The 56,774-nt window shown below is 41.0% G+C and overlaps 1 protein-coding gene and 1 long non-coding RNA gene across 3 annotated transcripts; one reads left to right on the top strand and one right to left on the bottom strand.

Annotated features, from left to right (window-relative positions):
• Positions 1-1,587: 1,587 nt before the first annotated feature.
• LOC105102705 (CD48 antigen) lies at positions 1,588-27,880 on the bottom strand. Of its 2 annotated transcripts, none has more exons than XM_010996119.3 (6): positions 27,784-27,880; positions 14,751-15,113; positions 9,089-9,388; positions 7,091-7,201; positions 6,609-6,754; positions 1,588-4,559 (listed from the first exon to the last, which is right to left on the bottom strand). In XM_010996119.3, exons 1-6 carry the CDS (start codon positions 27,848-27,850, stop codon positions 4,449-4,451), a joined length of 1,098 nt encoding a protein of 365 aa, XP_010994421.1. In that variant the 5' UTR covers positions 27,851-27,880; the 3' UTR covers positions 1,588-4,448. The 2 variants fall into 2 exon arrangements, with proteins under 2 accessions (XP_010994421.1, XP_010994422.1); XM_010996120.3 differs by having other exon boundaries at positions 14,751-15,098.
• Positions 27,881-42,835: 14,955 nt separating this feature from the next.
• Positions 42,836-45,072, top strand: LOC135318928 (uncharacterized). Its single transcript, XR_010377395.1, has 3 exons — positions 42,836-43,117; positions 43,308-43,529; positions 44,620-45,072. It is a non-coding gene; the product is annotated as an uncharacterized LOC135318928 (long non-coding RNA).
• Positions 45,073-56,774: the final 11,702 nt, after the last annotated feature.

Raw genomic sequence — 56,774 nt, 5'->3', positions numbered from 1 at the left:
TGTTTTTTTATATTATTTTCTCATCCTGTCTTTCACATCATTGATAAAGTTTCCTGTGGTATTGATTCTGTTCTTTGCATTTTTAAATTCTGCAAAAGAATTACTTTTCTCCTGTTATTTTCTAAGCCCTTCCCCGCAATCATATTCTAACATCTTAGCTCATCTTTCACTGCTGGTTTCGTCAGTCTTTTGCAAACTAATTTTTCTTTCCTTTATTTTGGAGGACCAAATATTTATCTAGGTCTCATGTTCAGTTTTTTGGGGTTTTTTTTCCTTGCTTTTTCATGTTTGATTGGAGTCTTTCTATTATTTCTGCTGTTTGCCCCAGCAAACATGTATATTTGAATTCCTTTTGAGTTTGCTTTCTGTCAGGGCACTGAAGTCTGAGCACAAGAGTTGGAGAACTAGATGTGATGGCTGTACTCTTTGTCTGGTCTCACTGCTGGTTGGAGAGGGGAGGGAGAGAGCGTGGACTTTGGGCAGTAGGAGCAGAGAATCCTGTCTGCTCCATCTGCTCCTGTTCTGTGAAAACCACATGGAAACAGTCTCCTCCGGGGCAGTGGGGTGGTGGGGGGTAGTATTCCTGCTCCACGAGGAGCGCCCTATGGGATTCCATTCCCCCCACTTCCTCCGGGCAGGCCATGTGGTGTGACATCCTCTTGGTTCATGGGTTTTCTGTCCCCCACTCCTCCTGCTCCTTTGTCATGCTGCATTTCCCATCTGGGTCCGTTGCTCCTGGAATGATGTTTCTCAAACTGGTGTGCTTGGTAGTCTCAGGGTCCTGCAAGTGCTCTGTAGAATGTTTGTATTTCATGCTTTCATTGTAACAATAATCTGACAGTTAATAATTTGGGGATTAGTACAGGCATCTTTGGATCATGCAGGTGCCCACCTTGTAACAAGGGCATTTTCAGGGCTATGTTTGCTTCTGTGATAAAGCATCTTCACAGGAGGACCAGATAATGGCACAGAGCATCATCCTGTGATGGGGACGACCTGGTTCACGGTCACGTGGAGGAGACTGGGGGGCAGGGAGAACTGGCCATGAGGTGGGGCAGAGCAGAGCAACATTAATAACATGTGCTTTTGATGTCGGCTCCACTCTGAGCACTGTGAGCGTATTAACTCAGTGACTCTGTCCCCAACTCAGTGAGGGAGGCCCTGAATCCTCCACTTTTATAGCTGAGGACACTGAGGCCCTCGGGGGTCATATCTCTGCTCAGGAGTGTAGAGCTGGGACTTGGCCTGAGGGTCTGATGCAGGCAGCTGGGCCCCAAAGCCAAATTCCTTACCAATTAAACAGTAAGACTCACATACCTTTACCCAAAAGTCAATTCAGCTAAAACAAGTTTACTAAAAGATAGTTTACAGAAGAATCCATTTTCTAAATCACTGAACAACCAATTTGTTCAGTTCGCCAACTTTATAAAATATTTACTTTTTTCTTATTTTATGCAGATATTTATTATCTTAGATCTGAGCAAATTTGAACAAAGACACTGAATTAATTGTAGAGGTAAGAGGTAGACTGGGCAAATTTTTTTTGCAAGCAGTTTTCTTTATATATATATATATTTTATTGAAGTACAGTCAGTTTACAATGTGTCAGTTTCTGGTGTACAGCACAATGCTTCAACCATATAGGAACATACATATATTCTTTTTCATATTCTCTTTCACCATTAAGTGACTACAAGATATTGAATCTAGTTCCCTGTGATATACAGTATAAACTTGTTGTTTATCTATTTTTATATATTAGTTAGTATCTTTCAGCTATTAATAAAACTCATAACAATTTGAATCAGATGGATTACCAGAGCCTGTGAGAACCTTGGGGAGCAAAAACCCCAGCGATCTGGTTTCAGCTTGGCCCCCTAGCCTGTATCCCCTCCTCTGCCTGTCAGTCTCCTCATCTCTCTGCCCCCTAACCTTCCCCTCCCAGGCTGTGTTGTGAACCGACTTCCCTTTCTGTCTCCAGCAGGGAGCTGGGTAGAGAAACATGGACACTGCTTAAGGTGATCTTAGGAAGAAATAACAAAAACCTGTCAACTAAAACCTCAGAACTCTTCAAAAACTGTTAAACCATTCTATCCAATATGAATTGCTTTGAGTTTTATACATAGTTAAAAGAAAGGAGTTTCTGGTAAATGGATAGATTTGATCATTTTGATGACTTGCTCATTCACTGAATTGGCATCTGGCAACCTGGCCCCCCTCTGCCCTCAGCACCTCTCAAACAGGCATGTCACGTTCAAAAGTTCCTGCTCTGTAGCCATCAGGGGCACATCTGACTTGCAGGCAGAGGTATGGGATTCTATCTTTGTGGCACCGACTTGTAAAATTCACTAGTAGTTAAGTGGTAAATACCCGCTACACGGGGAGATATCCAATGAAGACCTTTTTTATTGTATGATTCCAGTAATACATAGATAGATATTTATTCAATGGGGATTTCAATAGTGCTGCAATGTTAATTTTTTTCAGGTATATGAAACAGTTTTAGAGATGTATCAATTATCACCTGGTTGAGTTTTGGTTAAGATGAGGTTGACTATTCTGAACTAGTAAACAAAAACTTTAATTACATGCTGTACAAAAAAAGTGTATCTGAAGTAGCATTCTCTGTATTCAACTTAAAAAATAATAACTTAAAAACAGGACTTGATGTGAACCTGCAGGTTTTTCCTCTTAATATTGACATTAATGTTTTAGTTTCAGCAAAACAAAACCACTCATCACATTACATTAAAGTTGTATGTTTGAATATTAATTTGAATAATCATTGCTTCATTGTTTTACTGCTTTATTTTCAGTTACTTTATATACATTTTTGGTTTATAATATAAAAGCTATAGCATAAGACATAAATACATGGTTTCATGTTGATACATCTTTAAATAACATAATAAAAATTTAATCAACACTGAGTAATGACAATTATTTTCTTAAGAGGAATTTTTTTTACTATAAAGCAAATTTTAATTGAATTATTATGAGAAATGAGGATAAAAGGGATCTTTAATAAGCATGACACAAATACCAAATTGACCAAGTAAAGCATAAAAAAAAAAGTATAGGAGAATTTCATTTATAAATAATGATGCAGAAATCCCAAATAAAAATATTATCAAACACTAGCACATTAAAAGAATAATACATCAGCTAGGATTTATTCCAATAATGCAAGGATGGTTCAATATTAAGATATCTATTAACATATTATTAATAGATAAAAAAGAAAACCATATGATATCTTCACAAATGATAAAAGAGAAACAATAAAATTTAACATTTTATTCTTGGTAAAACTCTTGATAAAATAAGAATAAATGCATATTTTCTTAACATGATACAACAAATATATCATAACCAAAAAAAAATCATGCCTAATGGAGAAATGCTAGAAGCATTTATATTAAAGTGAGAAACAATACAAGGATATTGTTTATCATCACTATTATTTAACATGGTTTTAGGAGTATTAGTCAATTCAGTTAGTCAAGAGAAAGAAGTGAGGCATAAAAATAAAAAAGCAGGAAACAAAAATTATAATTGCTTGTTTTTAATATTTTTATTTACCCTCAAATTAAAAGGGACCCAGTGAAATACTGTTCAAAGAGTACAGAAATTTAGTAACTTGACTTAATATATGTTTTGTATGCATTATTTTAATCAATGGGTTAAAATATATAATGGGAATAAGATCCCATCTTAATAGCAACAAAATGATCCAACATCATTTCAACAAGACATGTCTTTTTACTTTTGTGCTGCATACACATATTATGTAATAAAAACAAGAGTCTGTGAATTACTTGAATTTTAAGAACATGAGATAGTACATTTCCAGTGCCTAGAATGAAGTCTAGGAGGTAATGGAGCTCAAAAAAATTATTTCCTTCCCTTTCCACCACTCCACTCAACAGCACAGCTGGCCCTGAACTTTGTATCTGCCAGCTTTTTGCTTTTTCCACAGTCAAGGGCCATTCTTCTCTCTATTCATGGGTAGTGAGCTGGGTGGTGAGATCCTGAGGGGCATCCACCCAAGGCCCATCCTTCTCAGGGGCCCAGGACCCTCCCTGTCATAGGAAACCATCTGTCTCCTCTGATCGTCCCCTAAGCAGGTCCTGCCTGACCACGAGTGTTCCCTAATGGGGTTAAGTGGGTCACAGCCAGAAGTGTGGCTGAAGGCTGAAGGGTTTGTTTCTCATATTTGGATATTTAAGTAGCAGAGTCACCACCCAAAATCTGTGATGTGAGAAAATTTTGGTGGGGAGCCCAGGGGATCAGTTCATGCTGCTCTGCTGTCTCAGTGAGATTGATCAGAAGGACCTGGGCTCTAGTCCCAGCTCCACCTTAAGGAGGGATATTTGGGGACCCAGGGGTAAAGGGTAGGATGGGGCAGATCTTGCCAAGGCCCCTCAATACCCCAGTGTCTTCGTGGTCTAAGCATCCTCCTGGAGCTCTGGGCTTGTCCTGATCTTCTCATAGACAGTGTAGATGGCCAAAGGACACTCAGGGCTAAGTGAGTGGCAGGTGCCCTTCTCCGTGTCTTTCTACAATTCAAGCAGAGTTTAGGCATGGTCTCATCAATTTCTAAGCATTAGGTGGAAGAGTCAGTCAAACTACATCTCTTCATGAGCTTCTTGTCCTTAACCATTTAATTCTGGCACTCAGTCCTGAAAACTCCCCAAACTATAGCTTCAGCACAGACCTCTCCTTGAGCACTGCAGAATCTGCACTTGCTCTGTCTTCTACTCAGGATGCTACCTTTCTCTCCCCACTCCAAGACCCCCCCCCAACTTTGCTCACTGCCTCATCTCTTTCAGGGTCTCTCTCTTCTTGGTTAAAATCACGCCCTCCCCCTCCCCCACCTCCCTTTGCTGCTTCATTTTCCCCTGGCATTCATCATCACCTAGCACCACATATTTCGCTCATTGATTTGTCATCCTCCCCTCCCTCAACCTAGAATGTATATTCTAACAAGGATTTTTCTTGTTTTGTTGACTTCTGTAGCCCAGAGGGAACAGCAGACACTCAACAAATGTTTGTTAAACACATTTGTGAATCACCTTGACTGATATCATTGCAAAGGTGCTTTGAAAAACTGAAAAGCATCAGGAAAGTGTAAGGTACTATTACTGTAATCCCCATTTTCTAAAAGAAAAAGCTGAGACTTTGGGAGGAAAGTAATTTTCTAGGGTTGATCAAGAAGTCAGTGTCAGAGCTGGGTCCTACACCCTTTTCTCCAGCTTCTTCTTCATGCCATCCCATCTCTCTTCTGCACTTAGCTCCCTGTCTCTGTGAAGGAAATTTATTTTCTCCATCAGACTAGGAACTCCCCAAGGGCAAAGACTGAGGTGGCAGGGGCTTCAGGACAGGCCTGAGCTTCTGGGTCAGATGTGGCCTGATCTGTTTCTCTATCCCAAAGCCACACATTGCTCCCCTCCTGCACTTCTCTGGTCAGAATACTAGGGGTTGGATCACAACGACCTATTTCCTGTCCTCTGAGGTCCAGGTTATATAGAGACATAACTCAGAGGGACTGACATGGGAAGTCACAATGTGGCAGGCACTGAGGCAGTTAGGACAGTGCACAGAACACTGGGCTGGGGGTGAGGACACCCCATTCTGTCTTGTGTTTGTTATGGTTCTCTGATAAGTCCAAGTGTTTCCTTAGTGTCCCACTTTCCCTCACTATAACCTGTTGGGACTGAACCAGGTCCTGGTGTTTTGTTCCTTCATCAGAGAAGTCAAAGGATGGGAGAGGAAAGGACTTGGCTACTGGCTACTCCTAGGCATCCTGACAGCGGCTCTACTTGCTTCTCCTCTTTTTTAGCCTAGAAGCTCTCAAAGGGTAGGACCAGAAGTATCACTGGGTCAAAAACCCCAGGAGTGGGCCCAGCAACCTTAATTTCACCAAGCCCTTCAGGGGTTTCTGATGCAAGCTCAGTTTCAGAACCACTGAAGTCCCTTAAGTGTCCTCTCCTCCTCCTGCCAGTCCTGTCTCCAGATCTTCCCCTTGGTCAAATCATCCCATCTGAGACCATAGCACCTATTTCCAACTAAGGGCCAATAGCCACATGAGATACTCTCCCAGGGGCATCTCATCAGTGGGGGAAAAAAAAAAAAAAGCTTTACCGAAAGAAATGGTATTAATGGCAGGACCTCAAGAAGGTAGGAGGGAGAGGGACTCCAGGTAGGGGAGAGGGGAAAAGGAGCCTTTCCTGATGCTCCTGCCCTGTATCCAAGCCCTGTTAGTGTGGCTTACTTACACTTCCTTGAGTCTTATATAGATGGCAGGATCTACCAGAAACCCAGTCATTTACACTTTTGCCTCTTCTGCTCTGCCATCCCTCCTCCTTGGGTGGCAGTGGGGATCTGATGAGGTTGTGGACGTGTAAGTGAGGCATGCTCCCCATCAGTGGTGTCCTCCCTTTGCACCTCAGCTCCCAGGATGTTGTGAGCACCCAGCACAACCTCCATATTGTCCAAAGCAAGGATTGGACCCAGAGCCTAACAGAGAACAGAATACTCTGGGCTTCCCAGGACTCACTGCCTCTGAGCATATGTCAGTCAACCTGATCTGATTCCCATAAACCCACCTTAGGGTGTCTCAGGAGGCTGCTCTCTTCATAGAAAGGGTCGTGGCTGTTGGCCTCACCAGTCTGCAGGTCAGCAGATTCCTCTGTGGGAAGGGCCTGAGGAGCAGCTGCAGAGGCTGGCACTACTGGCAGGAGAGTGGACTCGCCTGTATGCAGCACATGTTCAAGGAGCATGTATGGAATTGAGGTGACCCCTCATCAGCCCTTGTGGAAGGGCAGCCATTGCCCTCTGAGTCATTAGATCAGGCCCCAGACCCTGTCCTGTCCCTGCCATCCACCCCCCTTCCTTTCTGGGCATGTATGCTGCTCCTGCCCCCAGCATTGCTCTACCTCAGCCTTCTACCAGGAATGGTTCACAGGAGAGGTCAATGAGCCTCTATCTGCTCATTGTCCTGCCCCCCTCCCTGGAGTCTCCTCCATCCACTCCCATCCCTAGGGCCCCCCCATCCCAGGGCTCCCCTTAGGGTCTACCCAGCACCTGCCTCTCCTAGTCTCCATCTTCTTCCTCATCCAGATCCACACTCCAGCCCCGAGGATCACCATCAGAACTGTGGGAAGGATGCCTCTCCAAAGCCATTTGCTCTGAAAAGAACCTGGAGTCAAAGACTGGTGTCAGATCTGCCTCAGTCAGGCTTGTTGGGTAGGCAACAGGGAGGAGGTGGGACTACCCTGGCTCAGGGCCTGTATCCCAAGTGTACATCCTTGATGCAGCCCTGAGGTTTCCTCCTTTCTAGTCTCTCTACACACTAGCCACTACCACCTTAATGTTTCTTCTACCAGGCTTTCTGTCCCATCTCTGCACAGGAACCTCAGAGGCACCCATTAGCTGCATGTGCCAATGTTCATCCCCTCAGTCTGCCTCTTTTCTCCTCTCAGACTCCCAGAAGAAAAATATATTCTAAGAGGGAGAAGGGGTAAAAGACTCTGGGGTCACCAGATCTCAGGGTATGTTCTTCTCTCTGTTTGGAATGTCTTTTGCACAATGCCACAAGAAAACTCTTATTCATCCTTCAAGGCCCATCCCTTCTCTGTGGTGCCTTTCCCAACTCTAGCAGCAGTTACTCACCTTTGTCTCTCTCTCTCTCTTCCTTTCTTTCTTTCCCTCCTTTCTTTCTTTCCCTCCTTTCTTTCTTTCCCTTTTCTTCTTTCTTTCCCTCTCTTTCTTTCTTACTCTTTCTTTGTTTTTTTCTCTCTCTCTGCCCATCCCTCCCTTCCTTCCTTCCTTCTTTTCTTTGTGCTTGAACCATAAGCTTTGTATTTTTCCCAACTTTAGCATTTAACTTCTGGTTTTATATTTAGAAATTTATCCTCCTCTTTTCTGAACTATTTTCTAATAATTGCTGACACATTAATTGTCATAAACTGCACTGATAGGGTTATGTGGATTATTTCTTTTAATTCTCACAACAGCCCTGTGAAATAGATACAATTATTATCTATATCATTGAAAGCCTACAGAAATTAACTTGTCCGGGATCACATAGCCAGTGTACTGTGAAGCCCTCACTGCACTGTAAGTTCCTTGAGGGCAGGGGCTTATCTTATTTTTCACTGAGCTTTCCCCCCACCAGCAACTAGCAGGCACTCAATCCGAGTGTGTGGGGTGAATACTGAGTAAGTAAGGAAATGAGAAGGAAGAGACTGTTCAGATGAGAGCCCCCAGTGAGCAAGCAGAGGTCAGGAGGGCGTTGATGGCATGGGGCAACTCAACTGGTAATTAAACCTGCTTTATTACATCAGTTGTTCCTGCTCTGTACTCCTACGGAAAGAAGAAACATTTGTATTTGATGACACCTGGGCCTGAGGCTCCTTTATAAAGACTCCCACCCCCTAAACTACCCTGTGTAGTCCCTTTATGCAGTGAGGCAACCCACTAGGCTGATAGGGGTAGTGTGGTAACTGGTCGTAGTGACCGCAGGTGCTCACGCTGCTCAGAAGAGGGTTGAGCTGTGGTTCATGTACTCATGGTTCATGTAACCATTTTTTGAAAGGGCAAGTCTGGTATGCAGCAAAAGACAGGCATCTATCAACCTAAACCCACTGTGCAATTCCAGCTCTCCAGGGACTAGGGGAGGGGGCCCGAGTCTAGGGGACAGAAGCACTCCAGGGCTGCGAGCAGGGTGCCCTGAGGTTCCTCAGTCCTTACTCCTCAGATCCTTCTCCTTCCCTGCTTGGGTCTGATGTCTAACTCAGCATCCCAGGATCCTCCATGCTGAAAAGGGGTGTCCACGTGCCAGTCCCACACTGATGTCCTGGGTGATGTGTTAGTCTCCATATATTGGTCCAGTTTTTGGACTTGCAGGTTTGAAGGCTATCATGAGCGTGTGGTCATTCACTGAGGTGGGGACTTTTTAGTTGCATCATATAAACTGCCTTAAAATGTTCCTCGTCCCACCATTTTCCCTGAGTCCTCCCAGTCTTGCCCTCCCCGATTCTCTGCCAGCTCATTTTCATAACCCTTCCCAGCAGATCACACTCACCCTTCCACGGACAGATGTCCTCCAGGTGTAAGCTTGTGTTCTTCTCATCCACCGGGTTGCTGACCACACAGGTGAGGTGACCATTGAAGTGGCTCAGAGGCACACTCAGGCTTAGATTCCTGGAGCTGGGGGCTGGCCCCAGTGGCCCTCTCTGCTCCAGCTCCCTGGGGAGGCCCTGGCTCAGCCAGGTCACTGTCAGGTTCTCTGTGCTTCCTGGGATCTCACACTCTAGACTGATGTTGCACCAGCCTGATGTGTTGGATGATGAATGAATCTGGATCTGGGGGTCAGGGATGGGCTCTAGGGTAAGAGGGGACAAAAGAGAAACTGAGGTTCAGGACTGGAGGCCCAGCCAAGTAGATCACCGCTCTCAGCTACATGATGCAGTTGTGGGAAGTTTCTAACTATAGGTCTGGGGAAGGAACCTATTCCCCCCCGGCCTAAAAGGTTCTGATTCCCAGCACTGGGGTAGACAGTTGAGTCCCTTCTATGCTAAGTTAAGTCTAGATAACTAAATTATCATGATATATATGATAATTAGGTGTATATGTGATATTAATATATATGATAGTCATATATATTATTGTATATATAGTAAAGAAAACATGAGAAGGGTTGAGAATACAGTGGAAAAACATGTTAATCCTCTTGTTTTGTTCAGAGAATGAAAAATATATTGATTAAATGTTGAAGTAAAGATATAAGTTTAATAACCAGTGGGATAAATGTACAACGTTGTATAATTTCCAAGCTAGTAGAGAAATTTGGATCAAAGAAAACTGTATTAATCAAGCAAAAGGCAAGAAAAAAATAAGAAAAAATATAAATAAAAAACATTAAATAAAATGTCTGGAATAGGTCCATACACGTAAAAAATACATTTGAATGCATTATATCCTCCATTAAAAGCAAGACCCAGATTAAGCAAAGCCAGATGTATGTTACATCACCTAATGACACAGAAAGATTAAAAACAATAGATGAGGAAAAGGCCAACAAAACGATTGCAGGTGTGGCAAGAGTCACGGTGTGGCAAGAGTCTCAAATAAAATTTGAGATAAAAAACATTAAGTGGGCCAAGTAGAAATATGTTAAATAAATATGGACCTAACAACATGGTTTGGAAATGTGTAAGTCAAGTTCACTGTTACTCCATGGATGACCTTCCAATGGCAGATAGGCCTAAATAGACTAGAAGACAGGATAAACTATAGGTAAAAACAGACATTAATGGCCAGGTGGCCAATCTCATAGGACGCTCATTCCGCACTCAGTCCCACCTCCCTCACTGTCTTGACTATTATGAATCTAGAAAGCTTACTCTTCAATTTTAGTCTTTTGTACAACTGCATTGGTTCTGACCAATAAAGTAGGGGAACTCTTCTGGGTGAGAGGAAAGATCCTCACTCCTGAAAAGAGAAAGCCTCAAAACAAGAAAGATTCTTCCCCGTGTCTTTCTCTCTTTTGCTATTTTTATCTTGGAACGATGTCTGAAGCAACAGCCATCTTGGACCAAGAGGCAACAAGCATGAGGAAAAAGCTTGTGCCAAGGATGCAGAGCAGAAAGATGGAGTGAGCCTCTGTCCCCAGGGACAGTGCTGAGCAGATAGGTGGATCCCAGCAAAAGTTATCTCTTCACTTCTTATTATGTGAGAAAAATAATTCCCTGTTTGCTTAAGCCTTTAAAAATCAAGTTCAATGTTAATTTCAGTCAAACATATTCCTAACTTGTGTGCATAGATAACAATAAAAAAGATTTGTTCAGCAAAATTAAAGTTGATTTTTTTAAAAGACCAGTCAAAAGAAAAAATACTGGTATCTTACTAAAAAATTAAAGCTGTGAGTAAATGTCTTTAGGAATAAATAATTTGGCATAACTACAGGTAAGAGGATATATTACTAATTGTAAGAAAACATAATATACAGCTACATATCAATAAATTTGAAAAGGTAAATGAAAAGATGCTTTTCTAGGAAAATGTAAATGATCAAAATCCTATTAATAAGTGGCAGCAAACCTGAATACACCCATAGTTCTTAGAAGAAATGAGGAAGGTGGAAAAGATCTGTCCTTATAAGGTCACAGAGTGCATATGGCTTTAGAGTGAGTGCTACCAAATGGTCAAGGAAAAGACAATTCCTGTGTTATATACACTGTTCCAGAGCTTAGAAAGGTGAAATGTTTCTGAGGTCATTCTGAAAGGACAGTTTAACTTAATACTCACATCAGACAAGAATACCAAAACCAAAACAAGACACAATACAATTATACAAATCTAAGGACTAATGTCAGTTACAAATAAAGAATTTTAAAATTCCTAAATTAAATATTCACAAATATAATCACACAATACATCATGATCAAGCTGGGTTTATTATAGGAATGCAAGGATAATATAATTATGATATTTATTAGTATAATTTACTCTATTAGCAGATGAACAGAAAAACACACCTGGCATTTATTGAGAAGGTATCTATTCCCAGGCAAAGCTCCAAGGGCTTTACATAAACTCATCTAATCCTCACTGTAACCCTGTAAAGTTACATGGATTAGCTGTGTCGGTAGAATCATCTAGGGCAGGGGTAAGCAAAAGAGTTAAGGGTCAGATAGAAATACTTTAGGTTTCACTGGCCATATGGTCTCTGTCACAACTACACCACTTTGCCATGAGAAGAAGAAAGCAGCCAAATGCAACATGTAAAAGAATGGGTATGGCTGTGTTCCAATAAAACTTTATTTATAAAAATCAGACATTGGGCTGGATTTACCAGTGGTTATAGTTGATCTGCCCCCTTGATCTGGGGCAGTTGTTAAAAATGCAGATTTGTGGGCCCTTCCCAAGACTCACTGAAAATGACATTTTTAGGTCACTTCTTTAAAAGATCTGATTTAATGAACAGATAATAACTGAAATATAAAACCAAGTGGGATGACTATTACAAAGCGTCATGAAGCACAGACAGGCATTTAGGAAGTACATGCCCTGAGGCATGTATTCACTCAGCATGTGGTTCTTCTGAACTTTTATTATGCTCTTTTCAGTAGGTGAAGGAATATTAATCAGACTTGAATAATAAAAATCCTAGAAGAATTAGATGTGTTTCTGTAGATATCCTTTAAAAATTGCTTACATCTATTTGGTTGGAAATTACTTCCTGAATGCCTCCTGGGAGCTGTACAGAACACTAGGCAGATGCCAAGAAGAGTTGGGCATGAGCCCTGCTCTCAAGTGGAGAGTAGCCCACACAAATAACTGTAGAGCAAGACAGAGAGAAACTCGATCCATAAAAGAATTAGGAAGAAGAACTTTCAGTTGGAAATATCCATTTAATACGGATCAGAAAAGCCTTTTCTTAGGACATAGCAGCTCTGAAAGCCACGAGGTAATGGAGAGAGAGGGTGGGGGCTGTATCTGAGGCGCAATGTGCCTGGCTAGAAACACGGCTGGGACAATGGATGGAGGCTGTCTGATGATGAGATGAGCGCTTATCTGTACAGGTGATGGGGTGCGAGCAGGTGTTGCTGGGAGAGTAACATGGGCCCTGGTGGGCTGCCAGAAAATGCCAGAAAATGGAAGGCGAGACAAAGGGAAGCCAGCTAATAGCACCTTTACTTTTTCTAACAACTCCTCTTTTGCTCCAACCTTGTGGTACTGACATGTTAGTCAAAGCACCCTGACCCTGGTTCCAACGGAGGACGCAGGTCCCAGGGCTTAACAATTATAATATGCTATTTTCCTGGCCAGTGACCCGTCTAAGGGTGACGTTACAACCCACACCCAACCACTAAGTGCCTTTCCTTAGAAATTCCCTGGGTGGAGTGAGCCAGGAAACTCCCTTTGCTGTCTGCTTGAATGGAACCCACAGCTGCACAAGGCCATGTTCCCTACCACGTGGAGAAGCCCAGGAGAAAAAAGCCGACGGGAAAGGGAGAGAGACACTGAAAGCAAAGGTGAGAGAGTACACGATCCCTGCCAGACAGAAGACAAAAGCCCATCAGCTTTCCAGTTCCCATGAGCACAAAAGGAACTCCTTTATTCCTCTTCCTCCTAGAGACCTATGCACCTTTACCGTGAAAACACTCTTTATTGACCTATTTGAATAAGCTTCCATTTCTTGCTGCCAAAAGAGACAGGATGAGACTATACCCGTATGATGTTGCTCAGATAGCTCTGCCAGGAATTTATCAGCCTAGGAGGAGAGAGAGACAAGCTGAGGAATCAGAAGCTGGAGACCAGGGAGGCCACTGATGTGTTTCTCCATCCTTCGCCGACCGGAAACCCCAGCTTGGGGAGTCAACGCAGTCAACCCAGCCTCTTCTTATAAAGCTTTTCAATTCCCTCTGTTGGAGTCTTTCACCCCTCCCCTGCTCCCACTAGGTGAGGTGTGCAGGGAAGGTGCTGGTGGTTCAGGGAATGTGTGGGAGATGGATACTCTCCAGAGAGCCACCAGCATATGTCAAGAAGGAGAGGGCCTGGTGGCGAGGAGAAGGGTAGAAAGTTTGGAGCATGGCACATGGAGGAAAGCATCGGGAAACGAGCCTGAGGAGACAGCCAAGGACCAGATCCTGTGTGCAGGGTTAAACTTCTTTTCCTGAGTGCCGTTTATCCTATGGGGGATGGAGACCCAGAGCATTGTCTGGTTTTAAGCAGGGGAATAACAGGAAGAGAATTCCAGCCTAAAAACATCAAAATATCAGCTGTATGGAGGATAATTTGGGAAAGAGAATGGACCAGAGGAAGGAAAGCCAGTTAGGAGGTTGCTGGGATAACCCAAGCAGAGGGGACAGAGGGTGGAGGCAAAGAGGACCGATGGGGAGAGCTCTGACAGGTTGGATACCCCTAGGCTGAGTTCCCTCTCCTCCCTTTTTTCCTGCTTTCCCCACCGCACTGTCTGCCCTGAGCTCTCCGCTTCCCCAGGGAGGGTGTTGAGCTCCTCGTTGGCTTGGGAGCTTCAGGGGGCAGAGGCTGGCTTTTCTGGATCTCTGACTTGTGTCTAGGACAGAGCTTTGTCCCGAGCTCTCTCTAGCTGGACTTCAGGTCAACTGATTTAAAAGCATTTTACCTGATGATTAGTTCTAACACTCGACTCCTGCTTAAGTGTCTTTTCTTCATGTTTTTTGATGTCCAGCTTTGTTGTTTCAGTTTTGCCAACTTTTTTTTTTGTCACTTAGGAATTTTTAAATCAGTTTTGAACCAATGAATTAAGGACATTTTGGATATAATTGTATATTTCTAATAATTAACTTTGCAGTATTTTATAATTGAAAGTTCTTTTTTTTATACTTTTGGGTGAGCCTCTACAATTTTATGCTCCTGGGAGAGGCTATAAAGTGATCACCCTGCTTTAAGACTTCCATGGGTTGTCTCTCATGAGCCTTGGAGCCCACCCAGTATCCTGGACCTTCCCTCCACCAGCTGTGCGTGGGTCCCTAGAGTTGGGGGTGGGATTTGGAAGAGGGCCCAGGAAGTTAAGAAATTTATCTAGTTTTTTCTAAGATGTAATTTTTAAAATTTAGTTTTATTTTTAGGGCATCCAAAGAGATATTATAAACTCCTGAAAAGGGGGGGGCAGGTGTTAAACATCTGATTTTAGACTAATTTACTTTAGATAAACTGGTTGTTGGAAAATATGGTTGGGGCATGGTCCCACACCTTACCATATAAACAGAGTCTAAAGGCTTCTTCCTGGGATTTTCCTGAGCGGAATTTGATGTTCGCTATATATAGTCCACTCATTTCCATCGTGAGATTTCTGATGCTCAAGGAAGCCATCCTTGTTAGGCTGAATCTGTGTTTGTATTTTTCTTCAAATTCATACCAATCAGGACTGGAGGCATCAGGCTTCCAGGACACCAGCAGCTGTGGTTTATCATCCTCAGAATCCCACTTCCACTCGATCTCTCGGATGTTAGGATACAAAGCAGAGTTCAGCTGCAGCTGGACAGATCCCCCCACAGTCCTTTTCGATGTGCAGGAGGAGCTGGGGTCTTTGACAGTCTGGGAACCTGATGAAGGAAGAGCTAAGATTAGGGGAAAGAAGAAGTAGAGCAAACGTTATGCTGTTGATCTACTGTCTGTTTCACATCACAATAATTTTACATTTATGAAAAGAGAAGTATCCACTTCTACAGACATGGGAACAAAGCTGCAGAGGTAACGTGCTTAGGCATTGGTCTTGCCTAGAAGCTGACAGTTTTGATTCAGGCACATGTCTGTCACCCTCCCATGCTCGTGCTGTTTCATTTCCTGGCAGCTTGTACTCAGTATGCCCCTTGGTCTAATTCTAGGAAATAGAATCTGAAAATACTGAAGTTTATAAATGGTAGTACAACTTCCCCCTCTTTGTTTGTATACACCAGAAGAAAATCATTTCAGCTTTCTCTGCTACCACTATGTCTTCCTCAACCCACTGCCTTATGGTTTCTGGCCATCATTCCTCTGAAATTGCTCTTAATTGAGTTACCAATAACCCCCTAAATTAACAAATCCATATATCACTGGCCAGTCCTAGTATTATAGGACCACCTCATGGTTTGACATATAATTCTTCTTTCTTTCTTGAAACTACTTATTTGATACAAATTTTTACCCCTTTGGGTGCTCAGCCAGCCCTCAGTCAATAAATGTTTGATGAGCTAGTACCCTTGAGGTTGCTGGAGATGGTGAACAAGCAGATCAGGTCTCTGCTTTCATGGAACTTCCATTCTAGTGAGGCAGACTTCTAAAAAAGCAGGGAAAACAAGTGACTTCAGGCAGTTGTAAGTGCTATAAAAAATAAAAAGATGTGGCACAGCTTTCCTATCTGTTGCTTGGTATCTGAACTTCCTTGTCTTATTCATGGAATTTTCTACCTTATGATGCAAAGCCCATCCAAGATGCTAGATACCCTCCCAGCTGCCTTTGCAGCTGAGACGGCACATAACCTGGGCTCCTCCAATCAGATGCACCTACCCAGAATTTCAAACAGAAGCTAGTGACATGAAGAGAGGAGGACTACTGCATCTGTGCTGTCAACAATGGCAGCAGCCACCTCGTCACCTGAGGCAATTGTGGCAGCAGATCTGGGGCAGGGAACGGTCCAGAGACAGTGGCGTTGGGATGTAAGCTGTGGTGTCTGTATCAGGAGTGATAGACTTGCTTCTCCTGGACCAGCTCTGGTGGCACAACTTAAGGTGTGGCTCCTGGATGAGTCATCTCAAAGACTGGTCACTTGGACCCCTCAAGGGTCTTTGGGCCACTGCTCTCCTTTTGGGAGTTTGAGATTTGCAAAGGTTAACCACTGCATATAAAAATAGCTAAAAAACAGATTTCTTCTGCATAGCATAGGGAACTATATTCAGTATCTTATAATAAACTTTAATGAAAAAGAATATGAAAACAAATATATTTATATACATGCATGACGGGGACATTATGCTGTACACCAGAAATTGACACATTATAACTGACTACACTTCAATTAAAAAACAAATAAATAAATAGAATATAAAAATAAATAAATATTTAATCAGTCAGTTGATTTCTGTTGTTTGTAACCAAGAAGTGTGATGGAGACTTAAAATAATGTGATAGAATACCGGTGGTTTGATGGAAGTGTGAGGTGTGGGTGTTCATCAAGAAAGCCTACTAAGAAGATGTGACAATTGAGTCCTGAATCATGACAGCATGGGATGAATTATTTCAGGCAGCAAAAAGAGCATGTGCAAAGTTTCCGGTGCAGAAGTGATCTTGACCTACAGGTGGGACTGAACGAAGAGATGTGGCTGGAGCAGAGGGAGTGAAGAAGAGATCTTAAGACAGAAGACTGAGGCAAGAAAGACTTTATAGGGTGAGTAGGGGGTTTGAATGAAGTCCAAATGCAACAGGAAGTTGCCAGATAGTTTTTACCCAAGTAATACCATGGGATTTACATTTTCATTGATCATTTTAGAATATATAGTGTTTGCAGAATGGTTTGTAGGAGGGCAAGAGGAAGAAAAGGGACTCCAATTCAGAGGCTTTTGCAAAAGGCTAAGTGAGAAAAGATGGTGATAGGGGATAAGAAGAAATGGGGAGATTCAGAAAAAACTGGGAGGTAAAATAATAGAGATTGCTGGTGGACTGGATGTCAGAGAGAAGGAAGAGTCAAAAATGACTTCTAGATTTTTGGCTTAAGCATCTGGGCAGATGGGGTCACATTTATTGAGCTGTAATTGTCATTAACACCTGGGTAGGTGCAGGTTTGGGGTGAGGTAGGCATAGCATAAGAATTCCATTTTAGACACATTCACGTCGGCTTCCAAGAACATATGTTAATTAGGCCATAAGGTTTGGGTCTGAAGCCCAGGGGAGATGTCAAGACTAGAAATGTGGCCTTCAGCACAGCCATGCTACTTAAAGCCATGAGATTAGCTAAAATCACCCAGGGAGACATGATAGCTAGGGAAGAAAATAGGGCATAGCACTGACCACCAGAGTGTTCAGGTCCTTTGAGAGAGGTGGAGAAGGAGCAGCCAGTGGGGAAAACCAGGTGAGTGCAGGGTCAGAAAAGCCAAAGAAGGAAAGTGTTTCAAGAAGTTGGGGTGGACAACTGGGGCAGTGCTGCTGAGAGGTAAAGTCAGACTTCCTTCCTTTCTTTTCTTTTTCTTCTTACACTTCCACAATTCTTCAGTGCTTCTCAGTCCATTAGTACTTACCTTCTTAATATACCTATTTTTCCACTATTATATTAAAATATTCATATAATACTTATCCTGCCCTTTATTCCTCTTTGCTCACCACCACCTCAAGTAGAATGAAAATGCAGAACATTTCTAGCCCACATTCTCTGCTCACTGCACAGCTTTCTAATATCTTATGCTTCTCTCTGCAACATCCTTCCAACTTGGAGGTCTTGCTGACATAGTCAAGTGTTCTATTTCCAGACATTTATTACATTTTCTCTGACAATATGACTCCTTTATTCAAGAATCCTTATTCACAAATTCCAGTCGCATTACCGTCATCCACTGTGGTTTAATTACAACTGTTGTGCGGTTCTGTGCTTACCAAGTGCGTATTCTTTATCTTTCCTTACTCTTAGGACTAACTTCTTGTTTGACAGACAACTTTTTTGAGGATTTTCCTCAAATAGGCTCTGTGAGTGATATATTCTCTGGATCCTTACTTAAGTGCTAATGTCTTCTCTCACCCTGCTAGTAAGGGACACTGAGGCTGAATAGTAAGGATTTGTGGATTGCTATCTGTTCCTTTAAGTAGAGTATAGATATTTTTTCACCGCCATCAAGCTTCCAGTGTTGTAGATGAGAAATTTGGTTATTTTTCCTTTCAAAGTATTTTCCCTTTGGAAACTTTTGAAGTTTTTGTTCTTTTTCGTTGCATTTCAAGAATTGTACCAGCATACTCTCAGGTGCATGTCCTTTTTTTTTTTAATTGAGGTGGAATTCTCATACAATTACACTATAAAGTGTATAATTCATGTATTCCCAACGTTGTGCAACTGCTACCTCTTTCTAGACATTTTCATCATCCCCAAAAAATATTTTGTACCCATTAAGTGATCACTCTCTCTTCCCGCTCTCCCAGCCCCTGGTAACCACTAATCCACTTTCTGCCTGATCTGGATATATCACATAAAAGTAATCATACAGTATGTAACCTTTTGTGTCTGCCTCCATTTACTTAACATAATGTTGTCAACGTTCATCCAAGCTGTAGTATGTACTAGTATTTTGTCCCTTTTTATGACTGAATATTCCATTGTACGTGTATACCACAATTTGTTTATCCCTTCATTCACTGATGGATATTTGGGTTGTTTATACCTTTTAGCTACTATGAATAATGCTGTTACGAATATCTGTGTACAAGTTTCTGTGTGGACACATAGTTTATTTTCTCTTGGATATATGCCTAGGAGCGGGATTTCCGGGTCATACGGTAATTTAATTTTTTGAGGAACTGCCTGTTTTCTACAGTGGCTACACCACTTTACCTTCCCAACAGCAATATGCATGGGGTCCTATTTATCCACATATTCACTAGTAGTTCTTATTTTCCTTTTTTTTTTTTTCTATTAAAGCCATCCTAATAGGTGTGAAGTAGTAACTCATCGTGCTTTTTTTCAAAATTGAAGAACTTTTACTCTGTGATTACCATATTTAGAGTATAAAAAAAATCTACAAGTTTTGGAGATATTGTTTAGAAGCGTATAACTGGCAAAGAACTAAAAGTATACAATAGACAATCAAAACTCAACAGTAAAAAATCAATCATGGGCAAAAGATATGAAGAAACATTTCACCAAACAAGATATACATATGGCAGAGAAACACATTAAAATATTTGCAACACCAATAGCATTTGGGGAAATGCAAATTAAAACTATAATGTGATATCATTACACAGCTACCAGAATGGCTAAAGTAAAAAAATCATAACAAAAATGCAGAGAACCTAGATCACTTATATTTGGCTGATGTCATTGTGGTTTTGATTTGCATTTCCTTAGTGGCCAGTGATGTTGAACATCATTTCATGTACTTGTTGGCCAATTGTATATCTTCTTTAGAGAAATGTCTATTCAAACCCTTTGCCCATGAAAAAATTGTTTTGTTTATCTTTTTGTTGTTGATCTGTGAGAGTTCTTTATATATTCTGGATACTGGACCCTTATCAGACATATGATTTTGCAAACATTTTCTCCTATTCTGCAGGATGTCTTTTCATATTTTCAATAATATATTTTGATGCACAAAAGTTTTTAATTTTGATGAAGTTCAATTTATCTGTTTTTCTTTTGTTGTTCATGCTTTTGATGTCAAATCTAAGAATCCTTTGCCAAATCTGAGGTCATGAAGATTTACTTTTATGTTTCTTCTAATAGTTTTATAGTTTCAATGGATTGTTGACCCATTTTGAGTTCATTTTTGTATATGACATCAGTAGGGATCCAACTTCATACTTTTGCAGTTATCCCAGCACCATTTGTTGAAAAGGGTATTCTTTCCCCTCACTGAATGACATTGACATCCTCATTGAAGATCATTTGGCAATAGATGTTTGGGTTTATTTCTGGACTCTCAATGCTAATCCACTGGTCTATATATCTATCCTTATGCCATCACCATACTGTTTTGATTACTATAGTTTTGTAGCAAGTTTTAAAATTGGGAAATGTGAGTCCTCCATATGAATTTGAGGATCAGCTTTTATATTTCTGAAAAAAAAAAAGGTTATTGGAATTTTGATAGGGATTGAATTGACTCTATAGATTTATTAGGGGAGTATTGCCATCTTAACAGTATTGTCTTATATCCCATGAACATGGGATGTCTTTCATTCATTAGTGATTTTTTAATTTATGTCAGCAGTATTTTGTAGTTTTCAGCATACAAGTCTTTCACCTTCTTCGCTAAATTTATTGCTATATATTTTTTTCCAATGCTATCATAAGTGGAGCTGATTTCTTAATTTCCATTTCAGATTTTTTTCATTGCTGGCATATAGAAACATGATAGATTTTTGTGTATTGTTTTTTTACCTCACAACTTTGTTGAATTTATTACCTCTAATAGTTTGCATGTGTGTGGATTCTATAGGATTGTCTATAGATAGAATCATGTCATCTGCAAATAGATATAATTTTATTTCTTTCTTTCCAATTTGAATGCTTTTCATTTCTTTTTCTTGACTAATTGCTCTGGCCAGGATTTCTTATACAATGTTGAATAGCACTGGTGAAAGCAAACATCCTTTTTCTTGTTCATGATCTTCAAGGAAAAGCTTTCAGTCTTTGACCATGGAACATGATCTTCACTGTGGGCTTTTCATAAATGCCCTTTGTCAAGTTAGGAAGTTAGGGAAGTTTCCTTCTATTCCTAGTTTACTGAGAGTTTTTATCATGAAAGAGTGTTAAATCAAATGCCATTCCTGCATCTATTAAGATGATCCTGTTTTTTTTTCCTTTATTCCATCAATATGATGTGTTACACTGTCTGATTTTCTTCTGTTAAACCACAGTTGAGTTCCTGGGATTAATCCCATTTGTAATGGTGTGTAATCTTTTAAATGTGCTTTTGGATTCAATTTGCTAGCATTTTATTGTGGATTTTGCATCTGTATTCATCATTCATTGGTCTGTTGTTTTCTTGTGGTATCTTTGTCTGGTTTTGGTATCAGGGTAGCACTGGCTTCATAGAATGTTATTAAATTGTTATTGATCCTCTTTTTTTTCCAACTGATGAACATTTAAGTACTTTTCCTTTTTTGCCTTTTAATATACAAGTTATACTATTTTTCCCAATTTGTGACATTTTTTCTGTGTGTAATCCTTTTTGCCATGAGGAAATTTTTATTTTCATATTGTCAAATCTATCAACATTTCTACTTACAGAGGTTTTTGATTGTTTATGTGCCTGTCTTTGTCATACTTAAGCCGTTCTCACTCTTGGTTATTAAATAAATTATCCCTTTTTTTTATTTAATTCTTTTTGTGTGTGATATATTTTTTATTGTGGTAAAATATACATAACACAAAATTTAAAATTTTGATCATTTAATTCAGTGTCTTAAGTATATTCACAGTGTTGTGAAATTATCACTATTATCCAATTCCAAGTGGAAATTTCCAGGTGCATTTAAATCTTTGGTCCTTGTGGAATTTATTTTGGTATAAGGCATGTGGTACAAATATAACCTTTTTTTCCCTGATGGCTAGCCAGTTGTCTCAAAATAATTTATTGTGTCTCTTTTGGGCTTTCTATTTCTATTAATGTGCTGATGCTCTGCTGTTTTGATAACTGTAGTTTTGTGGTATGTTTTAATGTCTGGTGGATCTATTCCACAATTATGCTTATTTTTCAGAATGTTTTTGGATATTCTTGCCTCATATTTTTCCATATAAGGAATCTGCTTACCTGTATTTTGTTTTTAAAACTTTGTTGGTAAATTTTTTAAAACTAGGATCACATGTAATCTATAGATTAACTTCAGGATAACTGATTTCTTTACAATTTAATTTTCCTATTGGAGAATATGCTATTTTTTATTTGTTCAGGAATTATTTTGTATTCTTCAATGGCATTTTAAATTCTTTGTCACATATCTCTTACACATCTCTTATTAAGTTTATACATAAGTATTTTATTTTTCTGTCATGTCTTCCCAGTTATTAGTATTATGTAACATGTTCATTTATTTCTTTGTATTAATTCAGTATACAACTCTTTTCCTGAGTTCTCCTATTATTTGTAATAATTTTCCTATGGATCTTTTTGGATTTTTCAAGTAAAAAACTAAATCATTTGTAAGTAATGATAATATAACCCTCTTCTTTGAAATTTTTATACCTCATTTGTTTCTCTGGTCTGTTGAAATAAATTTCTAGGCCCAAGATTGAGCCATTCCTGCCTGGGATGCCATGTCAGCAAATTGAAACTTAGCTAACCTTTGTTTTCTTATAAATGTACCATATGACCAGAAATTGCAATATCCAGTCAGCCAGTCCCCAAACACCAGGCCAGCTCTAGGCTCTATGCTTATTTTCTTGTTCCTTATTCATTTTCTATTTTTCCTTTCCATGTTTCTTACTCTTTATCCTATGAAAGCTTCCTTCTGCCCACCCTATTTTGCAGTTCTCTGGACTCTTGGGAATGGAGAATGCCTACTTCATGAAGTGTTAAATCAAGCTGGTTTTATCAGCTTTATCAGCTAGGATGCCTAACACAGTTAAATTACAGTGGTGATGGTAGAATCATCCAGTTCATAAACATTGGTTAGAATTAAGCTATGAAACTACCTGTGCCAGTTACTTTTTTAAAGAGTAGGTCTGAGACAATTGACTCTGCTTTTAAAACAAAGTAATGTGTTATTACAGTGTGTGTATATGTGTATGTGTGTGTGTGTGTATATGTGTATGTGTGTGTGTGTGTGTGTGTGTGTATATATACTTTTATATATTTGGTCTTTGTCCACTACTCCTGGGATATAGCTCCTAAAATCTTTGCAATTCACTTCCTGCTTTCATTTATTGCTCTAGCTCTGATATAGCTCCAGAGCAATAAAAGTGAAATGGGTATCTTGCTCATAACAAGCCCCTTTATACCACAGCTGAATTTATGTTCATGACATGACTTTTGCAAAGCTCCTTAGGATCAGGTTGCCAGAGGAACCAATCCTGTTAGCAGGTTGGAACTTCCAGTCCCACACACTGTCATCCTGACAGGTGAGAAGCACTAGAGACGGAGCTTAATCACCAAAGTCAATGATTTAATCATTCTGCCTACATAATGACATCTCTATAAAAACCCAAAAGGACTGGGGTGGATCTTCCGAGCTGGTGAAGCAGGTGCTAGGAGGGTGGCGCACCTGGAGAGGGCAGGTAAACTCTGTGTCCCTTCCCACATATCTTGCCCTGTGCATCTTGTACATCTGGCTGTTCATGAGTTACATCTTTTTATAATAAAGTAAAATGATTTCCCATTGTTCTGTGAATTGCTCTAGCGAATTAATCAAACCTGACAAGAAGGTAATGGAAATCTCTGACTTAGAACCAGTCTGTCAAAAGCACAGCTAACAACCTGGCCTTGTGACTAGTGTCTGAGGTGGGGAGAGAATAAGGGACAGGACATTTAACCTGTGGGATCTCACACAAGCAGCAGGTAGAGGGTGTTAAAACTGAGTTAAATTGTAGGACCCTCAGCTGGTATCTGGAAAATGACAAAATTGATGGTGTGGGGAAAAGAACTCATATGTCCAGTGTCAGAAGTAGTGTGGGGGCAGTGCGAGAGCAGAGGAGAAACACAGGAGTGTGTTTCCATAGCAGGTAATTGATGTGTTTAGATTTTCTTTCTCTTCTGGACTCAGTATTGGTAGATTACATTTTTCTAGAAAATTATCTATTTCATCACGGTTTTCAATATATTTGTATACAGTTAATGCAAAATAGTTTCGTTTGTTTGTTTAATTTCCTTCGTATGTGTGATTAGTTCCTGCTTCTCAATTTCCACTTTTGGGTATTTAGGTTTTCAAGGGAGGATTTTTGAAAGATAAGAGACACTAGATCATGCTTGTGTGCTGCTGGCAGTGATTCAAGGGCTTCGTTCTCTTTCAGACAAAACACTCGAGAGCAGGAGACAGTCTGTTACCACAAAGCAATGTTTGGTTTTTGGAACAGGGAAACAAATCATTACAGAGTTCAGGAAAAGGTAGGAATGAGGGAGTTTCCAGAGATGAATCCTTTAATGGAGAGAGCTGCAGGAGAGTCACACAGCTGTGAAGCTGGAGCTAAATTCTTGTGTGTTCATGAGCTGCCTGACTCCTGGGTTGTTTTTTGGGTTTTGGTTTTTTTGGGTTTGTTTTTGTTTTGTTTTATTTTGTTTTGTTTTTGGTTTTTGGTTTCTCTCTCTCTCTCTCATATTTAAAGGAATTTATTAAGCTGTTTCTCTCAGGCTACAGAAAATATTCTTTACTATGAACAAGGAGATAAAGTCACAATTTACAAAGAAATTGAGAAAACCCACTAGAGGGAAATTGGTACCACCAGCCTTACAAGATCGAGGTTTCTGATTTCTAATTCTCTTCCTAGTGCACTTCCAGAACCCATCAGAACATGCAGGAAAAGGACCAAATCTAATAATGGCTGAAAGGCTGGGTAAGAGCCATGTAACTAAGGTCATTTCGCTCTCTCCTGTATCAGCACATCCTGTGTCCTGCTTTGAGGACACATGCAAATAAATATATATTCATAACATTTTGCCTTTGCAAATTTTTAAGGAACTGAAGTTAAATATGATGGTATGATGCAATATTCTTTAAATGTCTTAAAATTATTTTAAATAAAGGACAAGCATTCACTAGCTCAGTCAACTTCAACTGTTAATGAAAACGAATTAATCATGAACCCAGCACTTGCTTTAATCCAAGATGCATTTACAGGAAAGAGTTTTTGTTTTGTCATTGTTTAAGGAATGGAAAGAATGTCTTGGTTAGAGCCACTGGGACCCACCCAGCTCCCTGCCCTCCCCTGTCATGTAGGACTCCATGCACCTTGGTTATGTTTGCTCTCAGTCTGCTGAGAATTCACACGACTGATGCCTGCTTGGGCAAGGTAGGAACAGCTACATCCTGTATGAGGGACTTCCGGCCCTCAGTGGTTGTTCAGCAGTCAAGAGCACACAAACTGAGGGCTGTTAGAGGCAGAGGTGGCTTCCTGTGTACCCTTCACCCTGCCACCTACACAGCTCTCTGAGGATGTTGACAAATGGCACAACAGCAGACAGTGGAAGTGCTCTGAGAGCACAGAAGAGCCAGCCTAGATGTAACTACGTCTCAAGAAAAAAAAAAAAAAAAAAAACCCACTGGGTCTCCCTGAACTGCTCGCTGGCCCCACAGCCCTGCAGGAAACAGTGCTACCATTGTTGAGTAGAAAATGGAAAAATAATTCAAATAGAGATGAGCAGAAAAAGAGCAGCTGCTTCCCTATTAAGAAATGCAAATACATTAATCTTCCTAGAGGCTGGGGTAGGAACAGAGAGCCAGAAGTAGTGAGAGGAGAGTAACGAAGAGGTCAGAGTTGTGTGTGCGGGAGTGGTGGGGAGGGTTAAGACAGTTGTCGCAGTGAGTGCAGCTTGCATCCACCTCTCTGCTGCCTAAGACAGGACGTGGTCCCGGAGCTGTTAATCCTAGTGATACTTCTTAGTTCTGAGATCTCAGGCAGGTCGATTGACTTCTCTGAGCCTTGGTTTTCTCAAGTGCAAAATGAGGATAGCGTCACCAACCTAATGGGGCTTATGTGTAAAGCATATTCCCAACATATGTCACAGTGCTTGGTGCTTAGCAGGGGGGCTTCCATTGCGTTGACCCTTCCTGCCTCATTAGGAAGCCCTATGGGAAACTTGTCAGGTGTGACTTGTGAGGCTGAAATGAGACAATGTGCATAGTAGTCCTAGTATAGATCTGGCGTATGGTAGCCGCTTAACACGTTATTTATTCCTGTTTTTCCTTCTAACCAAGTCCTCTTCGTCTTCCCACGTGTCCAGCCAACATTGCTGACCTATAGCAGTCATTGTCACCACCTTTGTGTTGTAATTTGTCCTTATGTAATTTACCCTCTTGTTGGGTTCTAATTTTTTCATTATTAGACCAAAAGGAGTATCTTTGTGCATAATATTCTTCTGCATGAAGGTTTTTGCCTTTGGGTAAATCCCAGAAGTGGAATTACCAAGGAAAAATTATAAACATTTTAAATGTTTAAATGTTTCTGACACATCGAATGAACTACCAATAAGCTTTTTACTCATATAAAAAGCTTCCCATAATATATGAGAGCGACTGTCACACTGCCCATTACCATCAGAGTATTCTCGTTAAAGAGAAAAAAAAAACTGTGTTAATTTGATAGGCAAAGCATGATATCTAGTCTTCTTAATTTGCATTTGTTTGTTTATTTGTGAAGATGACAATCTTTTATTTTTATTTATCTTACCTATTTTTTATGCTTCACCTGTTCATACCCTCTGCTCAGTTATCAATGATGGTGGTAGTATTTCTCTTATTGATTTGTATGGGGAAACCGGTTTTTTTTAAAGGCTCCTACAGTGTTTACCATGTGTAGGAGGCGGAGGGAGCAGGGAGCTCAGGGGAGCATTCCATCTCTGTGTTACCACAGTCCCCTTGATTCCCAGAGGAAAACCACCTCCGTTTTTAAACTGTTTAAAACTCAATTATGAAACAAGGAAACAATACCATTTTTTGTCTTTTACAGTGTCTATTTGCAAATCTTTCATCAAGATAGAAAACATAACACTACATACATGAGTAATCTGTGTCCCTGTGCCAGACGCTGATCAGAATGTACTCGGTTTCACTTAATCTCCCAAACAGCTCCTTCAGTTAGGTGTTACTCCATCCGGTTTACAGGTGAGGAAGTTGAAGCTCAGGAAGGTAAAGCCACTTGTCCCAGGGGATATATACTTTTGCCCAAGATTTCATGGCTGAAATGTTGCAGAACCAGAATTTGTGGCCCCGTGGGTGTGGGTCTGACTGCAGAGCTCAGCCCCTCTTTCCACCGTGAAAAAGTTTTAAGTAGGAAAGGGGCCAGCCCACAAGTCACACACAGGGCAACATCTGCAGCATTACCCCCAGCCCGCATGAAGAGTTAGAAACAGCCTGTAACCACACGTAAAGGTCACCAGCAGATGAGAGACTGGGGTCCCGATTCCCCCGCCTCCCCCACCTCTGAAGTTGATGCCACAGCTCAGCTGTCCCTGAACGATGGGGTGATGGGAGGCTGTCCTGGCCCCTCACTCACCCCATCTGCCCTCTTCAGCCTGGGTACAGAGGAAGGAAACAGGCTGGGGGATGGGTAGGGACAGACAAAAGGGCCTGAGATTATGGAGATCATTCTGCCAAACAGGAAGCTGGAAGATGAGACATTGGTCGGAATGTCAGCAGCAGCGGCCCAGCAAAGCCAGGTAAATAACTGCCTTTTGAAGTAAAGTTTTGATGAGGATTTTTCTGTCCTGAGGATCTTGCAGGCATCCCAGAAGGGCCCTTGTCCCTCTCTCCTCTCCCTCAACCCTTAAAGAAACTTGAGGAATCAGGAAGCTGATACCATGCAAGCCCCAGCTGCCCACTTGTCTCCCTCACACCTGACTCCTCAGCCTCCCACCACACCGTCCCAGAAACTGCCCCACCTGTCCTGTTACTCACCGAGAATGAGGCTGATTTGGAGCACCAAGCTCTGAATGTGGGACCAGCTGCAGCATAAGGAATCCATGACTGCCCAGTGACAGCCTTAGACCCGGGCTCCTCCTCTGCCCCGCCCCTGCCCCTCCCAGCACGCGCTCTCCTCTCAAATCCTCTCAGCACACACCAGAGTCTCTCCTTGCCTGATGAGCCAAAGGACATACAAGGTTTTTAAAATGTGTGTTTTTTTCTGATAAGAATAATCCATGCTGATTATATAAAATTTGGAAAACAAAGTTGTACAGAAGGATAAAAATCACACCTCGCAAAGCGAACCATCATAAACATTCTATTTTTTCCAGCTTTCATGAGGTATTATCGACATATACGTAGTTTAAGGGGGGCAAAATGATGGTTTGATACATGAATAATCTGCAAAATGATTACCACAATGAGGATAGTTAACATCTCTATCCCTTCAAGTAGTAACTGTTTGTGTGTGTCTGATGATAACATTTAGGATCTAGTCTCTTGACAAGTTTCAAGTGTAGAATGCAGTTCTTACTGTTCATTGTAGTCACCAAGCTGTGCACTAGATTTCCCAGAACTTACTCATATCCCTGCTAAGTTCGGACTTTTTGACCAACATGTCTCCATCTCCCCCATTCCTCAGCCCTGGCAATGACCATTCTACTCTATTTCTACAAGTTCAGTTTTTCTGGATCCTGCATGTAAATGAGGGCATAGACTATTTGCCTTCCTCTGACTTATTTCACCCAACATATGATGCTCAAGGTCCATTCCTGTTGTCACAAAAGGCAAAACTTCCTTCTTTTTATGGCAGAATTGCATATGTATCTCTCACATTTTCTTTATCCATTCATCATCGATAGACACTCAGGAGTTTCCATGTTTCGACTGAAATGAACATGGAATGGGGAGACAAATATGTCTTTGAGATCCTGATTTCATTTCCTTCAGATATATACCCAGAAGTGGAATTGCTGGATCACATGGTAGTTTTATTTTAAAATTTTTTGAGGAAACTCTTTCCTGTTTTCCGTAGTGGTTGCACCAGTTTACATCCTCACTAATAGTCCACAAGGGTTCCCTTTTCTCCACAGCTTCACTAATACTTATTGTATCCTGTCCTTTGGACAACAGCCATTCTAACAAGTATGAGATGATATCTCATTGTGATTTTGATTGCATTACCCTGATGATCAGAGATGATGAGCAACTTTCATGTACCTATTGGCCACTTGTATGTCTTCTTTAGAAAAATGTCTATTCAGTTCTTCTGCCAATTTTTTAATTGATTATAAGCATTCTTGTATAGTCCTTTTGGGTATGTTTTTCTGTGCCTTTTAGAAAAAAATAGCTATCTTTTTAGATACAGTGTGTTATGTGAGATGATCCATTGTAGTAGAAGAAAATAGAAAAATGTCTATTTATATTTTTATTTACAGTAAGAAAGAAAAACCCACATGTAACGTGTAATAGAATTTCCCGGGCACTCTGGCTTGGTCTGTTTGTCAGTCACTTGTGAGTAAATTACCCCAGGAGGAAGTATGAGATTCCAAGACCAAGGTCAAGAACAGCCCTCTCATTCGTCGGGTCGGTTTCAGATGATCGCTCTCTAGGTGGCATGGATATCAGTGAATTAACCAGCACAGGGTGGTCGAGTTGTTTAAAAAGCTCTCCTGACATTTATGGACTAGAGATAACACAGGTAAGGCAAAGAACAAGAAAAAGGCACAGCTGACCCTCCTCCTACACCTGGTGAAGTGCTTTGTCAGCACATTATGGGGCAAAACAGATGGCCCAATGAAACTGGACAAGAAACTCACCAAAAATTCAAAGTTATTTATGTCACTATGATGAGGTATCTCTCCCTAGCTGCCAAGTGTATTTCTAACAGATACAGATGCTTTAAACATTGCTTTACAATAGGAGAGTAATATATAACAGTCTAAATGCCCCTAGCCTTAATTTTTGCTTTAAAAAATTTAAACTCTCAAAAAATTCAAGAATGCCATATAAAATACGGATTTGCCTCCACTTCTGTTAATAATAACTCTTACTCGGGGAGGAGGGGACAGCTCAAGTGGAAGAGTGCATGCTTAGTACATATGAGGCTCTGGGTTCAAACCCCAGTACCTCCTCTAAAAATAAATCAATAAACCTAATTACCTTCTCCCACCAAAAAATAATAATCAAATTTTAAAAATAAGACGAAGAAGAACTCTTATTCTAAGTGCAAATTGGGCCTTGAGGTACTAGCTAATGTTGTATGAACCATCATGAACTGTGAGATATTAAAATACTGTTTAGGGGGAGGGTGTAGCTCAGTGGTAGAGTGCGTGCTTATGCAAGGTCCTGGGTTCAATCCCCCATCCCTCCATTGAAAATAAATAAGTAAATAAACCTAATTGCTTCCCCTCTGAAAAGAAAAAAATAAAATACTGTTTATTTCATGAGTGTGGATATCTCATAGTTTTATAGATTTTAATTTTTGGTGTATGGTTTAGAATATGCAACTGTGAAAATTAATTTTCACATTTAATTAATTTTCACAAATTAATAAATATACATATGTTGGGATTGCCTGCTTAAAATCTTTTAACTTATTTTTTGCAACCCTGCTAAAAGTGTTTGCAGACAACTGATATAGATTCTATTTCTTTGCCTTCTCTACTTTCTAATGATTATCATGATCAATATCCTATTTTCAATTTGACTAGTGGTTTCTTATAAATGAATAAAAATGAGTTTGAACCTGTTATTTAGTGCTATTTCCTTTCCCATGTTCAATGAGAATTGAGTATGTTTCTTCTCTCTTGCTCCCAATTCTTAGTTCTTGTTGATATTATTTGGGGATTTATATACAGTTTATAATTATTGAATCTTATTTACTTTATGTCTTCTTTTTCATAAATTTAAAAATATTTGCATTACAAGTGTGGTTCTTTAGCAGCATGGGAGGAATGAGCTGAAGTGGAGCCAAGCTTTAGTTGCTTTAAGAAAAAAAGAGGTTCAGTGTCAGGATTCTCATGTACTGAGACAGGAATTAGATCTGGAAAACCTCAGGGAAGTGGAAGCTAGGGACATTTTAACTGTTTACATTATTCCTTTATTTTAAAGCAACGTTGCAACAAACTCCCACATCTTTTAGAAATATATTTGGCTGCTAGTGAGAGAGATCTAATCATGGTGACCTAAACAAATAATGGGCTTGTTTTTCTCTTGTGTTCAGAAAAAATCTGTAGGAAGCAGGGCAGAGCGGGAATGGTAATTCTATGAAGCATCAATGTCCCAGGCTCCTTGTGTTTTTCTGTTCTGTCTGTGGCTTCCATCCTTAATGTCACAAAATGGCTGCTGGAACTTTAACCATCATGTACAAGTTCCAAACACTGGAAAGAAGGAAAGAGGGAAAGTGTGAGAGGGCTTTTCCTTTAATCCTTCCCAGTAACTTCTATTTACATTTCATTGGCTCTCTGTCTTACAGGGGAATCTGGGAAATGTCAACTTTTAGTTAGACACATCACTACCTCCAGATAGTTAAAAAGGATAGAGACCAGATAGGTAAAAAGCAATTTTAGCCATAGCACCCTTAAACATGGTTTCCTGAGCATTTAGATGGCTTTGCTCCTGTTAAGATATTCTACCTAGAAGTAGAATTTCAATGTCAAAATGCATTGTGCATTGACAGCATTGATATACTGTCAAATTACTTTCCCAAAAGGCTGTGCATATTTGCATTCCTACCAACAGTATATGAGAGTTCCCATTTTCCCACGGCCTTGTCAGTACGGGCCATGATTATCTTGATTGCCAGTTTGATATATGAAAAGTGATTATCTTCTTTCACTTTAATTTCCCTAATGACTAGTGAATTTGAGCATCTCTTCCAAGTTAACTTGTTGGCTTTGACAAACAAAGGTTTGTCCAGGGAAAAGACTCTTCCCTTCTCTCCCATCCATGCTGTCCTTCACCCCCTCATCCCAACTACCCCAAACAAGACTAGGCTTATAGGGAGTGATTAGATCTAGAGATATGTAGAAATTTGATTTAGCCAATACAGACAGGGTCTGTGACATAGTGTCTGAAGGAGAAATTGAGTTTTCTTGTGGATGGAGTAAAATTCTAAGAAGAAAAGGCCCAGAGAGATGCTTGCTAATCAGAGTCATGAGGTCTGGGGGAGGAGAGAGACAGAGAAGTTGCTGTTTGGGATGTTCTGGGAAGTTGTTGATTCAATTCCCGTACTTGGCTCATAATGAGGGGCTCTGTCCAGAGTTGGTCCAGTAGGGGGAGGAGTGGCAATGTCTGAGGAGAGGAAGAACATCAGCTCAGCCCTTGCCAAAGCTTGGTTGACTTATGGTGTTACAGACTCTTCCAGCCTGATATAGAAAACCCCCAAGCACCACCGATTAATGATGCCTTTGTCCTTGAATATTCCAATGATAGGGAGTCATCTGATCTGGCATCTCTTGGAATGAACATGTACATAACTCAGAAGTCAGCTTGATTACGCATGGTCTGAAACTCACTTTTGTATCCTAGGATGATCAAAAGCCCCATCCTTGGTCTTCAGTAATATTTGAACTCGACATCCTCATACTCCCCTCCCAATGCCTTCTCCATCACTAAATCCCTCCTGATGCTTCAGATCTGCCCTATTTGCATTCCACTGAAATGATCCACTTGAGCTCATCATCTTATTAGCCTAATAACATCACTGAACATCTGGAGGTTGTCACAAGAGGAACCACACTGCGTAGCCTCTACCACCTTGTCAGTACTTCCCTCACTGTCTCCTTTCAAAGTCAACTTCTCCTGGCAAGTGACTGTTCCTTCAGAGAGAGAATCCAGCCTCTTCACTCTAATTGCTTGTCTCATGTCTTCCTCATGCTGACTTCCTCAACCTCTGGAATTTGGGTGAATAAATTTTTCTCCATCTCATTACATCTTCTCAGAAAAATACTTGCAAATTTTCTTCTACTAGTTGACAAAAAGAAGACAAATCACAATATTTAATTATGGGTCTGGGTTCCTCCATCCTGTGTGGTATCACATTTCCTCTTTTTTTAATGCTGGGGCTGAACTCTTCTGTGGGGCACTTTTAATATTTCTGTAATTTTATGGTCCTTTATGGCTCTGGTTCTTTTCTTGGGTGTACCAGCTCATCAAATCTCGCCTTCTCTATCCAGCCCAAGTAGTGGTCCCACTGCACCAGCAGGATGTTCTAGGGAATTCAAGCCGGGACATAGGCAACTGCTGTTTGATCAAGCCTGGCAGCATTCAGGTTTAGAGATGATCTTTTACCACATACTTGGCCTGTTCAGAGTGAGGGACCAGCCTGGTATCCTGCTCCTACTCACTAGAGGAGAGCATCTTTGGTGGATGCCCTTCCTCTTACAAAAGGAGCAGAAGAGTTTATCTACTAAGGTGTTTTACCTGTAGATCTAAAATCACTCATCAGTTTGACTCCCCTCATTTCTTGATCTTCATTTTTGGACTCCCCTGGTGGAGTTCGCCTCTGGTGCAGTCTGCTATACAATACCCTTTCTTGCCTCAGCTGAAACAAGTGGGTAGGCTTTTCTGCCTCCCAGGATCTAGGCAGTGCTTCAGTTTATCTGAATCTGCACCACATATACGAGGACGGCTCGGTACTAAGGGCAGGTGGTCATCTCCGTGATAACTCCTTGCCCCCACCCCATGTCCATGAAAATTAATTAGTGGACACAGCATATGATAATGCTTCTTACAAATTTGGTCTGAGGCCTCTTCTGTTTTTCAGGGTGGGAGCTCTTTATCCCCCTACCCAGAAGTTTGCTTTGTAGAAATCTGACTGTAGGGGCCCAAAGTACTTCTACTACCTCCAGATCCCCTAAAGCTGAACAGATGCCTCCCATGCAGCCCAGTATTTTGGTATCTTTGACAAATATTGCCACCGTCTCTTCTTCCTCCTCAAATAGCTTCACCCAGAACAATGATTTGGAGGCCCGTCTGGTGAAGTCTAAGCCTCGTCTATAAGCTTCATTATAAATTCTCTTGCGATGCCATGGTCTAGCAAGCAATGCCCTCCTCTCATTCATTGTCTCATGGACTAAATCTCTCTAATCTCAACACATGTGTCAAGGCCTCTTCTTCCTTTTGAGGGATGTGTGGTCAGAAACCAAACACGCAAGTTTCTCTGACTGTCAACATTACCAAACACCTGTGAAAATCCTGTCAGACATTGACTTCACAGAGAAAGAGACATTCATAGCTTTAAACCCAGAGATGGTTCATAATACTGGACATCACAGACTTTCTTTAATCCCTATCAGTTCTCTGCCTCCAAAGCCACACTGTAGCATGCCTTGGGTCCCAGGCATTGCACTTCTTGCAAACGTCTCTTGCTTCTGATGGCAGGTTCCCCTCAGCTGCAGTACTAGAGCCTGTCTGATGGTTGTTCCCGCAGCTGCAAGAGTCCGTTTTCGGGAATCTCCATTTTATCCAGTGCAATATGAATCGCACTCAATTCAAGTGGAGGTACTTCTCCCACGGACTTTTTGCAGTGTACTTAATAATAACATCACCACCTGCTATTGTTAATGCATCTCAGTGTCCCCTGGAATGGTTCTTACCTGGTCTCCGCCCACCAGGAAGGTTGAGCTGCTCGGACGGACACTGTTGGGAAAGGAGATTAGCTCAGAACAGTGATTGCACAATTCGGAGAGACAACCTTGCTCCCCTACCCACCTGGAAGATGACGATGTCCTCAGATACGTAGAATCCTCTTTTGAATTGCAATCTGCATGTTTTTGGAGTAGCCTTAGTTCTAATTTTCACACAGCTGCATGGCATGCCCCCCTGGCGGGGGGCAGGGGGGTGCGCGCACGTGTGCATTTCCTTGCAGAGGCTGGGGTCTTAGGTATGATAAGCTTCCCTAGTTCCCTCTAGTCTCTGGGAGTTTAACTGCTATAGGGTGGAGCTTATAGGCCAAGCTGGGGACATTTAAAAGAAGTGGCATATGAGACACAGGTTTATCTTGTTTGAATAAATAATTTGGGCAAACAGGCTGCTTTGTTTATACGGGGATAATGGTGGTATAGGAAAAGGAAGGAGAGATAATATGTTATATAAGAAATGATAACCTTATAATATCTTTCGTAGGTTCAGGTAAGCTAGCTGAAATTACTCTAACCTTTCCCATGAAACAAAGCATACATTTATTGCCAGATTATACAGGTAATAATTGCTTCTGCTTTCTTTTCCTGTGGGAGAAGAATCATCCATCTCCTTTCTCACCAAGTTTCATGTTATACGAAAAAAGGAACCTGGCACATTGCAATTTAGATGATGAGAGGGCTGTGGAGGACATACAGGAGCATGTCCCCTGGTCTGAGGCCAGAGAGAAGGGTGAGGATGGGGGAGGGGAGGCTCTTCCAGACATTCAAAAAATTGGGTGGGAGGTCGTAAGAAGCTTAGAGAAAGGGTGATGACTTGGGGAACTCTTCTTCAATTTCTTTAGCAATAAGTGTTAAAAACAGCAAGGTGCTTGACACAGGACGTGACATATTGCAGGCACTTGATCAACTGCCCTGGGGGAGGGGGCCAAGGAAAATGTCCAGGTTTCTGCAGTGGGCCATTGGCTGAGAGTAGGAACCCAGCAACAGGTTGGAAATTGAAGATAATGAATGTGACATTGGGCATGCTGAGTATGAGCGCCAGCGGAGACGTCTAGTAGAGAGCTGGATGCAGGGTCTGATGCTAAGCAGAGGGTATGGGATGGAGATATACACTTTGGGATTAGCAGCATGTGAATGATATCTGGAGCCCACAGGGTAGCTGTCCTAGTGAGAGAATAAAATGAGATGAAAAATAGGACAAGACAAAACTACTGGAAGCACCAGCATTTGCAGAAAGCAAAGAGGTAGAGGAAGAACGGTCAGTAAAGGAGCCCAAGCAGGATGGCAGAGGGGAATGAGGAGACCTAGGGTGTATGATATGAATGAGACCAAGGGAAAAGAGAGTTTAGGAAGGAAGAGTCAACAGTGTCAAATGCTAGAGAGGTTGCTGGTGACCTCCCGATGTTCTAAGGAGAACTGGTGGAGGGAGGCCAAGTAGTGAGTGTCTTGGAGCAAGTGTAGAATTAACTGTGATGTGGAAGAGAGAAAAATGGGACAACTGGAGGTGTGAGTTTAAGGGAGTGTTAAGAAAGGAGAGTACTGAGAATGTTTAAGAGCTACAAGAAAGGAGTGAGCAGGACTAGTGGAAAATGCCAGAGAGAGAGGAAATACATTAGACAGTAAATTTCCTGGAAAAGGAAGGCACTTAAAGGGTAGGTGAAAATACTAACTTTAGATGCTGGGAGCTCAGTGTCTTTTGTGGGGCAGGAAAGACAGTTAAAACAGTTGTAAACAAATGCAGGTCAGTTAAAGATTAAGCGGCCTGAACTTGAAGGCATCACTTTCTGACTTCTTTCTTACTCCCTGAGAAATAGGGAGCTCTGTCAGTTGCCAGGAGTGATAAGGTAGAAAGGAGGTTTGGAAGGACGTGACAAAAGTCAGCCATGTGATGAAAAGATGGGCTCAATTTCCTGGATTTGAATCCTGATTCTGATACTTCCCAATAGTATGGACTCGAGCACATGATTTACTCTATATCTCCTTCTACTAATCTGTAAAATGGGGGTAGTGATATCTGTCTCACAGAGTGTTTATGAGGATTAGATAAGTTTAAGGCATGCAGAATGACTAGGACTGTACCAAGGCCCATGGCAAACACTCAATCAGTGTTATTAGTAATTTATATTATGTTTAATTAGCTACCAAACACATAGATGATTGCTGGGTGGTGTTGAAGACTGGTTAAGGCTAGGTATTGAGAATTTATAATGGCTTTTCCCTGGAAGTTGATGATTCTGTCAAGCAGTCTGAGTGTGGTACAGAGGTGGAGGAGAGTTGGGTCAATCTAGGATTGCCAAGTAGGTGAGACTGAATAGTGGTGGAACATATTTAAGTACCAACTTAATTACTCATTTTCTCCTTGATCTACCACTATTTGTGTCTTATGATAAACTTGTGCAGAACTATTTAGCACAGAAAGTAGCTGAGAGTTCAATCAATCCAGTTCTTCCTCATGACAGCTTGCTTTCCATCAGCATTATTCCAAGGAGATTTTAACTCAAATTGCCAGTATATTTGACCATCAATATCAGTATTATAATTTTACCAACAATGCCAATTGTTATGGACTGAGCCATGTCTTCCCAAAATTCATACAGTGACACCACCCTAATGGGATTGTGTTTGGAGAAAGAGCCTTTAAAGAGGTAATTAAAGTTAAATGAGGTCATAAGGATGGGGCCCCCATCCAATATGGCTGGTGACCTTGTAAGAAGAAGAAGAGGTACAAGTGATACATGCATGCACAGAGGAAAGGCCGTGTGAGGACACAGCGTGAAAGTAGTTTTCTGAAAGCCAAGAACCGAGGTCTCAGGAGAAACCAAACCCGCCAACACTTTGATCTTGGACTTTCATCCTCCAGCACCATGAGAAATAAAATTTCTGTTGTTTAAGCAACCTATTCTGTGGTATCTTGTTATGGCATCCCTGGCAGACTAATACACCGGTGTTACAGCATACCTCGGTCTAGTGGTATACATAACCTGAAAAATACATAACCTGGGGACTATCCCTCTTGTTTGTAGATGGAAGATTTCTTGTTGGCATTTTGTGCCTCAAAGGGTATAAGAGAATATGCCTAGATCCAGCTTATTTCTGTTTTTGGTAGTACCCCCACATCCACGAATTTCATGAACTCAGGTGGCTACCTCAAGTGAGTGCACCAACAAGATACATACTTGCTGGTTCCAATCACCTTCCAGTCCTGGAAGGGGGTTCTTTTGATATGCATCAAAGTATCTTTCCTTATTCACTCCTTATACTCCCATAGTCATTTCCATAGGACCACATTCCATATAGACATCACATATGGCCAGTTTTCCATTACACTTTTGCTTGATTATATGGCTAGGTCAATGGCCACTACCCGTGAGTCAATAAAAATCCAAACATGGGGCAGACATCCTGCAATTAATGCCACGTGAATTGTTTTATTTTACCTTCTTCAAACTATTGCCTTTCCAAGCAATATGTCATCTATTCATCATGTAGCTGTCATCCATTAAGCAAGCAGATCTTTGCTGATCAACAGAGAGTTGGTCATAGGGCACTTCCCAAGTGGCCCAAGTGGATTTAGCAACTCCTCAGGTGTTTCCAAAGTTGGTCCCTGGGGAGGACAGCCCACTTGCTCATGTATTCTCCTTGCGTTCCCTTGGTAGTAGGTTCCTGTATAAACCATTTCCATTTTATTATGAAACTCTTGTTGGCACTGGCCTCCCCATTAGAATATTTCTCTGTCATCACTCAAGACACTAAGTATTTCAGGATTATCTTAAATCCTTCAGTCATAAGAGTAGTCTTAATTAGCATCCAATAGCAAGCTTGTTGTCTCCCAAATAATTGCCTCTCAAACTTCTGATCCAAAATCCCAGCAGTCACTGCTAGGTAGTACTCACTAGCTTTTGCCATAAGCCCCTAGTTTTTCCTCCACATAGGGTTATTGTACAGAAGATTTGTCTGTACAACACCCGAGCTAGTGGAACATTAATAGAACGTTAATTAAAGTGCTGATCTCTGTGTGTCAACCAGATATTCTATACTGATTCAGATTAATGACTTGTAGGCTCAGGCAATCTTATTGTTTCTCAGTTAGCATGTTCTCTCAATATTGACTGAAGGGTAAATTTACATGTCTTTTGTTTTACAATGTTAGGTAGAGAAAGCATTCCCAATTCAGACACAATATTCGTCCCCATAAGACATTCAGGTAAAGGAGATACAACCACTTCACACATTAAATCTGTTCAAATATTCCAATTTTCATCCAAACTTTCAACTTTATCTCATTGCCTGTTACATCCCTATATCCTCCCATTCTAATTGTAGTGCCTGTTAGGACTTCATCAATAGGTTTTTGGAACCACAGCTCATGGGAATCCCAGTCAGAGTCTCAGAAACAGCTCTTTTCCACTCCCTGACCATACACCAGTGCCTGTGCATATGGCCTTGAGTCTCCTTTGGTCAGTCTTTCTCTTAACTAGACTGTAGGATCGTTGCCTAGGGTGCTTTGAGGTCAGGTTTCTCATTTTCAACTTTCTCCTCTAGACTTTTAAATGTCTCCAAACTAGAGTGAATAAAGCAGACTTGAGGGGGCCCTTCAACATTGTGGGACCAGCAGAGGTTCCCACTGATCCACCTAACTTCCAAGAGAGCTGCAGTAAGACATTTTTGACTGCTATTTTGACTACTAATGTCTGCTCTATTCATCTCAATTCTTAAAAAACATTTAAAGATTTTCCAACCCTCCTAGATAAGTCCCTTGACGCCCCTTTTCCTTCCCCCATTCTCTTGTAAATCACTCTAATTCTGTTCATTATCTGTTATTTCAGCATAAGTTTTCTCCTAGGTAGCATCCCTGAAGCTAGCAGCTGTGGTTTGAAGTGGTTGGAATTGAAACTTGGCCCAGCATGAGGATCCACTCTAATATTCTCTATAACTTTTATTGTAGCTGTTAGAGATAACCATTACCAGTGGATTGTGTATCTAGCTTTTTTCTTGTTACTTTGAATTTTCTTACGCATTCAGCAAACCAATTCTTCAGGAATTGGATCCACCATTTCTAAATTTAACTGATGACTTTAACCTCTAATAACTGATTTCAGCACAGCTGTAATTCCATACTAGGGGTGACCTTGAGGACATACAGGAGTCAAAGATTTCTCATCCTTTGCCTCTCATTCTTACAATTCTCAAACCACATGTTTCAGTGTCAGGATTGTTGCAGGGAATCCCTCTTCTGACACCAACTGTGAGAGCTAGGCTCCCTACAAAGTTAGAGGGCACTGTCCACACAATACCACCTATATCTCTGACACCAACTGCAAGTTTGAGAGGTTCCCCCAAACCCCTCAAGTTCTGAAAGCTTTGTTAGGACTCACAGAATTCCTTTGTGACAAGGACTGTGAAATAACATTCATATTTTAAGGCAAGATTAAAAAATTTAAACATAATTTATATGGAACCATCAAAGACCTAGAATTGCCAAAGCATTACTGAAGAGAAAGAAAGAGGCTGGAGGAATAACTCTCCCAGACTTCAGACAATACTATAGAGCTACAGTCATCAAGACAGCATGGTATTGGTACAAAAACAGACATATAGACCAATGGAACAGAATAGAGAGCCCAGAAATGAACCCACAAACTTTTGGTCAATTAATCTTCGACAAAGGAGCCAAGACTATACAATGAAATAAAGACAGTCTCTTCAGCAAATGGTGTTGGGAAAACTGGACAGCAGCATATAAAACAATGAAGCTAGAACACTCTTTTACACCATACACAAAAATCAACTCAAAATGGATCAAAGACTTAAACATAAGACAAGATACAATAAACCTCCTAGAGGAAAATATAGGCAAAACATTATCTGACATACATCTCAAAAATTTTCTCCTAGAAGAAATAAAAGCAAGAATAAACAAATGGGACCTAATGAAACTTACAAGCTTCTGCACAGCAAAGGAAACCATAAGTAAAACAAAAAGACAACCTACGGAATGGGAGAAAACCTTTGCAAATGAAACCGACAAAGACTTGATCTCCAGAATACATAAGTAGCTCATACGACTTAATAAGAAACAACAAAACAACCCAATCCAAAAATGGGCAGAAGACCTAAACAAGCAATTCTCCAAGTAAGACATGCAAATGATCAAAAGGCACATGAAAAAATGCTCAATATCACTACTTATCAGAGAAATGCAAATCAAAACTACAATGAGGTATCACCTCACACCAGTCAGAATGGCCATCATTCAGAAATCCACAAATGACAAATGCTGGAGAGGCTGTGGAGAAAGGGGAACCCTCCTACACTGCTGGTGGGAATGCAGTTTGGTGCAGCCACTATGGAAAACAGTATGGAGATTCCTCAAAAGACTGGGAATAGACTTACCATATGACCCAGGAATCCCACTCCTGGGCTTATATCCAGAAGGAACCCTACTTCAGGATGACACCTGCACCCCAACGTTCATAGCAGCACTATTTACAAAAGCCAAGACATGGAAACAGCCTAAATGTCCATCAACGGATGACTGGATAAAGAAGAGGTGGTATATTTATACAATGGAATACTATTCAGCCATAAAAACCGACAACATAACACCATTTGCAGCAACATGGATGCTCCTGGAGAATGTCATTCTAAGTGAAGTAAGCCAGAAAGAGAAAGAAAAGTACCATATGAGATCACTCATATGTGGAATCTAAAAAACAAAAACAAAAAAAAGCATAAATACAAAACAGAAATAGGCTCATAGACATAGGATACAAACTTGTGGTTGCCATGGGGGCAGAGGGTGGGAAGGGATAGACGGGATTTTAAAATTGAAGAATAGATAAACAAGATTATACTCTAAAGCACAGGGGAATATACACAAGATCTTATGGTAGCTCACAGAGAATAAAATGTGACAATGAATATATATATGTTCATGTATAACTAAAAAATTGTGCTCTGCACTGGAATTTGACACAACATTGTAAAATGATTATAAGTCAATAAAAAAATGTTAAAAAAAAAAAAAAAGAGAGAGGGAAGGGTGGGAAGGGGGTAGAGGGGGCCTGTATGAGACTTGCTTTCCATTGCCCTGTGGTGATCAGGGTATGAGATGCTTAAACTTTGACCTCATATAAGAAGTTTCTGACCACAGGTACCACAGTTTGCAAGATAGTTCCCCATTACTATGTGGAGTAGAAGGGAATCCAGCCAGTACTGAAAAATCTCTTGTACGGGATGCTTCAGAGCAGTTTGTAGTGGAGGACAGACTGGACTGCAGGTGACTTGCTTGAAACCACACGGTGGGATGAGAGAGGGGCTGTGATGTTGGGGGATGATTCCTGACTTTGTTGTCACAAGTCCAGACACTGCCCCTTGATTAGCTGTGTGACTTTTATAAGTCATGTAACCCCTTTTGGACTCCTGTTTCATATCTATAATATGATTTTATAACCAGTGACCTGACTTTCTTGAGTGTGTGGAAGTGAAGTCAAACCCGCAGACTATAAGGCCTTGAATACTGGTTCCCAGGACAAGGTAAATACCAATATTTGCACTGGGGATGTGGGAAGTTTACACCTTGAACAAGAAATTTATTCTTTGATCACAGCTTCTGAGGTAGGCAATCAACAAGTTCAAGTTTATGGAAAATCAGAAAGGAAACTTGACTCATTAAATGACATAGGGACCGAATCCAGGAGGAGCCTAGTCCAACCTTTCTATAAAGCATGATTTCTGTGCCTGACCACAGACTGACACTGGCGTTAACCCAAAGAAGCCACTAACAGCTAGGGAGTGGATATGAGGGCAGGGGGTGTGAAAACACCAAAGTAGTTGTGACTGCAGAGAATGGGGCCTGTCCAACACAGCGCCCGGCAAATCATAGACTGAAGGTGTCTGCACATTTATTCTACAGTTGTTTACTAAGCTCATGCTGTAAATGCTGAAAGTAAGATGAAGGACTTTTCTCCTACAGTGGTGTGGCTGTCTCCTCAGAACTAGCTTGCTGGCCAGTGGTCAGATAAAAACTGGCTTGCTAGCCCCACTCTGGAAGAATTGTGCAAAAGGTTCCTGGTGAGGCGGGAAGCCCCATAAAAAGACCAGCAAGACCCCTAGGCAGGGCCACTGCTCTCCTCCCAGCACCGTCATGTTCCCTGGCCAGGAAGCTCTATCTCACCTTCTGCCTCTAAAGTGGCTAACTTACACCTAAAATCTATTGGTTCCCTGAGCTCACTTCTGATTGGTTATTTCTCTCACTCTTGATTGGTCTATTTCTACAAAGCTTGTTCCTGGTTGGTCAACTTCTGTTATACTTTATTTGCATATGATGTTGCAAAGTGTAAAACTGGCACCCTATAAAAGGCCTGTGTAAACCTACAGACGGGGGCCAGAGCTTGAAGTGTTAACTCCTCTGGGCCCGCTGGTGTAATAAACCTGAGTTCTCCAACTCTCCAAGTGTTGCTTGGTCTCTCGCTGGGATCCAGGTTGCTGTCACAAGTGAGCTGTAACACCGGGCTGTGACACACTTTTCTGCAACACTAGAACTCATGCTTTTAATTTTCTCTTGACTCTCTTCATTCTGATGTTTCCTCTGCAACTGAACAGGCTGATGGGACTCTGCTCGGAAGACCTCCAGCTCTGCTGTGTCTCCTTGGCCCTCGGCTAAAACAGCCTCCTTTTCAGTGAGTGGCCTGGGCTCCTGGGAAGGGATAGCAATTGTGTGGAGCTGGAGTGGAGCCGGGGAAGGGGGGCTGCTGACCCCTAGGCGGGCTTCTTATGTTCTGATGTCTTTGGTGACTTATGTTCTGATGTCTTTGGTGAACAAAAAAGAAAAACACTGTCTAATAATTTGTAAATGTGTGTTTGGCTTAGAGCTCTGGGATAAATAAACAACAACAACAAAATGGCCTTTTGGTGGTGACAAGGCTGAGAACACTGAGCTCGGCATGGTTGGCTGCATTGAGAGAAACATTTACCAGGGAGGTGAGCCTGCTTCTGCTGCATTACCAGAGAAGCTACTAACCTGGTGTGACCCTGTGTCTGCTGGCAAGGAGCAGAGGAAGAAAGGATCTTTGTCACCCTGGGCTCCAGAAGGTGAAAACAGCACAAAGAGAGAGAGGCTGGATTTGATGCAAGAGTTAAGAGGGAACTACTGTTGATTTCCCAATGTAGTGATAGGGTCAGAAAAATGAACAAAACTTTGTATTAAAATGTATGAAAGTTTTTATTATTTGAACACATTTTTAACTCAATCTTGTTTACTACCATGCCTTCTCTTACTTCTTTGGTGTTTTGTTTTGTGTTTTTGGGGTTTCTTTTTTTGTGTGTGTGTCTTTTCTTTTTGAAGATGAGATGTTTTGTAGATCACAGTGCTCTTGTTGCTTTCTCTTTCTTTCTAAGTCTTCTTTCAACTTCCTCACAGCTGGTCCTCACCATCCCCTTCCGGTGGAACCTCCCTGCAGCTTGAAGGCAGAGCCTCCTCTCTCCCTGGTTCCCTCCTTTCCGGCAGGTGGGGAGTCTGGCTGGGATGCTGTTTAACCCTCAGCTGGCCAGGAGTCCCTACCCTTCTAAACCCCTCTGAACTCACTTTCCCTTTCCCAGGAGAGGAAGTTGGAGGATGAGCCCCCAGGAACTGCCCAGATTCTGGTGATGAGTCAGCCGAAGGGGGACAGGCACAGGGCGGGACAGCTGATGGGCAGCTCCTGCAGGGGAGGAGCGCTGGCTGGGAGAGAGGAGACCTGGAGGTTAAGTCTGGCTCTGCCCTGTGTGACCAGGACAAGTTCACCTCCCGGGGAGCCTCCTCCTCTGGGACAGGAGGGACCTGGGCTGTCCCCCTCTAAGTCTTCTCCCAGCTGGGACGTCCTGGGATTCGGTGCCTCCACCCAGACAGGACTCTCCTGTGGGTGCTTCAAAGCCTCTGCTCTGTCTCTTCATCCTGTCCTGTCCTCTTCCTGTGTCCTGATAGGGACTGACAGCCAGTGAACCTGTTTAGGACACCTATGAAGAAAAGACCTCTGGCCATCTCTGTGGTCACTTCCTCAGCCCTCCAAGGACAGAGGGAAACTTCATCTTTAAGATTACTCCACCTGGCCCTCTGTCTTCTCTGTGTCTGCGCCTGGGAGGGATCTTGGGACCCAGTGTCCTCAGATCACCTGGCTGAAAGACATTATCTCTTTCCCCACAGTGTACGGAAACTTGGTCTGCAAACCACTCTCAGGAAGGCATGCTACAGCTGTGTTGCTTAGAAGCAGCTAATAATTCCAAAGTTCCTGTTTGTACGGCAGAAAATTTACCTTCATTCTGGCTGATGCCAGGTGGTGAGCCCTCTTACCCGTGTTTGTGGGGAGTAATGCAAACATTGTTTTTGCTAGAATTACCTTGGAAAACCTCTTAGAAAGATGTCACATTGGAAACTGAAATACTGTTCCTCAGTAAGACCAACTACCACACTTCTGCTGTTGGAACAAAGGCTGTTTCTTAAAGAGGTCATATTAAATGGAGTACTTATAGTTAGTGTCCACTGTTACACTAAGAATTGTTTATTTAAACATTAGATTAATAATTTTAACATTAGATTCTCATTGGTTATTTATAATGTTTTTAATGTGCTATTAGTCTCAGATTAATGGTATTTTGTTGATGATTTTTGTGTCTCTATTAATATGATATATTGGTCTATAATTTTCTCTTCTTGTGATTTCCTTCTCTGCTTTTGGTATCAGGGTAATATTGTCCTCATAGAACGAGTTAGGAAGTGTTCTCTTATCCACTTTTAATTCTAATTTTAGAAGAATTGAAAAGAATTGATGGTAATTCTTTAACTGTTTGATAGAATTCATCAGTGAGGTGACCTGGTCCTGGACTTCTCTTTGTTAGAATGTTTTTGATCACTAATTCAGTCTCTTTATTTCCTGTATGTTTGTTGTGATTTTCTATTTCTTCTTGATTCAGTTTTGGTAATTTGTATGTCTAGAAATTTGTCCATTTTATCTAGGTTATATAATTTGTTGGTATATAATTGTTCATGACAGTCTCTTATAATCCTGTTATTTCTGTGAGTTTGGTATTGTTTCCAATTTCATTTCTGTGATTAGTGATTTGTGTCTTTATTTTATTTTCCTTTGTCAGTCTCACTAACGGTTTGTCAGTTTTGTTAATTTTTTTTCAAATAACCTACTTTTGGCTACGTTGATTCTCTCCAGTGTCTTTCTACCATCTATTTCATTTATCTTGGCTCTAATCTGTATTATCTCCTTCCGTCTGTTAATTTTTGGACTTTATTTGCACTTCTTTTTAGGTGCAAAGTTAAATCATTGACTTGAGATCGTTTTTCTTTTTAAAGGTACTCATTTACTGCTATCAATTTCCCTCTGGGTACTACTGCCTTTGCTGCATCCCATGTTTTGGCAGTTTTGTTTCCATTCTCCTACATCTCATAGTATTTTCATTTTTTTGTTTTTAGTGACGTATAATTGACTTATTATATTATACCTGCAGATGTACAACATAGCAATTTGATACTTTACATTTTAGTAATTTTGTATACTACAAACTGATCACCACAATAACTCTAGTTACTATCTGTCACCATATGATGTTATTAAAATATTATTCACTAGATTCCCCATGGTGTGTATTATATCCCTATGGCTTAATTGTTTCATAACTGGAAGTTTGTACCTTTTAAGCCCCTTCACCTGTATCATCTATTGCCCAACCAACACTGCTTCTAGGAGCCACCAGTTTGTTTTCTGTATCCATGAGACTGCTTCTGTTTTGTTAAGTTTGTTCATTTGTTTTTGTTTATTAGATGCCACATATAAGTGAAACCAGGAAGTATTTGTCTTTATTTGTTTGATTTATTTAACTTAGCATAATATTCTGTAAGTCCATTCAAGTTGCTGCAAATGGCAAGATTTCATTAATTTTTTTATGGCTCAGTAATATTCTGTTGTATATATCCGCTTCATCTTCTTGGTCCATTTATCTATCAGTGGATAATTAGGTTAATTTCATACCCTGGCTATTGAAAAGAATGCTGCAATAATAGTGCACATTTCTTTTCAAATTAGTGTTTTCATATTCTGCATATAAACACAGAGAAGTGGAATTGCTAGATCATATGGTAATTCTTTTAAACTTCTGAGGAGACTTCACACTGTTTTCCATAGTGGCTGAGCCAGTTGACACTCCAATCAGCAGTGCATGAGGGTCCCCTTTTCCCACATACTTGCCAACACTTGTTATTTCTTGTCTTCTTATAATAGCCATCCTGACAGGTGTGAGGTGATATCTCATTTTGGGTTTCCCTAATGACTAGTGATTTTGAACATCTTTTCACGTGCCTGTTGGCCAACTGTATGTCGTCTTAGGAAAGATTTCTCCTCAGATCCTGCTCATTTTTTAATTGTTTGTTTAGTTTTATATTGACATGTATGAGTTCTTTATATATTTTGGATATTAACCCCTTATCAGATATATCATTTGCAAATATCTTTTCGCATTTAGGTTGCCTTTTCATTTTGTTGACAGTTGTTTTTTCACTGTGTAGAAGCTTTTTAGATTGATGTAGTATCATTTGTTTACTTTTCTTTTGTTGCCATTGTCTGAGAAGACAGGTGCAAAAAAATATTGCTGAAAATGATGTTAAAGGTCATGTGTTTTTTGTTTTCTTCTAGGAGTTTTACAGTTTCAGGTCTCATGCTTAAGTCTTTAATCCATTTTGAGTTTATTTTTGTTTACGATGTAAGAAAATGGTTTAGTTTCATTCTTTTACATGCACCTGTCCGTTTTTTTCAGCATCACTTATTGAAGAGGTTATTTTTCTCCATTGTCAGTTCTTTCTCTCTTTCTTTTAGGTTGTCCAATTTGATGCTGTATCATTGTTTGTAGTAGTCTCTTGTGATTCTTTGCATTTCTTTGGTATCAGTTGTAACTTCTTTTCCTTCATGTCTCAATTCATTTATTTGAGCCTTCTCTATTTTTTATGAGTCTGATTGAAGGTTTGTCAATTTTTTATCTTTTAAAAGATCTAGTTCTTAGTTTTATTGATCTTTTCTATTTTGGGGGGGGGTGTCTCTATCCTATTTGTTTCTGCTCTGATCTTTGTTATTTCCTTTCTTCTACTGACTTTGGGTGGGGTTTTTTTGTTTTGTTTTTGTTTTTTCTAGTTCCTTCAGGTATAAATTTAGATTGTTTATTTAAAGTTTTTCTTGTTTATTGAGGTAGGCCTGTATACCTAGGAATTCCCCTGTCAGAATTGTTTTCATTATGTCCCATAGATTTGGGGAAGTTTTGTTTTCCTTTTTATTGTTTCAAGATATTATTTGATTTTTTAAAACTTGCTAGCCCATTGATTGTTTAGTAGGATGTTTAGTCTCCACATGTTTGTGTTTTTTCCAGTTTTCTTGTATTTGATTTCTAGCTTCATAACTAACATATTGTTAGAAAAGATGCTTGACATGATTTTAATTTTCTTAAATTTATTGAGATTTGCTTTGTAGACTACTGTGTAATCTATCCTTGAGAATGTTCTATACGCACTTGAAAAAAAATGTGTATTATGCAGTTTATGGATGGAATGTTATGTATATCTCTGTTAATTCATCTTCCCTAATGTGTCATTTAAGGTCAATGTTTCCTAATTGATTTTTGGTCTGGATGATCTATCCATTGAAGTAAGTGAGGCATTAAAGTCTTTTGAAATTTTTGTATTACTATCAATTTCTCCCTTTATGTCTGTTAATAGTTGCTTTATATTTAAGTGCTCCTAGGTGGGTGCATAAATGTTTACAAATGGTATATCTTCTCCCAGGATTGACCCCTTTATCATAATGTAATGCTCTCCTTTGTCATTTGTTACAGTCTTTTTTTAAAGTCTATTTTGTCTAATACAAGTGTTGTTAACTGAGCTTTCTTTTCATTTTCATTTGTTTCTTAGAGGCAATGTATAGATGTGTCTTTTTTTATCCATTCAGTCTTGATTGGTCCATTTACATTAAAGTGATTATTGATAACTATGTACTTATTGCCATTTTGTTCATTGTTTTCTGGTTATTTATCTGTTCTTTTCTTCTTCTCTTGGTTCTTCTCTTCTGGTTTGATGAATTTTTAGTGTTATGTTTGGGTTCCTTTCTCTCTCTCGTGTGTGTGTGTGTCTACTCTGTGTTTTGGTTTGTGGTTACAATGAGGTTCATGTATACTGACAGTTTATTTAAGATGATAGTCACTTAAGTTCAAATGCATTCTAAAAGTACTACATTTTTCCTTCTCTGCCTCCACATTTTATGTCTTTGGTGTCATATCATCTTTTTATTTTGTGTAAACACTTTCTGGCAGATGTCAAATAATGTTACCGTTTTACATGTTAATATTTTGCAATTAGTAAACGGATTTTCTTCATGTATAGTCCAGATGACCTTTAAACCACTGTTTGATCATTGTGTCCCCTAGGGTGGACTCATCTGTGTGTGGACCCCTCAGTGATATTCCTCCCTACTGCAGTTTGCCACATCAGAGGTGGGATTCCTGACCATACCGTGTCTTCATCTTTCCTACCCACCTCTAGGTGGTCCCTATATCATTTGTTGTGCAGAAGCTGTTCAATCAGCCCTTGGGTCTTCTTCAGGAGGCATTGTGCTGTATGTAGGTGTAGATCCAGGGTGTCTGTAGAAGGAGATGAGTTCAGGTTCTTTCTACACTGTCACTGAAAGACCCTCAGACTGTTTTCTGATTTCCCTTGTGATTTCGCCTTTGACTCACAGGTTGTTTCATTGTGTGCTATTTAAATCCGACATATTGGTGAAGTTTCTAGTCTTCTTTCTGTTACAGACTTCATTCAATGGTGGTCAGAGAAGATATTTTGTATGGTTTCATTCTGCTTAAATTTATTGAAACTTTTATTTTGTGGCCTAATATAAGGTCCCAGAGAATGGTCCATGCACACTTGAGAATATGTGTATTTTGCTGTTGTTGGGTAAAGTAAACTATATATTTCTGTTAGAATGAGTCAGTTTTAGAGTATCGCTTACATTTTCTATTCCCATACTGATGGTGATGGTTGATTTTATATGTCAAACTAGCTGAGCCATAGCACTCAACTATCTGGTTAAACATTACTCTGGATGTCTCTGTGAAGTTTTGTTTTTGTTTTTGTTTTTGTTTTGATGAGATTGACATTTAAATCTGTGGATTTTGAGTAAAGCATATTACCCTTTATAATGTGGGTGGGCTTCTTCTAATTAGTTGAAAGCCTTAATAGAACAAGGACTGACTTCCCCTGAGCAAGAAGAAATTCTTGCAGCAGACTGATTTTAGACTCAAGCTGAAAACTTCCCTGAGTCTCCAGCCTCTGGCTTACCCCATGAACTTTTGGACTCGCCAATCCTCCACAATTACATGAATAAATTCCTTAAAGTAAATATATATATATATATATATATATATATATATATATATACTTTGCTTTAAGTAAATTAATCAATTAATATAACGATATAATTGGAATGTATAAATGGAATGGACATACTCAGCAACTGGCAGAATCCCTATATTGGTTCCCTGTCTTGTGAAGTGAGAGCTATTCTGATAGGAAAGGCAAAGTGGAAGCCACAAGAACTATCTCCACTTAGAAAAACAGTTAACTATGGGTAATACTGCTTTCACAGAGAAGCTATGCAGATTAGTGCCAAGAACTTGGAAGATGCAGGGGTACTGATTCCCATTCCCATTCCCATTCAATTCCCCTATTTGACTTGCACAGAAGACAAATGGGTCTTGGAGAATGACAGTGGGCTGTAATAGCTGACAGTGGGCAGTAATCTTAACCAGACGGTAACTCAAATTGCTGCTGCTGTACCAGGTGTGGCTTTATTGCTTGAGCAGATTAACTCCTTCTCTGGTACCTGGTATGTATCTATGATCTGGCAAATCCTTGTGTCTCCATCCCTTTAAGAAAAAGCACTAGAAGCAGTTGTCTTTCAGTTGGCAAGACTAGCAATACATCTTCACTGCTTTATTTGAGGGGCAGAGTAACTCCACCTCTATGCCATAACTTAATTTGCAGGGATCTTGGTCATCTTTCCTTTCCACAAGATATCACATTGGTTCATTACATTGACAATATTGTGCTGACTGGACTTAGTGAGCAAGTAGTTGCAACTACTCTAGATTTATCGGTTAAGACATATGCATGTTAGAGGGTGTGCAATAAATTCCACAAAAACTCAGAGACCTCCTACCTCAGTGAAATCTCTAGGAATTTCATGGTGTGGAGCATGTTGAAACATTCCTTCTAAGGCAAAGGATAAGTTGGTAGATCTAGACCCTCCTACAACCAAAAAAAATTTTAAAGGCACAATGCCTAGGGGTCTCTCTGGATTTTGGAAGTAACATATTCCTCATCTGATTGTGCTATTCCAACCCATGTACCAGGTGATCCAAAAAGCTATGAGTTTTGAGTAAAGCCCAGAATAAGAGAAGGCTCTATAATAGGTCTAGGCTAGTCTGCAAGCTTCTTTGTTGTTTGAGTCAGAGGATCCAGGAGATCTAATGGTGTTTGAAGTGTCTGTGGAAAATAGGAATGCTGGCTGAAGACTTTGGCAGCTCCCCCACAGTGAAGTTCCTTGGGATTTTGAAGGATGGCCCTGTTATTGACTGTGGATAATTATTCTCCTGAAAAACAGCTTTTGGCTTACTACTGGGCTTTAGTAAAGACTTCTAAACCATGGGCCACCAAATTACCACACTGAAGGCAAAGGAAATACAAAACGTGTTATGGAAGATGGTAGCAATAAATACCAACTGTGAACACATACCAGCTACAGAAAGCGGAAGAAAGGACGGCAATTGTCATGAGTATTTTTTTCTGATTTTGTTATGAATGCATTTGCGTGTGTTTGTGTGTATGTGTGTATAGTGTATATACAGTATACCTATTTTACTATATATATAATATCTCAAATATCTTTGTTTTCTTCCCTCTCTTATCTCCTTATTATGTAACATAAGATATACTGATTGTTACATCAAGCTAAAAAGCTTCTGCACAGCAAAAGAAATGATCAACAAAATAAATAGGCAACCTATGGAATGGGAGAAAATATTTGCAAATCATATCAGATAAGAGGTTAATATCCAAAATATATACAAGGAACTCATACAATTCAGTAGCAAAAATACACAAGTAAAGCAATTTTAAAATGTACAGGGGACCTGAATAGACAGTTTTTCAAAGGAGATATTCAAATTACTAATAGGTCCATGAAAAGTTGCTCAAATTGCTAATCATCGGGGAAATGAAAATCAAAACCACAGTGTGATATCACCTCACACCTGTTATTAAAAAGACAAGAGCTATGGAAAACAGCACAGAGGTCTCTCCAAAAATTAAAAATAGAAATACGATATGATCCATCCATTCCAATTCTGGATATATATCCTAAGGAAATGAAATCCCTATTTCAAAGAGATGTCTGCACCCCCATGTTTACTGCAGCATTATTTACAACAGCCAAGACGTGGAAACAACCTAACAGTCCATTGACAGATGAATGGATAAAGAAGATGTGATATATCTTTATATCACAATGGAATATATGCAGCCATAAAAAAAAAATAAGAGGAAATCCTGCCATTTAGAACAACATGGATGAAACTTGAGGGCATTGTGCTAAGTGAAATGTCAGACAGAGAAAGACAAATACTGTATGATTTCACTTACATGTGGAATCTGTTTTTTTAAAAAAAACTCATAGAAACAGAGAAAAAGATTGGTGGTGACCAGATATGACGGGTGGGAGATGGGGGATGGGGGAAATGAGTCAAATAAAACACATATGATTGCATCCCAAGTCAGGGAGGTCCAGAGACTTCCTGACAATTTCTATGAATCCCCAGGGGCTTACGTTCTCTTAGTCACGTCTAAGATTTCTTGTTCTTCCTGGGCTCTCCATCTTGCTCAACTCTTTATTTCTGTCCTGTATGGCACCCACTCCCTGCTCAGCCTCCGCCACCCCAACCCAAACGTGTGATCTGCTGCTGCAGCTATCAGTCTGCTTTCCTTTAATTCCACAAAACGTTACCAGCACAAGGTCACTGTTCATGGTAAACTCTTTATCAAAGGTTCTGTGCTTGGTATGCGTGTACTTGTTTATATGTTATGCCTTGACACATGATGGATGGAACATTAAGATTAGACTTCTTTCAAAAAGTCCTTGGCATTTTACCAGCATGGAATGTTTATTGGTTGACTAATTCCCAGTGCCTCTGGCCTCCAGCCACATTACAGCTTCCCCTCTCCCTCACACAAGTTATTTTCATAATAGAACAGTTCCCAAAGAAGGAGTCCTTTCGAGAGTGGTGTAGGGACATGAGAGGGAGAAGTGGCAGATGAAAATTGTTCTCCATCACTATGCAGGTGACCAGGGGATGAGCCACTTAGATTTTTGACTCCATATAAGAAGTTTCTCACCACAGGTTGCACAGATTGCAAAATAGTTCCCCATTACTGTATGGAGTAGAGGGGGACCCAGCCAACGCTGAATAGTCTCCTGTCTGGGTTGCTTCAAAGCTGTTTGGGGAGAGAAGACATTGGCCTGCAGGAGACTTACTTGAGGCCACACGGTGGGGTGGGGGAGGGGCTGTGATGTTAGAGGATGATTCCTGACCTTTTTGTCAAGAGTCCAGACTGACACTTGATTAGCTGTGTGACCTTTTATGGGTCATGTAACCCCTTGCAGACTCATGTTTCACCTCCATAATATGGTTTTATATTAATTGACCTGACTTTTTTGAGTGCGTGGGAGTGAAGTCAAACCTGCAGGCTGTAAGACTTTGAATACTGGTTCCCAAGACAAGGTAAATACCAATATTTGCATCGGGGATGTGGGGAGTTGACACTTTCCATAAAGAGCTTTGTTCTTTGCCCGCTGCTTCTTAAGCAACCGACAGCTGACATTTATTGAAAATGAGAAAGGAAATTTGACTCACAGAAGATAACCACTGCATCCAGGAGGGCCTACCCCTCGCAGACTCACCCCAGCCTTGCTATAAAAGCGTGACTTCTGTGCCTGACCAGAGGCGAGCATTAATGAGCTGGGCTGCCTGGGGCAGATCTGTTGACCCAGGAAAGTAGCAAAGGGTAGGTGGATGACGTGTGTGAAAACACAGAGTGGTGTTTGTCCAACACAATGCCAAGCAGGTCCTAGAGTGATGCTGTTTATTCATTCATTTGACAATCATTTGTTGAGTGCTTACTGTGGTACTGGAGACTGAGTGCTTATTATGAGTCAGTAAAGAAGATACTGGGAATACAGAGATGATAAAGTTCAATTCCAACCTTCAAGGAGCTTACCATCTTCAGGGAGAAACTTAGGCAGCCATAACAGAAGAAGAAAATTGCTATACTGATGTTGCACACAAAAGGCAGCTGTGGGATGTGAGGGCGATCTAGCTGTGACATCTGTCACCCCACTGATCGCCAGGGTTGATTCAGCCCATCTGGCTGGCTAGGCGGGTGTCCCCTTCCTCCCTCACCACTCCACGTGCATCCCTCCCGAAGCTGAGCGCTTGGTTGAAGAGGACGACCATCCCCGATAGAGGAGGACCGTTCTTCTCGGTCAAGGGAATACGAGTAGCTGCAATCCCCTGCTAGAACCTCCAAACAAGCACTCAAAAGGCAGCTGTGAATGTTCGAAGCATCCTCCATTGGCCTGAACTCTCAGAGAAATTTTCAGAGATGAAGAATGTGAAGGCAGTTGATAGATAACCGTTGGAAGCTGGCTAATGAGGACCAGTTTGAAGAATGTGTTCTTGGTAGGAAGATAGCACACAGAGACACAGAAGGGCAAAGAGCTTGGAATGTTCGGGAAGGCAGAGGAAGTCACTGTTACCAGAAGTGGCAAAGGGCCTTGACATCATTTAGAGTTTTTATTTCATTTTAGCCCACCACTCTGGCTTTCTACCAGGGCTATTTCCTGAGAACTAACTTCGCAACCAGTGGTCAGCAAATGTGGTCACAGTTTCTCTATCTCCAGGCCTGGCTGGACAGCACTATTCATCTCTGTGTCCTCTGCAGCTGAGCAGACAGCCTGACATGGGGCCCCTGCTCAGGGGCGTAGGCCTCTGCCGGGCCTCCCAGCTTCTGGGCTGTATTTGCCTCCTGCAGGGTGAGTGGTTCAGGAACCCCTGGGAATACATGGTCACTGAGTGGAGCCAGGATTCAGGGTTCTGACCATCCAGAGGGGTGTTTAAGCTGCCGAGGGCCCTGGGCAGCTCAGCCACAGGGGCAGCTGAGACGGTGTGATCCACTCTGACAGCCCTTCATTATTGTAGCCACTGTGTTTCAGCTCAGTCACTCTGATTTCCACCCCGTGTTTCAGAAGATCCACTTCCCAGCAGTTCTCTTCTCAAAAAGCTTGGGCAAGTGGAAGGCTGGTTTCCTCTTTACTGCCCTTGGGAAATAACGATTGCTCTGTACACAAAGCTCCAAAGCCACTGTGTTATTCAGCCTTTCTGAAAAACTGCCAAAATAGCTAGGAATTAAGGGAGAAATGAGCTTCCACCCTGGAACAGAATTCTGCAATCAGGCTGCCACACAATTAGAGAAATACTTATAAATCACAGATCTGACAGAACATGCTTATTGTGCCAAATTTTTTTGTTTTGGAAAATATAGTTATCTTTTTCATAAAAATGTTATTTGTTTAAGTGTGTAGTGGTTTCATAGCAAATTACCTCAAACTTTGTGGCTGAAAGTAGCACTCATTTATTACCTCACTTTTCTGCCGGTGAGAAGTTTGACACAGCTTGGCGGGTTCTCTGATCGGGGTCTCACAAAACTGAAGTCAGCTGACAGCATTCTCACTTGGAGCTGCCACCAAGGAGCCACTATTTCCTGCACTCACAGAACTTGCAACCTCGTCTGGCTTGAGCACACTAGAAAGACTCCCTCAGCAGACAGAACATCCCACCTCAGCCAACACGTAAAACTGGGACGGGCTGGCCTGGATTCCTCTTCCTCCAGACATCAGTGACCCTCAGACACCCCAAACCCCATGGGTGCCTAATGGAGGGAGTTGGAGCCCGGAGAGGGTTAGCATGGGCTTCTGTCCTCTCTCGTTACTGATCTGTGAGCACTGCGTCCTGGGACCAGCTGGGCCACTTGTGCAATGACTAGTTTGGAGGGACCTTCCCCTTGCAGCAAATCTCACCCATCTCTTCTCAGTCTAAACCCCATTGACCCATGTCACGGTGTCCACCTGAGGGCATGGTCTGCTGGGCAGTATGTTGAAAGCATTGGTCAAACTGCCTCCTGGACTGGACAAGCAGCAGGAAGGTGGGGGATATGGATGAGAACAGACAGAAGAAGGAGCCTTGAATTTGGGAGGAGACTGACATGGGTGGCCCAGAGTAGAAACAGGCTATGCTAACCCTATCGATGTAGGTCCTGAAGGTGGCCTCTTTGGGTCGCCTCAAGGGGAGCTGAAGGGACTGGGATGCTTCATCCATCCTGGAGAAGCAGTCCACAAGACACTTTGCTCATGAGGTTTTTCCTGAAACCACCAACTGGAAGTCACCTTTTCCTCCCCTGAACATCTTTGCATCTTTTTCTCTACAAAAGGCTTTCAGGAATTTCAACCTTGCAGTGACAGAGCTCCATGCTGGATCTCCACCCAACGGCGTGACTGTGGTCCCCTGGGGCGTGGCCCTCCAGTATCTTCTGAGCTTTAGGTCTAGAGACCTTTCAGCTCTAAATTTTTAAACCCAAGTATGTTGACTGCTCCCTTTGCATGTCTCAAAGGCGTCTCACACTCAGTACGTACAAAACTGAGCACCTGAGCCTGATCTTCCTCGAGTGTCTCCCCCTCCAGTGCATGATGCCACCATCCACGCTATCAACCTTGGCATCTTCTTCTACCTCAACTCCATAGCCAACCCTTCAGTAAGTCTCCTCAATTTTATTTTCTAAATCTCTCTTAAATCCATTAAATTTACTAGTGTTTTTTACCTATTTCTTTGCTCAAACTTTCTACTTCTTCCCCCTGCCTTATGTCTGTTATTTCTTCCAAATATTTATTTTTGCATTATAGGCTTGATTCCTTCCTTAATCTCTTTGAACAGTTTGTCCACACATGTGCCCCATTGTGGAAGTCTCCCCACGAGTCAGTTTAGTATTTCCCCAGCTTGGGCCTTATAAGCTTCACCTATTTTTAAGGCAGTTTCTGGAAGCTGATTCCCAGCACATAGTGAGAATTCACATCCACAACCATGCACACAGGGCAGGCTTGGATTCCAATTTCTCACACTCCTCTCATGAAAGAGGGCCACTTGCGGCCCCCC

Source organism: Camelus dromedarius, chromosome 23, assembly GCF_036321535.1.
Source record: "Camelus dromedarius isolate mCamDro1 chromosome 23, mCamDro1.pat, whole genome shotgun sequence".
Classification (NCBI taxonomy): Eukaryota; Metazoa; Chordata; class Mammalia; order Artiodactyla; family Camelidae; genus Camelus; species Camelus dromedarius.
This window is presented reverse-complemented; position numbering and strand designations above follow the sequence as displayed.

Bases quoted from the DNA above. Each gene is read 5' to 3' on its own strand.
- LOC105102705 (XM_010996119.3), bottom strand. From the start codon at position 27,850: ATGGATTCCTTATGCTGCAGCTGGTCCCACATTCAGAGCTTGGTGCTC. The intron at 9,389-14,750 runs GTAAGGTGTGGG...CTCTTACCCTAG, and splicing joins CTTTAGACTCTGTTTATATG to AGCCCATCCCTGACCCCCAG. The intron at 4,560-6,608 runs GTGGGTTTATGG...CTTGAATTGTAG, and splicing joins GCCTCCTGAGACACCCTAAG to AAAGACACGGAGAAGGGCAC.